The sequence below is a fragment of the Magnolia sinica genome, chromosome 2 (genome assembly GCF_029962835.1).
Source record: "Magnolia sinica isolate HGM2019 chromosome 2, MsV1, whole genome shotgun sequence".
Classification (NCBI taxonomy): Eukaryota; Viridiplantae; Streptophyta; class Magnoliopsida; order Magnoliales; family Magnoliaceae; genus Magnolia; species Magnolia sinica.
In genome coordinates, this window is record NC_080574.1 from 113780380 (window position 1) to 113852468 (window position 72089).

The 72089-nt window shown below is 40.3% G+C and overlaps 2 protein-coding genes across 2 annotated transcripts; one reads left to right on the plus strand and one right to left on the minus strand.

Annotated features, from left to right (window-relative positions):
* The first annotated feature begins 14495 nt into the window (after nt 1-14495).
* On the plus strand, nt 14496-33989 carry LOC131230230 (uncharacterized). The gene is made up of 3 exons (XM_058226062.1): nt 14496-14712; nt 32311-32418; nt 33853-33989. The coding sequence occupies exons 1-3, from the start codon at nt 14566-14568 to the stop codon at nt 33937-33939; spliced, it is 342 nt and encodes a 113-aa protein (XP_058082045.1). The 5' UTR covers nt 14496-14565; the 3' UTR covers nt 33940-33989.
* Nucleotides 33990-43242: 9253 nt separating this feature from the next.
* On the minus strand, nt 43243-43581 carry LOC131226957 (uncharacterized). Its single transcript, XM_058222652.1, has one exon. The coding sequence runs from the start codon at nt 43579-43581 to the stop codon at nt 43243-43245; it is 339 nt and encodes a 112-aa protein (XP_058078635.1).
* Nucleotides 43582-72089: the final 28508 nt, after the last annotated feature.

A 72089-nucleotide genomic window follows, 5' to 3' on the forward strand; every position in this document is an offset into this window, starting at 1 on the left:
CATGAACCCATTCTCAAATCCAAAAACCTATAACATAAACCGTTAACCTATAACCTAAATCAAAACCTATAACCTAAACCAAACCTAAACCTAAACTTAAACCTATAACCTAAATCAAAACCTATAACCTATACCTAAAACCTAAACCTAAACCTATAACCTAAACTCAAATCTCTAAACCTAAACCTAAACCTAATCCTATAACCTAAACTCAAATCCCTAAACCTTAACTTATAACCTAACCTAAACCTATACTTATAACCTAAAACTATTCTCAAATCCCAAAACCTATAACCTAAACCTAACCTTTCCTTAAACCTATAACCTAAACTCAATTCCCTAAACCTAAACCTAGACCTAAACTTAAACCTATAGCCTAAACTCAAATCCCTAAACCTTAACCTATAACCTAACCTAAACCTATACTTATAACCTAAAACTATTCCCAAATCCCAAAACCTATAACCTAAACCTAAGCTTTCCCTAAACCTATAAGCTAAACTCAATTCCCTAAAGCTAAACCTACACCTAATCCTAATCTCAACTCCCTAACCTAAACCTAAACATAAACTTGAAAACTCAAACTTAAACCCAATCTCGAACCTGAACCCGATTTCCTAAACCTAAACCATAACCCATTCTCAAATCCAAAAACTTATAACCTAAACCTAAACCAAAACCAAAACTTATAACCTAAACCCGAACCCATTCTCAAATCCCAAAACCTATAACCTAAACCAAAAACAAAACCTATAACCTAAACTCGAACCCATTTTCAAATCCCAAAACCTATAACCTATAACCAAAACATATAACCTAAACCCGAACCCATTCTCAAATCCCAAAACCTATAACCTAAACCTAAACCTTAACCTAAACCTATAACCTATAACATAAATCAAAACCTAAACCTAAACCTAAAACCTAAACCTATAACCTATAACCTAAATCAAAACCTATTACCTTTCCCTAAACCTTAACCTAAACCTATAACTTATAACCTGAATCAAAACCAAAACCAAAACCTAAAACCTAAACCTATAACCTATAACCTAAATCAAAACATATAATCAAAACTAAAACCAAAACCTATATCCTAAACCCGAACACATTCTCAAATCCTATAACCTATAACCTAAACCTAAAACCTATAACCTAAACCAAAACCTATAACCAAAACCAAAACCAAAACCTATAGCCTAAACCCGAACCCATTCTCAAATCCAAAAAACCTATAACTTAGACCTAAACTTTAACCTAAACCGTTAACCTATAACCTAAATCAAAACCTATAACCTAAACCAAAACCAAAACCTATAACCTATAACTTAAACCCGAACCCATTATCAAATCCCAAAACCTATAACCAAAACTGAAACCAAAACCTATAACGTAAACCTAAACCTTAACCTAAACGTATAATCTATAACCTAAACCAAAACCAAAACCTATAACCTAAGCCCGAACCCATTCTCAAATCCCTAAACCTATAACCTAAACCTAAACCTATAACCTAAACCAAAACCAAAACCTATAACCTAAACTTGAACTCATTCTCAAATCCCAAAACCTTTAACCTAAACCTAAACCTTAACATAAACCTATAACCTATAACCTAAATCAAAACCTATAACCTAAACCCGAACCCATTCTCAAATCCAAAAGCCTATAACCTAAACCTATAACCTAAACCAAAACCAAAACCTATAACCTAAACCCGAACCCATTATCAAATCCCAAAACCTATAACCTAAACCAAAACCAAAACCTATAACCTAAACCCGAACCCATTCTTAAATCCCAAAACCCAAACCTAAACCTAAACCTAAACCTAAAACCTAAACCTAAACCTAAACCTAAACCTATAACCTAAACTCAAATCCCTAAACCTAAACCTAAACCTAATCCTATAACCTAAACTCAAATCCCTAAACCTTAACTTATAACCTAACCTAACCCTATACTTATAATGTAACGCCCTGAAATTTGGGGGTCGAGCATAACTCAGCTCCCGAGTTTCAAAACATCACTTATGCAACATATTTAATGATGGATGTATGTTGTCTATAAGAGTACATAAAATATGGAATAGATTAAGCCAAACTGCAAACATAATTCAGGGATAAGTGAAGGATGCAAGCGGAAGACTTAGAGAAATATATGTGTACATGTGTAAGTCCCTGAAATACGGCATGTGAAATTGCATCCATAACAATAATAAACCATTATCTGACATTGAAAGCCTTGAAAACCATAACATATATGAATATAGTCTGCACCTTAAACCAGAAAAAACACACCCAACTGATTCAGACGATATGTCTTCGTTAATGGCGACTAGATAACCTAAGGCAAGAATAGAAACGAGCTACATCAACACATAGACTATTCTAAGCTCTAAACAAATTAGGGTTAGATTAACTTACCCAAGGATGAACTTAGAATCGCTAAAATAATGATTCAAAAGTGATGGTTTAAGGATGCAGGGAAATAAGAAAGAATCGCCAATGATTCACCAACTTCTCTCTTACTTTCTCTCTCTTTTCCTCTGTCTTTCTTAGCTAGGGTTAGGAAATTCGTATGGAAAAGAGAGTGAGGGTTTTAAGGTCTTTATATAGGCCTAAAATAGATGAAAATAGCCCTAGGGCCAAGGTATACTTAGGTTATAACCAAATCAGGCCTCTCTCGATCCAACGGAGCACTTTCGGTGGTCTTTTCTCCACGTGCGGTCGGACTTAAACTCACTGACCATGGATCTAGATCAGGTTGAGTTTTCGTACCGATCGGATTTACAGATCAACCGTGGCGGACCACTCTCAATTCAACGGTCACCGAAACTCGATTAGGTCCACAAGCACTATGACATGCCTGGGCCATCTTCCCTGATCCAAGGGTGAAATTGGGTCAGAATCCAACGGTCAGATTACTTAAAATCGTCGCGCAAGCGACACGACTCAGATTTCATAAAATCATATTTAATTTCTCACCGTTCTCACACTCTTCACTACGGACTCAATCAAATCGACCCAGGACATCATCTGGACTTAATTTTTGAGGTGATGGTCAAGTCCAACATGGTGACCATAACTGTCTAAGATCATCGCTATCGGACTTTCGACGCGCGGTCCATGTCCGATCCACAGCTTCTAAAAATTTCCGAGAGCAACTGGATTTAGCGTTGAATCCCAGATTTTAGAGTAACATAGCGCTAACGATTCTACAGGTTTTGAGTCCTACAGATCAAATTTAAAGTGATTGATGCTAATTTCACAAGCAATCGAGTTTAACGCTAATTAACCCACAAATAACTTCTAAGGAAAATAGAGGCAATACTCGGGTCTTAGCATGAAATTTTTCAGGTCATTACATATAACCTAAAACTATTCTCAAATCCCAAAACCTATAACCTAAACCTAACCTTTCCCTAAACCTATAACTTAAACTCAATTCCCTAAACCTAAACCTAGACCTAAACTTAAACCTATAGCCTAAACTCAAATTCCTAAACCTTAACCTATAACCTAACCTAAACCTATACTTATAACCTAAAACTATTCCCAAATCCCAAAACCTATAACCTAAACCTAAGCTTTCCCTAAACCTATAAGCTAAACTCAATTCCCTAAAGCTAAACCTACACCTAATCCTAATCTCAACTCCCTAACCTAAACCAAAATATAAACTTGAAAACTCAAACTTAAACCCAATCCCAAACCTGAACCTGATTTCCTAAACCTAGACCATAACCCATTCTCAAATCCAAAAACCTATAACCTAAACCTAAACCAAAACTAAAACTTATAACCTAAACCCGAATCCATTCTCAAATCCCAAAGCCTATAACCTAAACCAAAACCAAAACCTATAACCTAAACCCGAACCCATTCTCAAATCTCAAAACCTATAACCTAAACCTAAACCTTAACCTAAAACTATAACTTATAACCAAAACCTATAACCTAAACCCGAACCCATTCTCAAATCCCAAAACCTATAACCTATAACATAAATCAAAACCTAAACCTAAACCTAAACCTAAAACCTAAACCTATAACCTATAACCTAAATCAAAACCTTTAACGTAAACCAAAATCAAAACCCGAACCCATTCTCAAATCTAAAAACCTATAACCTAAACCAAAACCTATAACCTAAACCAAAACCAAAACCTATAACCTAAACCCAAACCCATTCTCAAATCCCAAAACCTATAACCTAAACCTAAACCGTAACCTAATCCTATAACCTAAACTTAAATCCCTAAACCTTAACCTATAACCTAACCTAAACCTATACTTATAACCTAAAACTATTCCCAAATCCCAAAACCTATAACCTAAACCTAACCTCTCCCTAAACCTATAACCTAAACTCAATTCCCTAAACCTAAACCTACACCTAATCCTAATCTCAACTCCCTAACCTAAACCTAAACCTAAACTTGAAAACCCAAACTTAAACCCAATCCCGAACCTGAACCCGATTTCCTAAACCTAAACCATAACCCATTCTCAATTCCCTAAAGCTATAACCTATAACCTAAACCTAAACTTAAACCTAACCTAAACTTATAACCTTTCCCTAAACCTTTAACTTAAACCTAAACTTAAAACCTAAATGTATTCTCAAATCCTTAAACCCAAACCTACACCTAATCCTAATCTGTGAGACCTGACCCAAGTTCGCATGTGTGCATGTGTGTGTGAGTATGCATCTCGTGTATTTTGGTCCCACGGTCCTATCGGTCAAATTTCGGTGACCCGCGACCTTCTGATAGTGATTGCCGTCACCCTTGAGTTTGGTCACGTAGGCCCGACTCGGATTGACCCAAGACCTATGCCATTGCGACCGCATCGTCGCCACGGTTCCAGCGTCGCGTCTCATGCGTAAATCCAGTGTGTCCATCAAAAGTTATGGGCCGCGCATTATTTGGACCGTTGATTGCATTTTTGGTGGGATCCACCTGATTGCACATTTCCTCATGTGCACTATTCCCCATGTAAGCTACCTTTAGCCTAGCAATGATGGCTTCTTTTCTCAAGAAAACCATGATGAGATTAGCTTCTTTAGGCAATGATGAGCCACCTTATCCCATGAGTAATGATTATTTTCTCTTTTCAAAAACTCATCTTTTTTTAAGAAAGTAATCATTTCAACTTTAAAAACTCTCTCATCTCCCTCTCTCTTTCTTCATTTCTATCTTCTCCTCTTTGCAAATGCCCTCCAATGTCCTCCATTGCTGAACTTTTCCAGCCCTCTTTCCTCTTCTTTCCCCCTAGATCTAACCATCAAAGATCCATCATCACCATTGAACCTCCTTCCTTGAAGCTTAAGGAGCATGGTGGTTGAAGAATCTTGAAGATCCATCAAGTGGGTGAGCATGTAGGATAGATTGCATGGTTCTTATTTTCATAGATCTTTTGTTGCTTCATATGGAGAGTGTAGGACTCACCACATCAATGGTGAAGGTCCACCACTCCTTGGATAAGGTTTTTTTAGCCATCACTTGCATGCATGTGATCTTGATGGGGCCATTCTCCATGGACCCCATCTTGATGAGATTTCATTTCTTCTTCTCTTCTCCCCTTTCTGTGGTTTGGATGTAATGATTATGTGGCCCACCTGATGTGCCATGCAACCAGAATTTTTAAATTTTTGGGACATCCAGGCCCAACTGTGCTGCCTAATTTTGCTGCTTGATTTGGAAAGCCTTTGGGCCTGATTTTATGGATTTTCTTAGGGAGGGGCTGGGCCTGGGAGTTGTGTGACACATCAGGGTGGACCCCACCTTGTGGAATCTATGATTTATTTTCCATTTATTAATTTTTTTGGGCTGATCTAGACAGCAACATGTTGCTGTCCAGATTGCTGGAATTTTTTTTTATGCTGTAATGTATGGGTTGTAGGCCTTGTTTGTGGTCTCTTTTTCCTGATTTCTTAGACTTCTCTTTGAGGTGTGGACCCCACCTAAAAGTATGCTAAACCTCACCTTCAAATGTCCCTATTTGATCACCCAAAAGGGTGGGCCAAGGAGGGTGGACGGTCCAGATTTTTCTGGACTGTCCAGCCACACTGTTTGCTGAAAAATCATAAATATCAGCCTGATTTTGAAATGGTGGGCCACCTTTGTGGACCCCACCTTACTGTATACTTGTATAGGAAGGTTGACCTTACATTTTTCCAAATTTACATAGACCCGGGCCCACTCAAATGGGGTGCTAAAGTCAGGGACAGCAACATTGCTGCAGCAGGAAAATAAAAATCTGGACCTTGCTATCCATAAATTGCATGAGTTAAATAAAATATTTTTACTATCCGAAAAATCCTAAATTTTTGTAAGGAGGTGTCCCACCCATGGTAGGACCTATCCACAAAATTTCAGGGCCAAGGAATCCTATTTGGGCATCCAAAAGGGTGGGCCAACATACTGGACTGCCAGAAATTTCTGCTGTGCAGTCCAGCAGCATAGTCCCATAAAAATAATATTAAAAAAATAATTTCTAAGAAGGTGGGCCATATTTCTGGATCCCACCTTGTTTTAGGCTTAATGAGGGGCCTTGGGTCCAAATTTCAGGAATTTTGGAGGCCCAAAACCCACCCATTGGATGGCCCAAATTCAGGACAGTTATATTCCAGCAATATTTCACCCTGGATAAATTGTATTCTTTAAATTAATTTAAATACTTTTGAGTATCCTAAAATCATGAAAATTTACAGGGAGCTGGTACACCTATGGTGGGACTCACATACAAATTTTTGGGGCCAATAGAGCCCGTGCACACCATGGACTGGCTCACCACATTCAGGTGTCCCGATTCACCAGATTTTCTTGATGGTCTGTTTTATTTAAATTAATTAAAATACTTCTGATCATCCAAAAATCACAAAATTTTGAGGATTCGTGGTCCACCTATGGGAGGACCATCTTGTAAATTTTCATGGCCATCGGGCCCCTGTACTGACCGTGGTGTGGCCTGCAAACTTGGGTCAGTTTTGGGCCAGATACTCAGGCCCGTAGGACTACCCACCACCGGACGCACCTACCTTGGGCTGTTGCTGGGCCTGTATTCCAGCGGCATGGCCCACTCCTAATGTGTGTTGTGCATTCCCCTCTCATTCGGTGGGACCCACTGTGAAATGTGTGGGTCACCATGGGCTAGTAACCCATTTGAATTAAATAAATTTTTGGATTTCAGCAGGCCCAGGAAGTGGGTGGGCTGGAATTCTAGTAAAGGGCCCAAATTTGCTCCATAGTTGATTGTTTTGGAGCTGTTGTGGCCCACTAGATTTAAGGGAGTATTGCACATACTCCTTGCCTTATTTCCTTAGATATTTTTGGGCGTAATTAGTGGCTCTTAAGACTCACCTTTGTGGTGATGTTGGGGGTTAGCCTTAACCAGATTTTTGGTAGTTTATAGGCCCAATGGGCTGGAAACCTATTTCTTGAGCCCAAGATCGTGTAGGGCCTGACCTTATTGTTTCATGGGCCCAACGAGCCGTCTACAGGCTGACCGTGTGTATTTATTAGCCGTGATGCCCTCATGAAATGCTTAATTATGGGCTGACTTGCGGGGCCCACATAAATGTATATTGTGGAGGGCCTTGCTAAGTCTTTGGGCTGATGTGGCAAGGCCCACACTGTCAGTATAGGCCTTGCTTATGTGTATTCTTGGGTTTATGGGCTGCCCTCAAGCCCACCATAATGTATGAATTGGATGACTTTTATTTTGGGCCATTTCTTTAGGGCTCATTATGTGATATAGTATATGCATGTTTGTGTTAGCAAGTAAGCCTTGTGGACTCAGTTCTTTTGGATAGGCCTATTGATCTTGGGCCTATACTCTCCTATCTATTATGATGGGCTTAGGAGTAATGATATACAAGAAGTCGGGCCCTTGGCTGCCCACTAAACTGACCTTGTACTTAGGACAAAAGTGAGGCCCAACTCACTTGTGTTAAATGTGAAACTTGCCCATGTAAATGAATTACTGTGCTGCCCATGAAGCCCACCACAATATGTGGAATTATGACCTTTGTAGTTGGGCTCAAACCTTACTTGAGGGCCCACTATATGGCCTATGAGTTGGGCTTGGTGTATGGCCTACTAGTCCACACATCGCTTAGGCCTTATATCTTTCAGTATATGGGTAGTGGCGAGCTACCTCTTGGAAACCAGTTGAGGTTGGATGTCCTCCTGGGTGATCCTAAGGTAAGCTCATAGGTTTCTCTATGGGTGGTTAAAGGCCCACCATAGACCTTAGGCCATTTATTTAAGGCTCAATGTGCATGTATGTGGAACCTACCTTAATGTATGTTTGGTCCAGGCCGTCCAAGCCTTGGATCGCCCGATTGTGGAAGCACTCTCTGCCTTGGGTTGCTGCTGGACTCACAATCCAGTAGCAGGCTCACTTGATCTTTTCATGATATATACACACTCTCCATCTGGTGGGGTCCCCCAGTGAGTATAGTTGGCCTTCATAAGATTATTTCCACATACTCAACTAATTTCTGGACCTTAGCAGGCCCAGGAAGTCAAACGGGCCAAAAGTTTATCAAAGGGCCTTCAATGTACAATTTTATGGTTACAACTTTATTTAGCTGTGGGGCTCACCATATTGAGAACTTGTGTACGTGTTACATGCTTATGCTTTCTTATAATCTTTGGGCTTAATCAGTGCATTCTTTTGGGTCACTTTTAGTGATCTTATGAGAACCCCATCTTAAGATCAGAATTTTGAGACATCCAGTGAGCCCAGATTGGGCAGGGACATCCCAGCTTGGCCCAACCATACATTGGGCCGACTTCCACTATTTTGATGGACTTGTGGGCTGAGGTAAGGATAGTATTAGGCCCTCGGTTGCTTACTTAAATTGCTAGTTATTGGGCTGATGTAGTGGGGCCCATTTCATCCAAACTTAAACCTATTTTTTTTAGGCCGTATATTGTGTACACGGGCTGCCCACCAAGTCCAACTTAATGCATGGATTCTATGGCCATTGGGAATTGGGCCTTGGGCCTTAATTCCCCTCTTAGAGCCCATGTTGTTAAAAGTGGTATTATATCTTTTTATGGCCTATTATGAGGAATATATGAATGTGGTTACTTTTATTTCTATTTTAAATGTAGGCCTTGGGCCTTTTATCCATATAGTTCATGGGTGATATGCCTTTTTGGGGAATGGTGGTTAAATGTCCCCATTATGGACCCCTCTAGGTCCGATTGTATTTAAGAGTAATTGGATACTTATCTTAGACAGTTGCTAGGCTCATTTCTATATCACTTAGACCTGTAGTTGTATGCTTAGTCTCGTGGGCTACCCCAAGTAAATGGGCCCCCACTAAAGGTGGGATTCCTTATGGATATTGTCTAAGTACCTAGTCTTGGTTCCTTCTTGGATAAGAGGAATGTAATTTACTTTGTATATCGCCGCATGATGCGCCTAGACCCATCTTCATGGCCCATGTGCATCATTGTATGCTTGGATGACACTGTGTGTGTGGTTATGATTGTGCCATTGGGCATTGCATGCTGTCTTCCCGAGGGATGTAATATTTCCTCTTGAGCATGTTGGATGCTTGGAATTGATGCATAGTTGATTGTGTGATTCATGCATCTGACATTGCATAATATATGAGCATTATCACCTTTGCTTCATCAGGGTTGTAGCCTCCACAGATACATCGTGGATGGCCATGTTTGGACACCGAAAATGTTACTTGAGCATACCGAGTGCATAAGATGCCCATGGGTGAAATTCTCAAAACTTCCATGGTACCAAAGATCTGCTTCAACGCCATAACCGGGTGGAATATATGAGCGCACCAGGGCCTTATACCATTAGGCTGCGACTCCCACTGTCGTGTAGTCGGTTGGATAGGGGTGTGGCCTTAATCGCCTGATGTAAGAGGGCATTGCTAGGCTGAGTCTGACGAGCTCGTGAATGGGTCCGCTACCGTCAGGCCTTACTGGTGATTGGTTGTCCATAAGCGGGTAGTGAGGTCTCTTACGCTCGTTTGACTGTGCGGGGTCTGTAGAACGACAGTCATCCAGCAGTGTAATGGACCCCGGTGATTTCCTTATGATTAGAAATATACTTGACAAACGGTTTGGTTATGAGCACTGGCATTACTTGCATCGCATTAGTATTGGTTATGTAAGCCCCTTCATGCATTGCCTTGGCATGGCATCCAATACTTATTGCATCATATTCATGATAAGCCTTGGTAAGGCTAGTGATATTCTCATTGAGCATGTCTCCTTCTTGTATATTCTATTTTTCTTCTGTGCACTATTATCACACACTTACACCACCCTCTAAGCTTTTATAAGCTTATGCACGATTGATGCGTGCAGGAGATCCTAGGCAGGTGTCACAGTGGCAGAGTTTGGATTAGAGTTGAGCTTGAGGACCCAGTATTGCATCCTTCCTTTCTTTCTTCTATTATCTTATGTATGTCCTTTTGGACCTTATGTAAACTTGTAAAAGTTTAAATTCATAGTGGATTTTGTGATATGTGCCTTTTTTTTATTCTCAGATTTACTTGTTATGATCTTGGGTATGCTCGTATTGGAAATGGTTATATTGTTATGGAAATCCTCCTTGTAGGATCCCAGGATCGGAACCTGCTTCAGGAGCCGAGAATGGGGTACTACAGAGGCTGTTGCGGCCAGAACTGGCCATCGAGTTCCTTGTGAATCCGGTTACCGAGTCTGGGACGTGACATAATCTCAACTCCTTAACCTAAACCTAAACTTGAAAACCAAAACCTAAACCCGATCCCAAACCCGAACCCGATTTCTTAAACCTAAACCTTAACTTATAATCAAGTTCCCAAAAGCTATAACCTATAACCTAAACCTAAACCTAAACCTAAACCTAAACCTTAACCTAAACCAAAACCAAAACCTATAACCTAAACTTAATTATAACCTATAGCCTAACCTTAACCTAAACCTATAACCTAAACCTAAACCAAAACCTATAATCATATGGTGAGACCATTTCTTTTGTGTCAATTTCATTCTTCTTTGAGTTTTTTTTTAATTCATTAAGAAAAAAAAGTGGTTATACGTGATGCACTTCTTTCAGTCTTTCTTTTCCCCATTGGACATTCTAATTTATGAATGACATGACTGTTTGTAGGATGATGGAATATACGAAGCTATTGAAATTTCAGGGTGAAGTCGAGCATATTTCTCTAATGAATCCAAAGATTTGTATTTTCAGCATTATTGTAATTGTAACTGTAACTGTAATTGATTGAATGAAGGATTGTAATTGTAATTGATTGAATGAAGGATTGTAATTGAATGAATGAATGATGTAATTGATTGAATGAAGGATTGTAATTGAATGAATGAATGATTGTAATTGAATGAATGAATGATTGTACAGGTGGTAATTGAATGAACAAATGATTTAATTTTTTAATGTACAAAATAGCTACGGATATTGACCGTAGCCATTAATCAGAAAGGTGTAGCCTTTTCAATTTTGGCATATTGCTACGGACTTTCAGCTACAAATAATATCCGTAGCTGTTTGAAGTTTTTGCTACAGATATAATTGCTACGGATTATATCTGTAGCTATTTAACCTATAGCTACGGATTAATCCGTAGCCACTAATCAGACAGGTGTAGCCTTTTCAATTTTGGCCTATTGCTATGGAATTTCAGCTACAAATAATACCTGTAACTGTTTGAAGTTTTTGCTACAGATATAATTGCTACGGATTATATCTGTAGCTATTTAACCTATAGCTACGGATTAAATACGTAGCCATAGGTTCCGGACCTATTGTTATGACACCTACGACGACGGTCGTGTTACGGACTAGATACGGACTAAAACCGTAGCCATAGGTCTATGGCTACGGATTTTATCCGTAGCCTTTGCCCCTTTGTTTGGTAGTGCGAGAAGATTCACACGAGCATGAATCCGACGAACATGCTTACAAAGGTGGTTCCCGCAGTGAAGTTCTGATTTTGTTCGACTTCTTTGGGTTTGGCGAAAGGTTGATGAAGACAGAGTGTGCACAAAAGACAATAGCAGTGGTGAAGTTGTGATGGAGGTGATTAGAAATGGAGCTTGGAGAAATGGTTCATGATGATTGAAGACATGGTGGAAATTGTTGTCAAATGTCTTTAATCTGTACATGAAACATGTGTCCAATCAATCGATCACCTTGGTGATTAATTGAGTGAACCTCGAATTTTACAAATTGGTTTCTGGACAGTTTTGGACAGTCTCGATCAATCAAACTATCGGATCAATTGATCAACAATATTTGAAAATTATGTGAAGAATCTCTAGACACTTTTGAGCATGTTTGAGCGATTAAACATGTGTTGCTCGAGCTAGATCGATTGAGGACTACTGATCGATGTCGATCTAGGATTACTCGATCGATGCCGATCGATGTCGATCGATTGATGCTTCGATCGATGACACACATAATTTTACATAATTGCATGAATAGTTTCCCATTCTGAAAATTATGCTACATATATGGGTGTACTTGCGGGATTAGGGTGTTCCAGTTGGGGCTTAAACGTTTTTAGGATTTGGAGTGGAGAAAACAAGATTTTTCTGATTGTAAGTTCATCGATCTCCTTTTTCCTTTTTTAGTAATCGTTGTCATTTTGTGTCATATATATATATATATATATATATATATATATATTTTTTTTTTTTCGCGAGGGTTTTTTCCATGTAAAAATTCATGTGTAGTTGTGCATGTTTTGCTTGCATTTGCTTATCGTTGTGTGATCCATAGTTCGAAATTTGCAGAAATTTGCTTCCTCAGTCTCCCAACAATTCTCCTTCAAATTGTGAGAATTTTAATGTCTGCTGCACATAACTATACCATCTCTATTTACTCTCACTCACCTTGTTACCTCTTGTTACTGTTAAATTCTGGCAAATGTAAAATTCTAATTGTATCCTTCCTTGTGTTGCCATTTATCCATTTCAGCATCCTCATTTTAGTTGTGCTCATTTCATTAATATGTGCTTTTAATTGGCAATATTGTCCCATTAATGGTAACTATATTGAAGAAAAAACCTCACCCACCTTCAAAAAAATGCTGCATCTATGGGTTACACTTGCATAGAAAATGGTCAATGTTCATGCGCATGCGGCTTAGGTGTAACTCAAAATAATCTGTCCAAAAATTATAAGGACCTAATTGACAAAAATAACTACCTAGATTGGATGACTCGATTCTATGACCATTGGATGTATGTTCCACAAAACTGGACCACTAATTATTATTATTATTATTATTTTAATTGCACATTAAATGTCCACCGATCGGCCCATGATTTGTATTGTTAGATTGAGTTATTCTTTTTCCACAAGTGTTATTTCTGACTGCATGAGCATGAATCAGCGTATCCTGATATGGTATCAAGGTTTTCTCAAACATTTCAGGACGTTCAAACGCCGCCTAAAAAAGAGGTGATGGTAGACATTAGAAATATATGTAAGGGCATTTTAGTCATTATGCAAAAGGGGCGGTCAAAGTCTCTTTTCACATGTTTTGGACATATTAGAAAAATGGGTAACGGTTTAATTGGGAGCCGTTTGCTCGTTTCACGTCTCCTACGTAACGTCCAAACTTCTATTTCAAGCTCGACCGTTACATTGACTTCTTATCATGTGCGTATGATGAGAGTTGGCCGCCATTTGTTAATTCATGGTGATTCATCCACAATACACGTGGCATACCTTTCAACTAATCCATACTGCCAATCAATACCCCACTGAGGCTGGATTGTGAACTAAAAATGCACTGATCTTATGATGTATACCATTTTCAGTTGAGCTGTTGAATTGGATCCCTTAACTGTTCTACTTTTTAACTTTGGATTTTATAGTCATCAGTTGGACGGCTTGGATTGTTCCATTAATGCAATGTTAGGTGTATGGTCCATTGGCAATGGGCAATTTTGTTTGATTGATGTACTTGTATGACTTTTGCAGGGTGGATCGACACCACCATCTAAAAGATGATAGCAAACTATCCCCATAGTCCCAAATATTCTTTTTCGGGCTAGATTGGGCCATATTTCACCACCATTTTAAAGACGGCCATGATTCACCCACCGTGAACATAGCATATTATAATGAAATCCACACCATCCAAAACACAACTCCCTATGTAGATGGAGTATAGCCCAAATATCACACTGATCGGAAGATCCTACCCATCCAATTGATCACCATCAAATTATAAGTTAAAATTAACCAGAGGTCAGACTTTGACTCTAATAATCAGATTAATTTAAACCTTCTGATTAGTGGGTCCGCTATTTGGACAATCTGAATCCACTATAGATATGTACAACGAATGTGGAAGATGAGTTACTGCCTTTTTGAAAATAGTGGTGAACTATCACCATAGTCTAAGCAATTTTCATATGTTCCCTCCCTTTCCACGCCACATTCGTGTCTCCTCTCCTTTCCCCTCAAAGACGCCATAAATAGAAATCTGCAATCTTCACCATTATCTTTTATTCTCTGAAAATTTCGTTTTCTTCGTGGGTCAGTCACAAAGGCCATGTCTGTTGCCAAGGTGCAAGAATCAAAGAAGGATAAGAAGGTGAAAGGGGCTGTTGCCGAGGTGCTTTCGTGGCGGCAGAAGAAGGCGACCGCTGACGAAGAAGAAGAAGCGATAGCGAAAGATGTGGAAGATCTTATAACATGGGTAACTCTCATATCAACATAACACCTTGTCAGTCTAGTTCTCCATTTTGAAATGGTGGTGACTCATTCACTGCCGATATAGACCGTCCAAATTGTCATGATCCGAATGAATTACGATGATTATATGACCCCAACAGTCCAATTGGCCTTGTGTTAGAATTCAATGGGCTAAGTCAGATTGTTCAGATCATCTGATTGGTGTAATTTTCAGTATTGATCCATCCAAGATGCACCTATTATTTGGATAGTCCTGATTTCCATACATACATTTGTCATCAGTGATTTCTAGGTTTGGTCCACCATCGTATGGCATAAAACAATCGGGTTCATGTAGGGCCCATGGTTTTACTATTTCGACCATTGATATGAAAGGAACTCATAAAGAATAAGTGATACCTGTGGAACTTCCCGAATAGACGATTATAACCTTAGATCAGTGGCCTACTAATAAATGGTAATGGAGCAAATGCAATATAATAGTCATATGTATCATATGAGACGAGTAGAATAACCCATCATTGAATGGTTTTGAGGCATACTCCATCGATGATGGGTCCCTGTATACACTCCACCTGAGGCTGATAAGCTGATAGAGTTTGAACGGATGGATGGACAACCACACCCAAATCTTAGAAACCTAAACCCTACGAACCTTGGTCCTAAACCCCAAACTAAGCTCATTCAACCCAGTCAACCCGGTTAGCCTAACCCTAAACCCTAAGAATCCAAAACACTAGAGCCTTGAGTCAACTTGGCGAATCAACTCACCCGATCAACTCACTGAGTCAATTCACTCGGTTAGCGTATCCAAACCCATAAGCTAGTTAACTTATGCCCTACTCCCCTTCCCATTTCACACACATCAAGCTTCAACAAGCATCCCTTCTCATTTCAAATAGAGAGCCCTAGCCATTTCCTCCACCAAGGGAGGGGGGGGGAGAGAGAGAGAGAGAGAGAGCACCCGGCTCTGGTCTAGCCTAACCTAACCCAGAGTCTAAGCCCCCTGAGCCACCTAAGTTCAAATCTGAACCACTCAATCTAGCCTTGCAAAATAACCATTCATCCAACAGTTCCATCCTTTATCACTTTCATCAAATTAGTGCATTAGCATCGTGAAACATCCATTCCATTCTCAAACCCCCAACTCCTTATATACATTAACATCTTAATGCATCTCATTGTTTTCATCACATCTGACTGGCGGGTGTATGCTCTGTGGCTTACGGATATAATCGGATATAGCCTATCAGAAACCTTAGCTAGTTAGTCGTCGTTTTAGCATATATATTGCATCCCATTATTTTCACTGTATCTGACTAGCGGGTGTATGTTCTGAGACCCGTCTATATAATCGTAGTAGGTCCACCAGAAACCTTAACTGGTTGGCCATCTTTTTGGCATAAGAATCCATACATCATCAAGCGTCCTTTGCATCTTGCACTTAATCATTTTGAATGTATGCTCTGTGGCTTGCCAATATATTCAGATCTTGTCCATCAGAAATTTAAATTAATCAAACACTACTACTACAATATCGCATTGCATTTTTTGCATCTCATTACACTTATAGCACGCGAGAGCTAGCCTTATTCTTCAGAAATTAGTCAGATCTTGTGGAGTAAAGACCATACATCCGTACGGGCAGAGAGGGTGTCTAATACCTTTCCTCTCTATAACCACGGTCCCTTACTCAGAATCTCTGGAATGTAAACTTACGAGTCATCTTAAGGTTAAGGATCCTCGGGTTCTCAATCTTAAGTGTTTATACAAGCTCTAACCGAATGTAGAATTATAATAATTGGTTAGCAACGACTTTTGTCAAATATAACATCTTCACCCCCTTTATAAAAGCACTTGAGCGAGGCAACCAGTGGAAAGGAAGATAGTAGATCTCCCGTACCCTCGGGAAATCATGCGTTCCTTCCTCCTAGTGTCCATAGAATGATGACTTTATTAGGGAGTAACTAGCCACAATAGTTGTGACCCGACTTGAAAAACAAGATCTTACAGATTCTTGAAGAATACCTATTCTCGCATGCACATCTGCATCTACATATGCATCTGCATCTGCATTCATATAAAAGAAACAAAAAATTACACCTCCACGAAGTAGGCGTCCTTGGAAAAAGTCTCTCTTATTACAGCATAATCCACACCAGATCTTAAGCAGCAATGGATCACCATAAGGAAGATGTTCAACCCTTCCACGCTCTCGATCTTGTAGAAACTCAGCCTGCTCAACTACAATAGGAAGAAGTCGTGCCAATGGCCTGCATCTAGGAATTGACACAAGTCATGAAAGCAATGCAAGACATATTCTGAAAATTTATGCAAGCGCAAGTTGCCATAGACAACAACCAAGTTGGTCTAGTTCAATAGCAACAATCAACTCATAGACTTATTTTGGCCTCTGGTTCAAATCAAGCACAACCGCCAGACTCCACATAGGACCATGACACAAGCCAACACAGCCCTCGACCATGGGGCACTTTTTTCAATACCCTCCCCCAACCAGGAGTCAATCTCAAAACAATCCTACAACTAGGATTCCCAGTCAATTTCAGAATAGCCTCGTAGCCGAGGCCTCTAATCAGTTTCCAACATGTCCCACAACTAGGATTTCTAATCACTTTCAAACCGATCCTGTAAACATGGTCTCCATTCAATTTTAGGATAGCTTCGCAATCGAAGCGTCCCATCAATTTCTAGCTTAATTTCAAACCAATCCCGTAATCAGGACTTCCAGTCAATTTTCATTTTAATTTTAAACCGATCCTACAAGCAGGATCTCTAGTCAATTTTTAGCACATCCCATGACAGGGGTCGATCTCCCCTCGACGAAATTCAGGGACTTATGTCCCTTTCCAGATGCGCAAGTGCCTCAGAACTTTGAGGCACCCAAGTTCAAGAGATATGATGGCAGCGAATGTCCTATAACACATCTTAAGGCATTCTGCGAAGAATTGAATGCAATGATAGGAAATAAAGGAGCACTCATCCATCTATTTTAGAAATCTCTAAAAGGCAATGCTTTTGACTGGTACACTTCCTTGGATTGTAACTGGATCAATACTTGGGTACAGCTATCACATGCATTTATCAATAGGTTTGCCTATAACCTCAACATGGCTCCCAAAAGAGCAAATTTGGTAGCCTTAAGACAAAAGGGCAACAAGACATTATCAACATATGTCAGGCGATGGTGAGCAATGACTGCTAGAATGTGCACTCTAATCGACGATGAGGAGGAAATTTCCATGATCGTCCATTTAACAAGTCCGATCATTTCTAGGTATCTGATCTCGCATCCCTATGCAAACTTCGCTCAACTCATCCGTGCTGAAGAACAAGTAGAAGTGGGAATATGTGTGGGAATAATCTCCCCATGGCCTTATCAGGCCGATCCAGCCAAATGGAATAAGGACAAGGGAAGACCCATGGGAAACAGGAACGGAAATGACAACAGCACGGGCTAAGCCAACATCATTGCTATGGCTTAGGGCACTCAACAGGCACCTCAACAAGGGTGACAACAACACCAATAATACCATCCTCAACATTAACAACAGAGGTATCAACCCCCTCCACCGTGAAAAAATCCACATCTACAACCACAATATCAGCAACAATAACAACAACAACGGTTCAGAGAAATGTCTAGTACCCCCATCAAAATCGGCAGGTGAACATGGAATTCAGGAGTTCACTCCTCTCACACAAACATATAGCTAGATCCTGGCAAATTTAGTGTAGAAACAACTTCACACTCCTTTACAGCCAAGACCAAGTCGAAATCCATTACCGATGAACTATAACGAAAATGAGTACTTTGAGTTCCATTAAGGCCGAGGTCATTCGGTGGAAAGATGCTTCTCCTTGAGGCATGTGATCTAGGATTTCATCGATAGTTGAAAGATCTCCATTTCAACCCCTAGCATTGCACCAACAACTCCCATAAATATCCTTCAGAATCCTCTGCCACAGCATCCTTCAGACCCTAGCTCACACAAGGTCCAATAGTAAACATCCTTGAGATGGAAATCATCGATTACTTCTTCATCCCTCTATGATCTATCCACGCCATATCTGGAGACCACTCAAATGTACCACTGGTCTTATAAGGGGCACCCTAGGCCCCTCTCCTTGTGGCTGAGCTGGTAGTCCTTTAAGAAAGGAATACTCCTTTTCAACCATATGAGCTAGTGGTATTGGAAGGCGCACCCTCTACCTTCGAGCCAGTCATATTGGAAGGAGCACCCTCAGCATATGAGCCAGTCATCCTACAAGGAGTAGCACGAGCAATCACTAATAGGCCGCTAAGGGCACCTTTCCGCATGCCACATCGGCTAGCACATGACAAGAAGATCCCTTGTCAAGCACTAGTAATGGAGAGAAGACCATTCTTCATCCCATGGTAGCCTCTGACAAAAAATGTAGTTAGGCCACAACCCAAGCCTCATATCATCTATGAGGATTAACATCATCATATTCCATCTAGCACAGGCACTAGGGTGGTCCTACAAGCAAGGGCTCCATATGAGGAAGAGACAATAGTCATTCTTGCAGCACTAACACAATTTCTAGCTCCACCAGTGACATTCGAGGAGAAGGAGCCTCCATTCTACAAGGAGGTTCCTTGGCGCTATTCAGAGTGCGACAAGGTGAGGAGTTTGAGTCTTGACAGCCGTAATGACAATAGGGACTCCACGTGAGCTTTATCGAAGATAGAATAGGTGACAGCATCAGAGGCAGCAACGCAACTCCAGATGATCTCATCGCGGGTATTTGTATGGGAACTATTATGCACATTACGAACGCATCAGGAGCTATTCACCAAGATACTGAAAGATGCTCACATCACCTCGGACACTCCACTGGAGATGATCACATTGATGATCGGGCAACTCCTTGTTTTGAGACCTATCACTTTCACGGACAATGAGCTTCCTCCTAACAGACGAGACCACAGAAGCAATATCGCTTTACGTATAAGAACATACGAGTTCAGTTGATCCTCATCAATAATGTCTCAAGCCTAAATGTGTGCCCACTTCAGACATCACTCCACCTCAGGATCGACTCACCATCCTTCTGGCCAAGTGACATGAGCATCAAGGCCTTCGACAATGTTGAGACTCAAATATTGCATATTTTTCCCCATTTATATCTTAGTTTTACAAACATGATAATGCTTAATGGTATATTTTATACATGTTTGTGTTGCAAGGTGAGTTTAAGAGATGCCAAGGCATATAATGGATCCTTGGAGACTACGATTGAAGATTTTAAGACTCCATCTAAGAAAATCAAGTGGAGAAGGAAAGAAGTTGAAAGAACAAAGTGCCGAAATTCACTTCATTACTTGTGTCATCGACCACAATTCGAAGACTTTCTCGATGAAATTGAATTTTTTGAAGAATTATGAAGTAACTCGCTTGATTGTTTTGGACGCTTTTTTGATTGCTTGATGACCTTCAATGACTCGAAGCTTTGCTCGATGACATCGAAGGAAGGTTTGATGACAAAGAGACTTACGTAGTACGAAAGATGAAAAGGCGCGACTTCTGGATTCAAATCCCTTCGATGGCATTGAACGCTGTTCGATGACATCGAACCCGTTACGTAGAGTTTAGTGGACTGTGTAAATTTGATACGATTTTGCAATTTTGCGGAAACTAGCTTATAAATATAGGTTTCCTAAGTCTTTTTAAGATATATAGGGTTTTGAGGAGTAGAGCAAAGGGGCGGAGCCGTCATCTAAGAGTTTCTTCTTCTTTTCTTCTTAGTTTTTATTGTTTTTTTTTTTTGTTGAGGATTTTCGATCCAATCATGTTTATGGTTGGCTAAACCCCTTAGCTAGGGCTAAGGGGTGAAGCTTGTAGCATGATTGGGATATTTTTCTTATTTGATTCTTGTTCTTGTTGAACTTCTTTGATTCTAATTTGATATTTAAGGAATAATTTCAGTTTTTAATGGTTTGTTGTGACTCAAATTACAATAGATCTGCAATAACTTTGAGTATTTTCTTTTCCTGATTTGAGATTATGAAGATAGTAAATCCTGTTGTTCATAATCGTCCCTTGGGCATGGTTGGGTGATGAAATCTCTTTTAACCTTCACAATTCTTCTATGTATGTTTGTGGGATTGGTATATTCTGTTGTTTGCCATTATCTCTTAGGCATGAGTTTTTTTTTTTTTTATAATTTATAATTTTATTTTTTTTATAATTTTTAAAAAGGTGGGACACGCAGCACCAAATATTATTAAATCAAAGAGACCAGATGTACAACCCTTTGGACTGGCTCCAACAAAAAGGAAAGGAGCCTCGCCTACCATATACTGGCTCTCCCACATAGCTAAGAATGCCAGGACCTAGGGACGAGCCGGGGAGGGCCAGGAAGGAAAAAAAAAAAGAAATAAAGCTCTGCCAAAATCCCAACAAAAATACAAGAAAAGGAGCCCACACTGAAATCAGGCTCTCAAATAACCCAGACCTACTTTATCAAGAACAAAGAGGCCCTTGATACTTCTCGGCAATTCCGAACGAGAATGATAGAACGAGTTGCCACATCCTTCACTTACCATCTTAGCAAGGCAAGCACGTTTGCCACCGAATTGCCCTCGCGGTAGATATACCTGAACCAGAGGTTGAGACAATGGCTAAAGTGATGGATGGCTCCCAACCTGTACTAGATGTTCCAAGGGCAATGAGCGAGGGGATTCGTAACAACTTTCACCACCAACATCGAATCGGATTCTACAACGATGCTGGAAAGACCCAATTTGCTGCAAAGAGTAATGTCATCAAGCATAGCCTGGGCCTCGACGATCTTGTTGGAAGCAAGGCCATAATACTTATGGAAAATGAAAATAACCTGACCTTGGAAGTCCCTAACAACTCCTCCGCCACCACTCTTGCTCGGATTCCCATGAGAAGAACCTTCTATGTTCAGCTTAACCCAGCCTGGGAGAGGTCTCGTCTATTTGACAATCGAAGGGATAACACTAGTGCTGATTCTGCCGCTATCGAGATGAAGAGCTTGAAGAGTGGATGTGTCCCTGAGAGACGAGTGGGCATTGTCTGGCAAAGGGTTTCCAATTTCCTGCATCCATCTTGAAACCCAGGCGATAACCTTTTGCCAGACATCTTGACTCCATCAAAACATGAGGCATTGCGGCTCAACCATAATTCCCAGGAGATAAGCGCAGGGGCCAGACCCAATAGTCGCTTGATGCAAGAGGAATTGGACGTCCTTGATGACTAGAGAATGATTTTCTGCTGGATGGTCTAATTTGGGATGAAAGGAACATCAAAAATCCTATGGAAGTGCATCTAAACTGTTGAAGCTATAGACCCAAAACAGAGGAGATGGTCCAAGGTTTGTTCACAGTGCGTCGAGGGGGTGAGAAGACGCAACTAATGCTCCTTAGGATGCTGCTTATGGGAAGGCCTTCTCGTCATCCGCTGAAGCAGAGGGGAATCGGCAGCGCTGGAAGGGTAGTCTGGGGGATGGAGGAGTGAATCACTACTGGTTACAACATGACCCCTGGTTTGGAAAGGCTATTGGGCTGTTCTGATTAGGCGCTCCTGGGCCCGGAGCTGCAAGTCTATGCGGATCGCTTTTGTGTCGTTGGATTGAGGGCACTGCTGCTGCGGAGAACTATGGGTAGGAGATTGCTAGAATCCTTGTTCAACGCAACAATTCGGAGAATGAGTAGCTAGCATGGGGTTGTACTTAGCACAACAACATTCACACCTTGAGACTAAACACACGCCAGAAATCTTTATAGCAGCATCCACTGGAATGGCATGATGCATGATTTTTCATAGGAATATGCCAAATTTAGGTGGGAGAACGTCGTTCCATGCCCATCGAGCCCAAGAAGCTTTTTGCCTCTGATGCCGGATGCCATGCCAAGCCGATTTCAACCAGAATTTACCGGATGCTGTCAGGTCCCAAGCTAACATATCATCCCTACTAGACAGCAGAACCAGACAATCATTCAACATCTGAACGGTGGATGAAGGAAGAGTATCTTGTAAATCTTGCCAGCAAAAACTGCTAGGAATAGCGAAGAAGTCGCTAACTGTAACATCCCTGAGATGAGGAGGAATAGGCCCTGACGCAAGAGAGGCAAGAAAACCTTCCCTGGACTAGTTTTGAGTCCAGAAGTTGACTCTTCCTTCACTTAAGAGCCATTTGGAATGAAGGTAGCGAAAGGAAGGGATCTGGATATATCCTTCCAAACAGTAGAGTTCATAGTTGAATTCATACCTCTGGAGTGGATGTATTTGTTGATGTATTTGGTGGACATGAACCTCGCCCAGAGCGATCTACCTTCAAGTAGGTTTCTCTTCATTTTAATCCTTCAGGCTGTCATCACATCCACCATGCTTCTGATGCCGAGCCCTCCCTCCGACGTAGGATAACAGATCTTCGACCACTTCACCCAATGTTTCTTCTTGTTCCCATCCGCAGACCCCTAAAAGAAATTAACTAGACCTGATTCAAGCAGCTTGCAAGTTCCTTTGGGAATGTTCACCGTCGACATGACATGGATGGGGATGCTAGATAACATGTGTTTAATGAGAATCAATCTGGCTGTTGGGTTGAGGATTTTAACTTTCCAACCTTCCATCTTGCTTAGGATTTTCTGGGCTAGGGGCATCATAAGAGGGGCTCAAAATTTTCCTTTGGTGAGAGGAATACCCAGGTAGGTACATGGGAGATTGACGTGCTTGAATCCCGTTATACTCTTAAGTCGCCGAGCCTTGGTAGCTGAGACCTTCTTCGATAGAATGAAGGATGATTTGCTAGCATTCACCTTTTGTCCGGAGATTTTTTCATAGTCACCAATGAACTTTAGCATATGCGCACCGTTGATAACCTGTCATTCAAGAACAAGATCGCGTCATCTGCAAAAAATAAATGCGTTAGCATGGGACTGTTTTGGTGAAGATCGTGTCATCTCCAGTGCATGGTTAGATGATGGAATCACTTCCAATCCTCAAAACTCTCATCCGTTGAGAATTATGTCAACAAAAGTTCAGATTGATTCTATTGATATATCTTTTAATTGGATAGGATAGGATTCCAATTCCAATTATGTTTCTTGATCAAATAAGGAAACATCTTAATAGCTGCAAGTGGATCCCTGGGCACCTTAGTTTCCACCTTTGAATTTACAAGTTCTAAACAATTCACAATTACACTTTTTATAATTAGATTCATATCTTCTTCTAGTTCTACTTCTAGTTGTTTTAAGAATACACACAAGATTAGTCCCTGTGGATTCGACCTCGGTCTTACTGAGATTATTACTACATCACGACCCTACACTTGGGGTTGTGAACAGACAACTCCCACGGAACCGTCGAAGGAGAGGTAGACATCGAGGTGCAGATCGGTCCAGCCATCGCAGTCATCACTTTTCAAGTCTTGAAAATACCCACCATACTTCAACATACTGCTAGGAAGGCCATGGCTTCACGAAGTCAGAGCTATCCCTTTCACACTTCATTAACAGGTAAAATATATCCTCGACAATAAGGTAATCTCTATCCTAGCTGAACCAGAGTTCATAATTCCAAATGACTATGGTACCCAAGAACCATACATTCCATTCATCGCCATCCAACACTCAGAAAAGGACATCCCTTACCACCGTTTCGAAATTGAAATAGTAAATTTAATGGTCAATTCGTCACTAATGAGCACTGATCATGTCTTCTTGTTGGCCGAATTACAAAGTTTCAAATATCATGCAAAGATTCACTCCAGAGCATGGACGGTAAAGACAACCTAAGAAAAAGAAGCCTAATCCTAAGAAAAAGTAGAGGAAAAAGGAGTTTTGATGCACGCAGATCAACTTCGTCAAACCTGGGACTCCCTGGAAGGAGGAAATATCAGTTGCGATGCCCGAAGGTACCTCTTTATGCCACGATGATGCCCTATGTCCCCCTATCGGTGGGAAATAATCCTTGGGCCATTAGGGAAGGAACTGCTTGCATAAGAGTAAGAAGAAGCATCAAACTAAGAGCAAAACCCATTGCGAGCCTTTAAAGGATGCCGAGACACCTTGGTACCTGTCATCATTGTCTCAACTTCAACCTACCAGGGGCACACCCTACCTGTCTCAGCTTTAACCAGCCAGGGGCACACCTTGCCTGTCTCAGCTTCTACTAGCCAGGGGCACACCTTGCCAGTTCCAGCTTGAACCAATCAGGGGCACACCCTTCCAATCTCAACTTCAACAAACTAGGGGCACCCCTTCCAGTCTCAGGTTCAACAAACCAGGGGCACACCCTGCCAGTCTTAGCTTCAACCAACTAGGGGCACACCCTGCTAGTCTTAGATTTAACAAACCATCATCTTCAACCAGCAAGGGGCATACCCTGCAAGTCTCAGCTTCAACCAGCTAGGGGCATACCCTGTCTGTCTCAACTTCAACAATCAACCAGGGGCATGCCATGCCCACATTGTATCCACCATCTAGTCACAACCATGGTGGTCCAATCCATTGGACCAAGAAGGGGAAGTGGCTACCCCTAGACTGGTCCGATGTACAAATTCCACAACAATACCGGATAACGGAGCTAGAGGAGCTCCAATATACGTAGGGCTGTACACGAGTAGAGTTAGCTCGATAACTCGCTCGACTCGACTCGAAAAAGCTTGACTTGACTCGGATTGAAGCTGAGTTTGAGTCGAGTCGAGCTAATTTTTAGAGCTCGAAACGAATTCGAGCCGAGTTTGATCTTGCCCCAGCTTGCTAGACTCGACTCTCTTCTCTAACTCGGCTTGACTCGGTACAGGGTATATATACCCTTTAAAACTTGAACTCAGTTTGAGCTTATTGTGGATTACAAAAGTTTTAGATGATTACTATTTTTTCGTTCAACGGTTAAGATGAGGCGTCGTACCTAATGGACGGGGTGGATCAAATGAAAGTTACATACACGTGGCTCTTGGTCTGCGAAAGTAACAGTGTTGGTACGTCGCGCGAGTTACCCTAGCGTGGCTCGTACATGAGCGCTTTCCTTAAAATTCCCCCTTCTCTCTCTATCGCTCCCTCTCTCTCTCTCTCTCTCTCTCTCTCTCTCCCTCTCTCTCTCTCTCTCTCGGGAAGAGAAAGAAGCGAATTAGGGTTTCTCTGCACTGACTTAAACCGCATTCATTTTCCCAACCCACTTCAAAAACCCTAACACTAGACGTCTCTCTCTCTCTCTGCGATGTCTTACAATGATGTAGAGATTCTAGACATGGAATGGAACGAAGAGCTCCAGGCATTCATCTACCCTTACCCTTGCAGAGATCTCTTCCAGATCACCATATTCGATATGCAGCTCGGAGAAGAGATCTCCAAATGCCCCAGTTGTTCTCTCTACATCATTGTCATCTACAACCAAGAAGATTTCACAAAGGATAAAGACACCAAGAATCTTAATTGAAATAGGCTCGAATACTCGAACTCGAACTCGAACTCGAACTCGGCCGAGCTGAGCACGAGCTGCTGTTTCGAGCTCGAAGGCCGAGCCATGCCGAGCACGAGCTGAGACACGAGCAGTCCGAGTTGAGCACGAGCTGGGCAAAGCTCGGCTCAACTCGACTTGTGTACACCTCTAAATATACAGTAAGTGACATAGGAGGGACTGAGTACAACTCATATCTTGAACTTGACCAAGGAGAAATATGGTCATTGGGCCAAACCATGATCCTCCATTCAACGCATCAACCCCACCTCTTTAGGGGAGGGAACGTGGGGTCTCAATTGGATAACTAATCCCCTAACCATTAAGTCAATCGGTGAGCCATCCAAGGTCACCAGTCACAAAAAAAACACCAATTTAGACAGCATTTGACACCTTGAGCTAGGTCAGGATCAGTCATATTTTGCACTGCTTGCTCAGGGTCCCTTGGAGCCCAAAAATCCAAAAAATTAAAAAATATTCAAAAACCATCTAGTAGTTCAATTCCATTTTTTTTTTAAAATCAAAGAGCATTTCAATTCCCGCATACATAAATGTGCCCAACTCATCTGAAGTACCGCATGCGTTCAAGGCTGACACATATGATTTCGACATTGAGTTAGACTTCGAACTCATGGGTCTGAATGAAGTTCGGGGTGGGGAAGATGATGACCTAGCTCCCGAACTTAAGGATCTCCTCAAAAAGTTTGAAACTAAAGCTAATGTCCTAGCTGACGACTTCGAGGTAGTAAATCTAGGAACCCTCGAAGTCCCTAGGGAAGTATGCATTGGGAAATCCTTGCAAACAAAGTATAAGCAGAAAATGGTAGAATTCCTGACTCTAAGACTATCCAACTTTGCATTCTCCTACAAAGACATGCCAAGGCTCGATGAAGAACTCATTGTACGCCATCTGCCAACAAAGGCAGAAATGAAGCCAGTAAAGTAGAAGTGCAGAAGAATGAAGCTAGAATGGGCCAGAAAGTTCATGACTCTAAGACTATCCAACTTTGCATTCTCCTACATAGACATGCCAAGACTCGATGAAGAACTCATTGTACGCCATCTGCCAACAAAGGCAGAAATGAAGCCAGTAAAGTAGAAGTGCAGAAGAATGAAGCTAGAATGGGCCAGAAAGTTCATGACGAAGTCATCAAACAATATAACGCGAGATTCTTGGTAGTCTCAAATTACCGGGAATGGTTCATTAACATTATACATGTACCAAAGAAGGATGGTAAGGTTCGCATGTGCATCAACTTCTGAGATCTCAACAAAGACAACCTTAAAGATGACTTCACCCTGCCACACATTGACACTCTGGTCGAAAACACTGCAAGGCACAAGATCTTCTCCTTCATGGATGGTTTCTCAGGCTACAATCAAATTAAGATGGCCATTGAAGATCACGAGAAGATTTCATTTATCATGCCATGGGGAACATTCTGCTATAGGGTTATACCGTTCGGTTTGAAGAATGCAAGAGCTACATATCAACGAGCAATGACAACCTTGTTCAACGATATGATGAACAAGGAAATGGAAGTATATGTTGACAACATGATCGTCAAATATTGCATGATTGAAGGACACTTTGAAGACCTGAAGAGGCACTTCGATAGGTTAGAAAAGTACAAGCTTCTACTTAACTATCAGAAATGTCTCTTTGGTGCAACCGGAGGCAAACTTCTCGGCTTCATAGTCAATGAGGAAGGCATCAGAGTCGATGAAATAAAGACAAGAGCCATCATCGAGATGCAACCTCCAAAGATAAAAAGAAATCCATGGCCTTTTTGGTAAAATATAGTACATCAACAGCTTCATTGCACACCTAACTCCTATTTGTGAGCCGATATTCAAGCTCCTTTGGAAGAATTCGCCTAAGGAATGGAATGATGATTGTCAAGATCATATCAGAAGATATCTCATGAATCCTTCAATTCTAGTGCCACAACTCCTGGACAACCTTTATTATTATACATCTCGGTAGCAGCGAACGCCATTGGCTCCGTCCTCGGCCAACACGATGAAATAAAAAGGAAGGAACAAGTAATATATTATCTAAGTCGCAAATACATAAACTACGAGACCAGATACGTAGCATTTGAGAAGACATGCTCGGCCCTAGTCGGGCAACTCAGTGACTCCAGCAAAACATGATCGCATATCCTATCCCGCTCCTCGCTTATATGGACCCGCTCAAGTAACTGTTCAAGAAGCCGATACTTATTGGAAGGATAGCTAAATGGCAGCTACTTCTATTTGAATTCGACATCACTTATGTCACTCAGAAGAAAATCAAGGGACAAGCTCTCACTGCCCGATTATCAGCTTTTAAAGACCTTCCTCGATGAGCATCTATAAATCATCGAGGGAGAAGAAAAAAGGCAAGCAAGTGGACATTATTCTTTGGCGGCGCAACAAACTCCAAAGGAAGTGGAATTGGGGCTATCATTTACTCTCCTGACGATGTCCTAATTCCTATCTCTAGACGAATAGCATTCGAGTGCACTAGCAACATGGCAGAGTACGAAGCTTGCATAACTGGTATGAAAGAAGCCATAATCTTGGGTGTAAAGAAGATGTGAGTATTCGAACCCTCACGGCTTATCATTAATTAGACCAATGGCAATTGGAAGACTAAAAATTAGGATTTACACATGCAGGGGCAACCAAGTACCATACACGTGGTGTCCATTGGCATGCCTGTGTCTTAAAAATTAGGGATTTTTACCTTAAAATTCCTCAAGGAATTACATTTTACCAAATAGTGCCTCCAGTAACTGATATTCCCCACCAATACTTTTTAAGAGGAGAAATTATATTACCACGCCCTCTCTTTTTTTTTTTTTCCTTACATGAAAGTGGAAAATTAAAAGCTTCGGGGCCCACATGGTATGTATCTCACATCCAACTCATCCTACAGATACACACCAACTTCATTATTAGAGAAACCAGAAATACGGTGGATCCCATCATAAGGTGGGATAATCCATAAAAATAATAATGTACACCATTCTAAATATCCCTGATCTGATTAATATGATGTTTTGTTTGTGTTATTACCATAGTACGGTTAATAGGGTTGGATGTTATACATATACCACGTAGGCTCCCAAGGGCATTTTAGTAATTTCATCCCTCGAAAAGCAACACCAACTAATTTCTAATTATGTAGACATTATTTGGCAAATATAAAAAAATTCCTAAAAATTCCATCCTTGCATGACCAACACATGCTTATATTTGCATACTCTTGAGAAGTTGCTCAAAGCCCCGACCCACAATCTCTATTTATAAGGTGTAGAAAGATTGTCCCCATTGAATTTTGGACAAAGATAAAACTCAACAATTCTCTATTTATTGGTATACTACTATGCCTTACGAGGGATGATTAATAATATGATGTTCCTGGAACGGAACATACACTAATTGAATTGTTTTTTCCCCTAATTTATACAAGTTTGGCTAATGGGTCAGTGATCCGGACTGTCCATATGTGTGAGCCCAATGTGCATGATTTGAGCCTCAAAATGGTGTACCATTGATCTTCTGCCCTTTTAAAGTTGAACGTGAACTGTTACTGTGTCTCTCTTCCTAAATGTCGTTTTGCATCCCATGGCTTGAAATGATAGCATTGTGATTTTGAGGAAAATTTTGGGTCATGGTCCATCCAAGTTGCTGATATTTTTGGGTTATGGTCCATCCATGTTGCTGTGGTACGGCAGCAGAAATGGTATACATAACTAAACCATGGATCCATTTGTGGAAAAATTGGAAACCCAAGTATAATAACCATATCTTTTGGCTGAGGATGATATAATAACCATATCTTTGGGTAAGGAGACGGTGTTTCTTGAAAAACCTTGTTTTCGAGATAGTGGGAAAGGAAAACATTGTTTGATTTTCAACAGATTTTCCTTAAAAAAATTGGAACCTGTTTCCAAATTTGTTGCTTGAGAAGACAAATTCATTGAAATGTTTTTTGCCTAGCAACTAATGGCATGTGTAGAATAGCACGTGTGGGGACATTGAGGACACTTGGAGATGGATATGGTGGCAAATGTGGCACATGGGGTATATGTGGGGCACTTGAAGATAGGTGGTGGGACATGGCACAATGACATAGAGACATTTGACATGTGAGTTGCTTGAAGCTAAATGGTGGCATATGTGCATTGTAGACATTCCACTCGATAATCAAATAAATGATCAGCCTGATTAGGATTCACACGAAAATCTTAAACCGTATACCCATGTCCAAGTTCATATAAGTCCATCCAAATCAGCTCCAATCCAATCCAAATCAAACCGGAGCTTAATATGAGCCATTCAAATTTCGAAACAGGGCCAAATGAGCCACTTGGTGGAAGTGGAAATCCAAAATTCACTTTCTCCTTTTTTTTTTTCTCGAGACTTTTTGGTCTCCACAATCAATAAGCAATCAGTCAGATGCCAAGCTTTAATTAAAGATCATATATAAAATTGAAGTTTCATTCTCAATGACAACCCAATTATGACATCATTTCATCAAATTTTGAATTTCCTATCATTCCCTTTGTCACAAGCCTTTTTTGAACCTCATTTTCTTGGACGGGGTGGGAAGACAAATCCAACAAAGCAAGGAAATGGGAAAAAAGGTGTTTAACACAAAGAAATGCTTCAAACAGCAAAAAGTCATTTTCATGGGGAGTAGTGTTTCCTTTCCTTATCTCTTCATGAATCCAAATATGCCTAATATCTTATATTGAATGGGGATAGCTGTCCTTGCTAGTCCAGAGAAGGCCCAATCGGAGGTGGAAGTCATTAAGACCACTAGAACCTTAAAACAGACATATCTCGCAAACTAAAATGAGTTACTCGACGTACCATATATGATTTTGGGGTAGGACAAGCTACTTTAGCCAACCAACCTGCTATGCCAGATTGCCCATGCCAAATTTGCGAGATTCCATCAGATGGACGGTCGAATTCCATGTTTATTTTTGTTTTTACTATTTTTAGTAAGTTTTAGTTTGATTATAACTCTTCATCTGTTGAGCTTTAGGAGCAGTGTCAAACATGAAAAGTGTTTATAAAAATTAGTAGAATAACATGGTTAAGCCACATAGGACACTTACTATAAATAGAAATTTAATATTTATAGTAAGTAACAAATTTTAGGGAGTTTTAGTTATAGTTTAATTCCTAAACGTCTTCGAAGTCTTGGAATTCCTATTTAAAGGGTTGTAGACTCATTTATCAATGATCAACAAGTTTCTTTCATATATTTTAAAGTTATTTCTATTTCTTTCTTCGTGGATTCGAGAAGTCTTTGTGAGGAGTCCAGAGAAGCTCCATGGATTTGGAGTAATTATCCTCGAGGAGGAAGACGGTGATCGACCTCATCGCATGCATCCCTGCATCAGATTGGATCTTTAGTACTAATTGAACCACAAGTTGTCCATTGGCCAGAACATGAAAAACAAAAGAATTTCTTCTCACACAAGGAAGTCATGTTTTGGATAAAGAAATATACATGATAGGAGGAAAATTATAACACTTGGCTTGATTTGTCATTAAGATAGAGAATCCGGCCAACCATGATCTACTCATGATTGTTGGTATACATATGAGATTGTGTACTTACCTACAACTACGATTTTGTTCTTAAAAGCCATATCAAATGAATAGCCGGTTGAGGGTTTGCATTCATCACGACTTCCATTTGCAAGACTCCCAAACTATAACAAAACCATTGAGAACAGTTTAGGCCAGTTGGTGATTTGGGTGATCTCATGGTAGGGCTTATTGATTCCTTGGTTGGAAATAGTAATGAAAACGGCCGAATAATTAATCCGATTGTTGGAATTTTGCATTTATTTAATGAGGCTTGCATATCATAGCCGGTTTACATCCACTTCGTTGCTACCAATGTTTCATTTAGTATCCAGGCCAAGGTTTCTAGTGAAAACTTTGAAAAAAATAATGAATTTTTCTCAATTGTAATTGTTGTTCTGGTCCAAACGGTCCAATTGGCCAATCTAGTTCAGCTTTTTTTTTTTTTTTTTCAACTAGTTGAATTGCATCTAGTTTCCTTGTAAAGGTGGACTCAACAAGGTTCAACTGAAAATTTCTTGCTAATACAGACTAGCCTGATAGAAGCCATGGACGAGCAACAACTAAAGGATTATGTATTGAACAGACCTGAAAACATGCAGAGTGTGAAAACGGGAAAGGGCGCACCTGGCAAAAGGGTAAGTTGAGAATGGATTACATTTTTTTATATATATTTTTTACTTTAATTTATGTATGCTAAATGTTTTGGGTTACAACCTATATTTGTCATGCCACCTACATTTTCTTTTCGGCCGATACCGATGTGCACATGGTGCATGAAAGTGTGAGATCAGTGTACACCAGCTTCTCCTGGTAGAGAAACTGTTCGGACTTTTTTTTTGGAGGTACTATATGATACTTGATTGAGAGAAACCATTTTTCGGTTTGGATTCTCAATAGTGATGGTTCATTTGATGGACCCATCATTGGATGGGTCATGTCCTAATACCCCTCATATCAGATGGCCATCTGATGAAATTTGAATCTTACTACTAATGGTTCACATTTAGGAGGGGCTAAATCAGGTGGTTAGGATCATCTGATGAGGAAGATTTAATAGTATCCGTCCATTTACTGCGAGGCCCACCAATGAATAATATGGTGTTAGAAAACACTTTACGTAGTGTTCATGACCACGCACTTTTTATTTAAAGAAGCTTAAAGGCCTTGGATTTCATTGAGTGAGGAATACAAAGGAGCCTTTGTGTTTTTATCTTCATTTAAACGTAAAAGTCTCTTATAGATAAGAGCTCCAGATTTCCTGTCTCCTCTCACACCGAATTGCATGGGAAGTCCATCAATTTCACACATTAGAAATATACAGGAGAGACAAGGTTAAGGTCTCTTACGATCACATCTGATCTGCCCCGTGTATCAAAGAACCTGGTACGTTGAGAAAGAGACCGGATCCAATACAAACATTTCTACATTAAGCTTAATGTACAAATCAATCCTAAACTTAGGTAGGCTATTTTAAAATCATGCTTAAAACCTCTAAAATAACTGTTGTGGATCACTTGAGTTTTGGAATGACCTGATTTTTTTTGGGTTCCATTCATCCTGGTCGGATGCATCTTCTGAATGGTTTAGATGGAATATACAAAACGTAGTGGGCCCACGTAATTAATTTGGAAGGTTTTTAGTGGTGGATGTTTCCGTCCCAATGTTACTTGTGGTGCGGCCCACCTGATTTTTTGATCGGCTAGACTTTTGGGTGCCAAGGAGAAAACATGAGGTGCAAAATGGATGGATTGGATGCCATTAAAACATCACCATGGCCCCACATGTCAATGCGTACTTTAAGCTTAATGCAAAAACCATTTTATTGAATCCAATCTCATTGTGAAAATCTTCTAACTGTTCAATCTCATTTTGACTCCAACGATTCAATCAGATTTTCATATTTTGATCACTAGAGAGTCAGGCTCACTTGTATATTTTGTAAGACCAAACAAAACTTGGATAAAAGCATTATATTTTGCCATCATTTTATAGAAGAAATGAAGATGTTAATCTCCAAATGAAGTTAGCATTTTTTTTCTACTCCTAAAAAAGATACACTTAAACTGCAGGTACAAAGGAGTGGGAAACCCAAGTGTTCATCTGCTTCCCATGGGCTAATGGCTACCATTTGGAAGTTCCATAGAGAAGATGATTGATGAAGCTGTCCCAAGTAGTAATCCTTCATGAAATTTTATGAACATGGAAGTATAGAACATACGTACATTTAAATCCTTTGATTGAAAGATAACTTTCTTCAGTTTGGATGTCCTTACAGGTTTTTTTGCTTCCATCTCTTAAGCCTATAGTCTACATGTTTGGGTACCTTGATAAGAGGGCTTATAAGAGTATCCACTCAAGGCCTTGGACAATATATCTAGGCTTTCAATATAATAAAATTGGGTCCATTGCTTAAAAATTGAGACTGTTGCTCTATTGTATTAGGGTCCATGGTTAAAACTAGTGGGCCAAATCATTCGAGTCAGTAGAGTGAGCCTAGTCCGTGAACTGGTGGGCTTAATCATCTAAGTACAATCTTATTATATTGTGTCCTATCTTGAATAGATCATGTCTTAAAATCTTGTTAGTAGGTGAGTATAACCTTTCAATTTATAGCCTAGAAATAGACCGTCTACGTCTCAATATTGGTGGGTAGGATTTTCCAATGCTAGAGATTTTTTGTGCATCTTCCATCAAATCTCTCCCGAAACATAGCCGTACTTGTCAGATTCAATGAGAGCCTCTCATGTGAGGGGGAACATGCATTAAAGCTCAAGGTGGATGGCACACATATTATTGATCCGGGCCATTCATTGGGTAGTGCAATTGGAACCATGGACCAAAATAGTATTGGTGGTTGATCCAGCGGATCCAACTTGCATGAGAAAAATGAGTGGATAGATGGAAAAAATCCAACACTACGGATTCAATATATATGCATGGCTCACACACACTTATGAGTGTAATATTTCATGTTCACGATGATACCTATCTGACAATTATCTTTAATTTGGACCGTCCAAATCATTTATACAAAATAGGTACAATCAACAATTTTACCAATTTATTTGTTGGAGCTCATTAAGGATTGTTTATGATTTAAAGGATTATTTACCTCAGGAAATCATAACCCATCCCATCAATGGCTCAGAAAATGATATCTACAAAACCATGGATAAATTAAAGATGGATTCGATGATCCAATCTGAATGATTTTTTCATAGTAACACATAAATGTATTTTGGACTTGATAGGCTAGTTCAGATCCATCGGTTGAACTGTCCAAGTGACAGATGCATTTAGGAGCACTTATAACTTATTGTGCTCTAATAACATTGAAGCATGTCTCATTGATATTTTCCTCATTTTAACTAGCGCTTGTATTATAGAATTGTATAACAAAACTAAGAACTGACCTCTAATTTTGTTGTATGCCGAAGCTGGCCTATCATGAAAATAAGACGATTCAAAAATTCAAGCTGACCTCTTTACTAAAGAGACAAAACCAATAGAAAATAATAAACAGCTTAAAAACCTCTCTAGTCGTGTGGTGGCCGACATGACGGCTGATCAGCCTAATTCATCGACCTCCTTGTTCTCATTGCAGGATGACATGGGTTACATGACATTCACACACCTTGCTGGGCTTAACATGCAACAGTAAGTAAGAGGAGCCAGCCTCCACCTGGCATGTGTAGCTTGGATGCAGATTAGGGAGGCCAGGTCCACACCATTGGTCTAGTGATGTGATTAGATTTGATTGATGGTGTTGTACACTGCCAGAGATGGGCAACCTTTTCAAAGGTTTTTTGATAAGCACCTAGTCGATCGGCTTATCTCCCACAACATATGCCTCACCATTCAAATCTCACCATGGCACCGCCCACGTCGCTGATGTAAGGAGCTGTAAAGCTAAATAGTACTTAGAAACTCACGCATGCCGACAACTCACCCGTAAATCTCAATGGCTATGATTGTCCACACGGATTGGGGGTGGGGCAGAGAACAGGAGCAGTGGTTGTATCTAATCAAGTTTTCCTTTTGTCGCGCATCACAGCCATGCTGAGCTATGTTTCCATATTTATCTCTGAACAGGTGGGTTCCACAAGCTTAATGAATGGATTATCTTAATTTGGCTAGATAATCACTGTGCATCTAGTGGATGAATATAAGAATGAAAAATAGTCAAGGGTCCTAATCCAACCAATAAATGTCCTTTAATCAATGGCTATGATCATCCAATCCATTAAAATTTGTGGCTACACACATCGGCACCCTCTCGATAGTTCAGATTTAGGTACATGGCATGTGGCTAACTGCATGCGTATGGCTTATCATACTTAGCCAACCTCAAGACGGTTTGAATCACTGAACATGGCCCACTTACAGGTGGTTTGGATAAAGGAATTATGGACCCCACATGCTGCAACTATGTCAACTGTTTTGGAACACTAGACATGGCCATTACGTGGCAACATGTAGACGGCTTGGATTGCTGAACATGGTCCCATGGCTCACTACTTATATGGTGTCTAGGCATAGGGGCCCAACCTACTATAATCATGTTAATGATTTGGATGATTAAATATAGCTAGTTTGGACCGTCGAACATGGCCCGACCTTGATCATTTGAACATGGCCCCACATATGCTATGGTCCACCACGCCGCGACCTGCAATCTATGGCATGTGGGTTGCTGACGTGTTGCTGCTTACTAGTTGTTCCCTCCTTTATTTATTAAACACCTTGAATCACGAGTGATTTATATTGTGACCAGGGGTGTCAATGGGCCGGGTTAGGGTGGGCCAAGCTCTCTTCAAATCCGGCCCACATTATTGAAAGTAGCTTCAGATTGGGCCTTGGCCCGTTCCAGGCCTAATGAGTGCAGTCCGAGCTCAACTTGGACCGTATATACAGCGCTTGGCCCGTTCTCGGCCCTGAACCCGAGCCCAAAAGTTGTCCACATGACAGGGAGAGAGAGACCAGCAGTAAAAAGGATTTGTCCGACGGGATTTGCAGATTGAGATGAAGACGGATATTTTGTATTAAAAGGATTAAAAAGGAAATTAAAAAGAAAAACAAGAGGAAGAATAGGAAAATAAAAATTAAAAAGAAAAAATATAGGAAGATTAAGGAAATGCCTACCGTTGAAACATCCCGAGGTCCACCATGATGTTTATATGCCATCCATACTGTTCATAAGGTCATTTTTACCGGGATGAACTGAAAACACTAAAAAATAACTGAAAACACAAAAAATTAGCCCGATCCAAAACTACTGTCCCCATGAATGTTTCAAATGGATGTTCAAGCTCACTGCTTCTGTGGTACGATCGAACTTGAGTTCTGGATTTGACTAAGTTTTGAGCACACGTATTAATATGATTTGACAAAATGGATGGACAGAATGAATTTCTCACAAACATCATGGTAGGCCCACCAAACTTCTTATCCCAGTAACTTGGTTTCCGAGGCAATATGCGTCCCATGTTTTTCCATCCCTCTTTTCAGGAGAGGAGCGAATTAGGTGCGGCCTTAACCGTGAGACCGCGGACCTTAATATATGCATTGTTTATCTATGTTGTTCATCTGCTTTTACCCTCATTTTAGACATGATCCCAAAATTGAAACATATCCAAAGTTTAAGTAGACTACAATAATGAAACAATATGAATGGAATGGCTAATTTGAAACCTACTTGGGGCCACAAAAGTTTTAGATTAAGCTGATATTTGTGTTTTCCTTTCATCCTTGTCTTCATGACCTTATGAACAGGTTAGATTACAAATAATTTTCAATGCAGGCCCTAGGAAGGTTTCAACAGTGGTTGTCATTATTCCCACTGTTTCTTGTAGTGTAACCTACTTGGGCTTTGAACATGCTTAAATTTCAGGCTCAATACTTAAAATGGGCTGGTAAAATGGATGGACGATGTGGATAAGATGCATACATTATAATGAGTCCCATGGAGTTTACTCAATATGCAATCCACGTCTGGATTAAGAATCCCGTTTCAGTTGGTTAGGGTTTTGGTGGAGACAGGGCATTGCACCATTGCTACTGAGAGACAGAGAGATATATAGGTGCCGCTGTCGAGAGAGAAAGGCAGGCCATGGTAGGCTAACGGGCTTTTGGATACCTGCATCCAAGCTTTGCCCTCAAACTTGATACTCTAGCCCAAGCTTAGCCCTAGGTGAGCCACCCCAAAGCCCATGCCAACTCGATCCATTGACACCCTAATTATGATAGGTTGGTTTGGAGAAATTAAAATTTTGTTAGTGGCACACTTAACACACATGCATGTGCACATTTGACCAATGAACACATTGTAATATGAACTATAGCTAGTTTTTAATGCTTGAAGATTGATGATGGCAAATGTGATCACATGGGATGCTTTAACACTGACATTCGCACAGGTCTTACATTGAAATAAGTCATGCATGTGTATGGATAAATATGGTCCTCATATGCATGAAACAAAATTAAGAAGTCTTTTCTTGAATACTTGTACACAGGTGTGTCAATGGGCTGGGCTTGGACTTGAAAATCAGAATTTTAAATAGGCTCGGCCTGACAGCCTGGCCTGAAATAGTTCAAAATTTGGGCCAGAGACCTATTCCCGGACCGGTCCATTGACGGCTCTACTTGTACAAATGTATATTCATTACGTCCACAAGTGGGGTTGACAATGACAACGCATAAAGTTTATTTGGGAATATTGTATGACAAGGATTCCATGAAGGACACGAATTGCATTTGGCATGGCGATAGATGTACCTAGTGCAATGCTTATGAAAAGGCACCTTATGCTCATATTAAAGGGTTGGACCCATGTGAAAATGTAAAAATTCTGTATATGAAATGATCATTTTATCCTTCTAGTTTGGGTTCACGTGTGTACATGCACATATGGCTCTTTTTTTTTTTTCTTCTTCTTCTTATTGATGATATGCCAAGTGCCAAGTACCTTCATTTACACAATCTATGCCCAAGAAGAAAAGGGTGTATCCATAAAAAAAATTCAAATATCGATGGAACTAATTTAACAAAATTTCAGTCTTAACTAATAGAATTTTGTTGTAGATGTTCTTGACTGAAAAAATAAAATTCTAATCTCAAGACCCTCGTGTATAATCATGTACAACTTCTAAAATCCAGAATCTAAAATCTAACTTGAGAAGGTTATATCATATTTTAAATATGATGATGTATGTTGATCTGATGTCAATGACGATCTCTAACTTAGAAGGTCTCTCATCGCTCCATCCCAATACTAGAGAGATATAGATAACTCAATATGAATTTTCTTTGGTAGATACCAATGAATTCTACAACCATCCATAAGAATGGACACGAAGCTGGAGAAGATGTACATGGGAAGGAGGATGGAGATTTCATTCCTCTGCTCTTTCTTTACATTCTCCTTTTTCTCATTCTTCTGGTTCACATGCCTAAGGGGAAGGGGTATCTAGGCCTTCTTATGTGCTCTCATTTGGAATATGATCTAATATATAGGGAGGGGATTAGTTTTTAAGGGGAATATCATTATGGTACCTTGCCACCTTATACACACCTTTGTAATCTATTATGAGAGAAGTACATTGAATTGCTTCATCCATGCATATACTTCTGATTTAATCCCTCTATTGCTATGGCCATTTACTAATGATCGTATTTCATGTCAATTAGAAGTGGATTATCAAGTTATCATCAAGTGCGATCAAAACACTTTTACCAGTTAAAACAAAACTTCAATAGTTAAAAACATTTAAAAAGCCGATTAAAGCATTTAAAGTGCTAGGCTTAATAAAAAAACACTTGATAAGTCTATAATTTATCCCTATTGAAACCTTAAACATGTTCCTAGACAAACCATTAGATATCTTGTTGGACCGTGCAATAATCAATGGCTAATGATGGAAGTATCTAATTATGTTTACTTTATTGGCCCCTGTATGGACCTCATAGGAAGAGCTAAAGTCGACCAATCAAAATCGTGACTCTTACACATTTTCAGGTCTAAGAATTAATCATTTTTCATGCATCATCAAGTTATGATCTCCCGATCATAGTATAGGCTAATGGGCCCACATATTGTTAACTTGATCTCGATCCACCAATGTGAGTGACCAAAAGTCTGAACATAGATCCTTCGTTCATGATATTCTTACATTCCTATACAATATAAGGGAAAGGCATAAACCAAAACCAAGTCTATCACGCCCTGACATTGGGGTACCTAAATAGGGTATTCGGCACCCGAATCCCAAGTTTGTGAGTTTTAATATATCAATATTTATTATAATCTGCATAATTCAATCAAATTTAATAGATATCCAAAGTCATCTAAAAAGAAAATATTTCTGAAATAATATAATGTCTACTAAATTCAACTCTCTTGATAGTGTATTTTTTTTTTCTACATCAAAATTTAGAATTTAAACTAAATCTAAATAACAAAAAATGAATTAAAATTCAAAGTAAACTAAATATTCTATATATAAAAAAGAAGAACTAATAGTAGAGGCCTGCCTGCTCGTAGTATTCTAGCTTTGCCCTTGTGCGTTTTTATAGTAGAGTGAACATAACAATTCGATAGGGTCATTTCTTACTCAAAATTTAAAATATTCAGATTATACCAAAATTTTATAAATAAAATAGAAAAATAGAATATGGATAATAAGAGAACATAAATTTAAGTAATAGAATTATAAAAATGTTATGCATGTGATACTTTTTATAAATTCTCATAAACAATATATGTCATCTTTTACAACACTGTAGCCAAGTGCATGACCACGTTACATTAACGCCTATGCATCGATACCTCATGGTAAGAGATCCATTTATATGTTAGTTGGTCAGACTACTGCTCTAGTTGTATCTCTGACATATGTCCGCGCACGCAATTGTACTCATGCGCCATACACAAATGAGACTCCAAAGGATCCAGTGAGTTTTAGGGTCTTTCACCCAAAGGACAATCGCCTTACTTATTACCTTTAGGGTCTTTTACCCAAGGTACACGATCGCCCTACTTGCTTACGTTACATCCAACATATTAATATCGATGCTCAATGAATGCTAGATAGACATATAAGATGAATCATTATTTCACAATCGAAAATATCAGCATAAAGTTATCATAAATTTATTCACATTCTTTTACTACTCTTAAAAATTATTATAAAAATCAATAATTATTGAATTATATATATATATATATATATATATATATATATATATAAATTTTTATTTCTAATTAACAATTTTATAAACAATTTTGTCAAAACTTAATAATTAAAATACTTAAATAAATTATTTTTAATTTACTATTATTAAATTTAGGAATCACTGAGATTTGATAATGTATAATAAATTTTATTTTAAATTCTAACTTTAATTAAATCATTGTTTTACTTAAATAATATTAAATATAATAAATCATATTAACATAAAAAAAATTATTTATATTTTTATTCACTAAATTCTAAAATTAAAATTTTATTTTAATTATAACATAAACTTAACAAATAAATTTTTTTGATTGTTCTGGTATTAAATTAAAATTTAACAAATTTATATAAATCAAGTATTTTTATAATTAAGACATTAATTTATATTTAAATTTAACTTTTAATGAAATTGATTTAAATCAATCAAATTATAATATAATTTATTTAATAAATTCCAAAGCTGTTGAATTTGATTATTTTAATAGTAAAATTTATTTAAATTATTAATTTCTAAAGTTTAGAATTAAAATTAGATTTTTTAAATTAAATCAAATTATACTTTCAATAATTTATTAATTAAGTTATATTATATTCTAAGCTAATTAAAATTCTTTATATATATATATATAGAGGCATGCTCACCTACGCACTTATGGACATGCGCACCTTTGAACATGTGCCATGGGTGTCAAATCGGAACAGTCCATAAGATGCGGAATCCCATAAAACCTTAGGGGATGAATTTTCACCCTGATCGAAGATTTTGGTGAGCCGTAGTAAAGAGAAATTCAAATCAAGGGAAGAAACTGTTTGCATTTTTCATAGCCCACCAAAGTTTCAGATCAAAGTAAAAATTAGTACCAGGGGGTTTCATGAGGTTCTGCTTCATGTGGACCATTCAGATTTGTGAGATTCATCAGATATGATGAGTTCTTAAAAAAGTTCGTATGTACTACGTACGAACTGGTTCGCAGGTGAGCGTTTCCGTGTATATATATATATACATATATTACAATTTGAATATTAAATAAAAATTTTATAATGAACCAAATCGATTTAACTTAACAATTATTTCAAGATATATTTCAAATTTTCAATAATTAATTTAAATAATAAATAAGATCAATCACATTAATAATTAATTTAAGCAATATTACTATTAAAATTTTGGAATAAAAAAACATAACAATTAACTAAAAATTTTAAATTTCAAGTTAAGATCACCTACTTGATTTGAAGTGCTGGACCAAACCTTACGCAGTATAAACCCGACATTTACACTCAATGTGCACAATGTCTAAGATCGAGTCTTGATTGACTCACACCTATGCACCATACACACAACAACTACTGTTTTATGATTCTAAGGGTGGCCCACACTCAAACTCTATTGGACCCACACTTATGCTGTAAGCTCATGACTACACCCTATTTATAGGACCTATACCATAAATGTGCATGCACGTGTTTCATATGTGAAGAAAAATGTGTCTTGGTGTTTCATGCATGAAAAATGAATTTTTAAAACTCTTATATTAATTACTAATTTCATTATTATATTTAATACTAAAACTAAAAAGTTCCAAAATACATAAATATATCTTTTGCTAATACATCTATCTAAAATAATGTTCACATAAGCAAGATATGGAGTTGGAATACCATTCATTAGATGTGTGCTTAGATGGTTCAGATAATGAATGGTTTAAACTTCTAGATGGGCATTTCACATGGCAGATTCTATTTCAACAGTCCAGACAATATAGTTCGTCACTGGATAGTTTTGATTGGTTAGACCATCTATTGGGAAGTAGGTCAGGGATTGAACTCTTTGGATGGTTTAGATTGATGTGGGGATACATTGACTAGTTGATAAATGTGAGTACCATGAAATTTGAATGGTCATGAGAGTTAAAGTGTTTAGAATGATAGACCTCCCACATTTCACACATTTTTTTTTCTTTTTTATTTGTTTACTTGCATTTATATCCATTTATTTCTTATCCCTTTCGCATGTGTGTCACATGTGTGTAACATGTGAAGGGTGCATGGTGTGTGTGGTTTAATTTGTTACGTGTATGTATGCATGAATTGGTTGTATTTTATCCAGCTCATTAAATTCTTTCCTCCTAAAAAAAAATAAAAAAAATTCATCCTCGAAATTTAATGTACCTATGGTATAAAAAGATGCGGGTATTTTTCTCAAATTTCGTCCTCGCACTCCTATGAAGCTTCTTCTTCCCCGTGATGTCCCCACTGCACTTTTACAAGTAGTATGATTTTAGTTCGAAGTACTTGATCTTTTTTGTTGATGATACAAACTGATTGTTCTATGTACATGACATCTTCGCGAATATCTAGCAACTGCCTGTGAATAATGTGCGACGCATCCCTCTCGTACTTTTGGAACATTGATAAGTGAAATACGTTGTGAATGCCAGATAACTGTGGGGGTAGAGCTAGTTTGTAGGCCATGACACCTACTCTCTGCAGGATCTCGAACTGTCCGATGTGGCGTGGTGCTAATTTCTCTTTCTTCCCGAATCGCATGACTCCTTTCATCGGTGATACCTTAAGTAGGACATGATCACCTACAAAGAACTCTAAGTCATTTCTTCAGTGATCTGCATAGCTCTTCTGTTGACTTTGTGCCATACGTAGGCGATCTTTAATGATTTGTATCTTCTCGGTCGTTTCCTGCACAATCTCTGGTCCAAGCATGCTTCTTTCACCAACTTCAGTCCAATAGTTTGGTAATCTATATGGTCTTTCATACAATGCTTTGTACGGTGCCATACCAATGCTAGCTTGAAAACTGTTATTATATGCAAACTCAATCAATGGTATATTATCGTCCTAATTTCCTTTAAATTCGAGGATGCAAGCGCGAAACATATCTTTAAGGATTTGATTCACTCGTTTGGTTCGTCCATCCGTCTATGGATGAAAAGCAGTGCTAAAGTTGAGTGATATTCCTAGAACGTCCTGAAAGCTCCTCTAAAAGCACGATGTGAATTTGGAATCTCGATCGGATACAATGGATACGGGGATATCGTGTAATCTAACGATCTCCTTGATGTAAAGCTTGCTCAACTTGTGTAGAGATGAAGATATATGAATAGGGAGGAAGTGTATAGACTTAGTTAATCGGTCAACTATCACCCAAATAACATCTTGATTACGTCTGGTCCTTAGAAATCCCACACCAAAATCCATGGCAATGTGCTCCCACTTTTATTATGCAACTGGCAAGGGTTAAAGTAACCCTGAAGGTTTCTGATGTTTGGCTTTAACTTGTTGACATACATAGTACTTAGATACGTAGTCAACAATTTCTCTCTTCATGTTGTTCCACCAATATTGTCGTCAAATGTCATAGTACATTTTCATCCCTCCTGGGTAATTTGCGAATTTCAGGTGGTGTGCTTCGTCTAACATTTCCTTCTTCAATTCAGGAATGTGCGGAACGCATAATCTTCCTCAAAATCTAATTCCATCATTGAGGCATACTTTTCATTCTGAGTTATCATTTCCTACTGCTTCCGCTATTCTGCCCTATAGCCAGGCATCATTTTTTTGTGCTTCTATCACTTGACTCACGAGAGTGGACTGCACCACTATGTTGCTAAGATAAGCCCATAGTTTATCTTCTCCAAGTTTAAGATTAAAATTGTTTATTTTATCAAGCATCTTCCACTTTTGAATCATCAGAGATGCCATAAGTTTATGCGTCTTCCCACTTAATGCATCAGCCATGTGAGATCTGACCCAAGTCTGCATGTGTGCAAGCGTGTGTGTGAGTATGCATTCCGTCCATTTTGGTCTCGTGGTCCTACCGGTCAAATTTCGGTGACCTGCGACCCTCGGATAATGTTTGCGGTCATCCTTGAGTTCGGTCGCCTAGACCCGACTCGGATTGACCCAAGACTTATGTCATTGCGACCACATCGTCGATGCGGTTCCAACATCGCCTCTCATGCGTAAATCTGAAACGTCCATCAAAAGTTATAGGCCACGCATTATTTGGACCGTTGATTGCATTTTAGTGGGACCTACCTAGCTTGCACGTTTTCCATGGTAGGCCCCACCTAGGTGTACTTTTCTAGAGAGCCTACACCTAGGCATTCTACCACCCTACTCCCTAGCCTCTTACACCTTACAAATAGTCATTGTTTTCCTTCCCCATAAGCAATCATGCCTAGGCTCTTACAAAGCAATCATGCCTAGCCCCTATAGCTTATCATAACCTACCCTCTCTCTCCTTATCTCTCTCCTTCCCTCTCTTTCTTCTCATTTCTAGCAAGCTAAAGCCCTCCAAATGTCTATGGATTCCACCCCATCTCAGCCTATTGCATGCTCCATCTATCCCATCCCAACCCTCTAAATCTCATCCACACCATAGAATCTTCTCCCTTGGAGCCTAAGGAGCTTGTTGGAGATCCATTAAGGTGGGTGCTCTTAGATCCTCCTTCATCTTCCTTAGGAACTTGTGGGACCCATCAAGTGATGATGGAGGTCCCCCATGTCTCCATGATTGAGGCCAATGGCCCATTTCTTTGAATGCATGTTCCATGGATGGGGCCATTCTTCATGGGCCCCATCATGGCATTTTCCTTTGATGCATGTCATTTTCCTCTCTTGTAGCTGGATTCTTTTTATTTCCCATTATTTTATTCTCGATTTCTAATGTGTGTGGTCCACTTAGTGGCCTTAGAATATTGTTGGATGTTGACACCTCATTTGCTCCATTTTGGATGCATGCAATGGGTTTTATGAAGGGGGTTTGGTCTAAATGTTTGTGGGACCCACTAAGGTAGACCATAACATAAATTTTGTGGGGTATTTCCCCCTTTATTCAGTAGTTATGTTCAGCTATTTTCAGACATACCTTGCTGTCCAGAAAAATTCTGGACTATTTTTGGGTTGTTTTTGGCATGGATTATGGACTGATTAGAGGGCTATTTTACCCCAATTGTTAGATTATTTCTAGAGGTGTAGACCCCACCTAGAAGTATGCTAAATTTCACCTTCATCCGTCCCTGTTTGATCACCCAAAAGGGTGGGCCAAGGAGGTTGGATAGTCCAGATTTTTTTCTAGACTGTCTAGCCACTCTGCATGTTGTAAAAAAATAAATATCAGCTTGTTTCTGAATGGTGGGCTACCTTTGTGGACCCCACATTGTTGTGTACTTGTACAGGGATGTTGGCCCTATATTTTTCCAACTTTTGGTAAACCTGGGCCCACTCTAATGGGGTGCACAAGTCAGGGGTAGCAGCATTGTTTCAGCAGGAATGATTTCTTCAACCTACTATCTATAATTTATATGAATTAAATAAAATACTTATACTACCTCAAAAATTCTAAAATTTTGTAGAGAGGTGTCCCACCCATGGTAGGACCTACCTGAAAATTTTTAGGGCTGATGGATCCCATTTGGGTATCCAAAAGGGTGGGCCAACATAGTGGACTGCCAGGAATTTCTGCTGTGCAGTACAACAACATAGTCCCATAAAAATAAAATTTTAAAAATATTTTCTTAGAAGTTGGGCCATATTTCTGGGTCCCACCTCATTTTAGGCTTGATGAGGGACCTTGGGTCCAAATTTCAGGAATTTTTGAGGCCCAGAACCCACCCAGTTGGATGGCCCAAATTCACGATAGGTATTTCCAACAACATTTCACCCTAGACAGATTATAACTCCGAAATTTATTAAAATACTTTTGAGTATCCAAAAATTATGAAAATTTATAAGAAAGTGGTCCACCTATGGTGGGACCCACCTACAAATTTTTGGAGCCAATGGACTCCTGTATACACCGTGAAAAGGCCAGACTGGCCCACCACGTTGGGACGTCCAGGTCAATCCGATTTTCTGGATAGACTGTTTTATTTAAATTAATTAAAATACTTCTAATTATCCAAAAATCATGAAATTTTGTTAAGGTATGACCCACCTATGGGAGGACCACCCTGAAAAGTTTTAGGGCCATCAGGTCCCTCTACCGACCTTGGTGTGGCTTGCAATTTGGATCAGTTTGAGGCCAAATACCCAAGCCTGTAGAACTAACCACCATGGGACGCCCTTACCTTGGGTTGCTGGGCCTGCATTCCAATGGCATGGCCCACTTGAAGTGAGTGTTGTATATCCCCCTTCTTATCTGATGGGGCTTACTGTGATATGTGTGGGTCATCATGGGTCAGTAACCCATCTAGATTAAATAAATATCTGGACTCCAGTAGGCCCAGGAAATGGGTGGGCTAGAATTTCAGCAAGGGGCCCAAATTTACTGCATGGTTGATTATTTTGGAGCTATTGTGGCCCACCAGATTTAAGGGAGTATTGCACACACTCTTTACCTTCTTTCCTTAGACATTTTTAGGCTTAATTGGTGCCCCTTAAGGCCCACCTTTGTAGTGATATTGTGGGCTAGCCTTAACAAGATTTTTAAGTAGTTTTATAGGCCCAATGGACTGTAAACCTCTTCCTTGAGCCTAACATTGTGCAAGGGCTGACCTTATTGAATTGTGAGCCTAATGGGCAGTCTATGAGCTGATCATGTGTATTAATGGGCCTTGATGCCCTCATGAAGTGCTTAATTATGGATTGACTTGCAAGGCCCACATTGATGCATATTGTGGAGGGTCTTGCTAAGTCTTTGGGCTGATATGGTAAAGCCCACACTATCGGTTTAGGCCTTGTCCATGTGTATTCTTGGGTTTAAGGGCTGCCATCTAAGTCCACCATAATGCATGAATTGGATGGCTTTTGTTTTTGGGCTATTTCCTTAAAGCCCATTATATGATTTAATATATATGGCTGCCCTTTTTGTGTTGGTAATTAGGCCTTGTGGACTAAATCCTTTTGGATAGGCCCATTGATCTTGGGCCTATACTCTCCCATCTATTGTGATAGGCTTAGGTGCAAGAATATACAAGAAGTTAGGCCCTTGGCCGCCCATTGAAATTGACCCTATACTTGGGCTAAAAAGTGAGGCCCAACTCACTTGTGTTAAATGTGAGAATTGCGCATGTAAATAAACTACCAGGCTGCCCATGAAGCCCACCACAACATATGGGTTTATGACCCTTATAGTTGGGCCCAAACCTCACTTGAGGGCCCCATACATGGTCTATGAGATTGGCTTGGAGTATGGCCCATTAGACCATACATTACTTAGGCCTTAGACCTTATATTATATGCGTAGTGGGCTACCTTTTGGGACCAGTTGAGGTTGGATGTCCTCCTTGGTGGCCCTAAGGTAGGCGCATAGAGGCCCTTATAGTTGTTTGAAGGTCCACCTTGGGCCTAGCTAGGACCGTTCCTTTTAACATCATGACTCTCCTTTAGCTTGTGGGTCATGCCAAAGTACTGGGCCCCCACTAGAGGATCTCTTCTCTCTTCCTTAGGTCACCTGTCTATGTGCCTAGACTTTAACCCTCCTTAGGACGGAGGATTTCATATTCCACAGGTAGTACACTTGCATTTTTATGACCCATATGCATCATCTATATAAATTAATTGCATTGTGTGATGGTCATTGAAGGATGGAGTTTCTCCTCTCGTGCACATCGTGTGCCTGTAGCTAGTGCATGATCTGAATGTGTGACTCATGCATTGGCATCACATTTCATGATGATACCTCCCTTGCTTCATCGGGGCCTTGCCTCCACAAGGACATTCGTGGATGGCCGTATGTGTGGACACTGAAAATATTACTTGAGCATACCGGGTGCATAGGATGCCCATGGATGATATTCCTAAAACTTCCATGGTACCAAGGATATGCTCCAATGCCGTGACTGAGTGAAAACTATGAGCGCACGAGGGCCTTATACCGTTAGGCTGTGACTCCCACTGTCGTGTAGTCGGTTGGATAGGGGTTTAGCCTTACCTTCCTGGTATGAGGAGGCATTGCTAGGCTGAGTCTGACCAGCTCGTAAATGGGTCCACTACCTTTAGGCCTTGTTGGTGATTGGCTGTCCACAAGCAGGTAGTGAGGTCTCTTACGCTCATTTGACTATGCGGGGTCTGTAGAGCCGAAGTCATTCAGCAGTGTAATGGACCCCATTGATTTCCTTATGATTGAAAATATACTTGATATGTGGTTTGGATATGAGCACTGACATTACTTGCATCGCATTAGCATTGGCTGTGTAAGCTCCCTTCATGCATTGCCTTAGTATGACATCCAGTACTCATTGCATCGTATTCATGTTAAGCCTTGGAAAGGCTAGTGATATTCTCATTGAGCATGTTCTTTCCCTGTACCTCTTACTATTTTTCTGTGCACCTTTATCACACACTTATACCACCCTCTAAGCTTCTATAAGCTTATGCACGATTGATGCGTATAGGAGACTCTAGGTAGGCATCGTAGTGGCAGAGCGTGGAGTAGAGTTGAGCTTGAGGACTCCAGTATTGCTGACTTTTCTCTCCTTTTTCTATCATCTTATGCATGTCCTTTTGGACCTTATGGATATCTGTAAAAGTTCAAATTCATAGTGAATTTTGTGATGTATGCCTTTTTTATTCTAAGATATACTTGCTGTGATCTTGGGTATGCTCGTATTGGTAAGGATTATACTTTTATGGAAATCCTCCTTGTACGATCCCAGGATTGAAACCTACTTCAGGAGCCGAGAATGGGGTACTACAGAGGCTGTTGCGGACAAAATCGGCTGTTAGGTACCTTGTGAATCCGGTTACCGAGTCTAGGGCATGATAGGAGTTGGTATCAGAGCATAACAAGTAATTCTGAGATAACTCGGGATGACATCGTATGTCTGCTTAGAGCATAGGACAAGTAGTGTCCGGAGACCTTTCCTTTCGCTCCGTGTTGAGCTTGAAATTGTCCTAATTCTTCGTGTCGTCATTATTTTGTAGGCGATGCCACTTAGACGTGACACCCTTGGTCGCGGCACCCATGGTCGTGACATCCATGGTTGTGGTGCCCATGGACAAGACACCCGAGATACGCGTCCTACTCGAGCATATCCTGCTCTTGTTGTTGAGGATCTGATTCCAGATGTCTCGATCCATCTTGTTCCTCTAGTTGAGCTTGCAGCGTTCGCTCCTCCAATTGCTCCAGTTCCCCCATCGGTTCCCCTCCTCAGCCTGCTGTTCCAGTTACTAAGGCTCCTACCCCATCGGCCACACCCGTGCCTCCGCATGAGGTGAGTGCCATCCCTGCTTTTTCAACAGTACCTATAGGAGCCGAGCATTTTTATCTGCTGATGTAGCTTATTACCACTATATTGCAGACCCAACAGCCTGCTATTGCTGAGGTTTCTGGGCAGTCTGATTTACCTCGTGCTAGTGCGATAGCTTGAGAGTTCCGGTAGCATGATCCCCCGAGGTTTAGCGGTGATCCTGACCCTTTTGCTACCGAGGCTTGCTGCACTAAGGTTGCAAGGATTTTTGACACTATTCAGTGTCTTGCGGATCAAAGAGTATCCCTTGTGACTTATCTTCTTTAGGGTGAAGCTCGTCACTAGTGGTCATCCATATTCAGGATGGTCGGGCCTCAGTTCGTTTGGACATAGGAGGAGTTCGTGGTCCGTTTTGACCAGAAGTTCTTCCCTAAGCATGGTCAGATCCAGTGGGCTATCGAGTTTGAGACCCTGGTTCAGGGACATTTGATCGTATCTCAGTATGAGGCCCGTTTCTTGGCCTTATCAGAATTGCTCCTCATCTCACCAGCGATGAGAAGATGAGGGCCCGTCGTTTTGTGACTGGTTTGCACCCTGCCCTTCGTAGCCGTGTGGTAGGGCATTGTTTGGAGACGTTCGACTAGGTCGTTCATCGAACACTAGTTTATGAGGAGGACTGGACTATGACCCAGAGGTCAAGAGAGTAGAGTTCCGGTGGAGACCGGAAGAAGAGAGCACCAGCCGACAGTTTCAAGCAGCTTTGTCAGCAGAGATGGAGGGGAAGATCAGGGTTTTGACAGCCTGCGGTTCAGACAGTAGCTTCATCCTCAGTGTCAGCATCGCCAGCCACTTCATCTTCTGGCCCCTTTTCCGGTGTTTGCTTCGTTGTGGGCAGGTTAGGCATCGGAGGCATGAGTGCCCTCTCCCCATTCAGCGGCAGAGGCCACCGCAGTTGCCTCCTCCTCATCCTCCTCAGCAGCAGCAGAGAGCACAGCTTCCACCCGCCACTCCTAGGGCTCCTCCTCAGCAGTAGAGGTAGCCAGGTAGACAGCAACAATGGAGATAGCAGCAGCTGCAGCACCAGCAGAGGGGATATCCGTATGTTGTCTGGTCCCTGTGTCTAGTGTGTATAGCAGCCTAGCAGGCTCAGACTCAGGACCCTCAGTCTTCCGGGTTGCTTTCCCTACCAGCTCAGGTTTGCTTTTATTCTACGCAGCAGGCGCTAGGCCAGGACCTGTAGTCATTGACCGGTGGAGTCGTTGAGGGTATTCTTATTATTTTTGCTTGCATTGCTCATATTTTATTTGATTCTAGCGCTTCCCATTCCTTTGTGGTCGAGTAGTTTTTTCGATCGACCGGTATTCCAATGGAGTCTGTGTCTGAGGACTTGGCTATTTCGACTCCCATGGGGATGTCTATTGGGCTAACCTGTCGCTGTCCTTCTTGCCCAATGTTCGTGGGTGAGATGTTTCTTCCCGTCGATCTGTTTGTAATGCTGATGGGAAGATTCGATGTTATTCTGGGTATGGACTGGCTTGCGGAGTATGGTGCCATCTTGGACTGTGCTGCGAGGACAGTCATGTTTCATATCCCAGGCTTGCAAGTATTCCAGTTTATCGCCGAGCTCAGAGGAGAGCCGTTATCTAGTTTCTTAGATTCGGTCGTTGAAGATTTTGTAGCAGAGAGTAATGGGCAACTGCCAGTTATTTATGAGTACCCGGATGTGTTTCAGGAGATTCCGGGTTTGTCACCACATCGGTAGGTGGAGTTTCAGATTGATTTGGTGCTCGGTACCGCGCCTATCTCGAAGGCCCCCTACCAGATGACACCTTTGGAGTTGAGGGAACTGCAGGAGCAGTTAGATGAGCTCCGGGAGTTAGGTTTCATTTGTCCCAACAGTTTGCCTTGGGGAGCCTTGGTGCTGTTTGTGAAGAAGAAGGATGGTTCGTTGCGGCTCTGTGTGGACTATCGCCTGCTTAACAGAGTCACCATTAAGAGCCGATACCCACTTCCTCATATTGATGATTTGTTCGATCAGTCACAGGGTGCACAGTATTTTTTCATGATAGACTTGCCCTCTGGTTATCATTAGATTCGAGTCCGAGAGGAGGACATTTTGAAGACAGCTTTCTGGACAGCTATGGTCACTTCGAGTTCCTGGTCATGTCGTCGGATTAACCAACGCACCCGACATATTCATGCAGCTGATGAACGAGGTCTTCCGGCCGTTCCTCGATCAATTCGTTGTGGTATTCATTGATGATATTCTTGTATATTTGAGGACCTGGGAGGACCATGTTGAGCACTTGCAGATTGTGCTGGAGACCCTCTGTGCCCACCAGCTGTATGCAAAGCTGGAGAAGCGCGAGTTTTGGTAGGAGGAGGTGAAGTTCCTCGGTCACGTGGTGACAAGGGAGGGTGTCACTGTGGACCCCTCGAGGGTTGATGATAGCTCACGAATGCGTCCGAGATCCGTAGCTTCCTTGGTCTAGCGGGGTATTACCGATGGTTATCGAGAGTTTCTCCCGTATTGCAGCACTGCTAACCCGGTTGACGCGGAAGGGCGTCGAGTTTGTCTGGAGTGACGCCTGCGAAGAGGCATTCATGGAGTTGAAGGACCGCCTTATGTCCACTCCTGTTCTCACTCCTCTTGATGGTAGTGAAGGTTTTGTTGTTTCACCGATGCTTCCAAAGTTGGCTTGGGTGCTGTACTGATGTAGCACGGGAAGCCAGTGGCGTATGCCTCACGCCAGCTCAAGGTCCATGACCTGAACTACCCCACTTATGATTTAAAGTTTACAACAATTGTCTTCGCACTGAAGGTGTGGAGGCATTATCTATATGGGGTTAGGTTCGAGCTCTTCTCAGATCATAAGAGCTTGAAGTATCTATTTTCACAGTCTGAGTTGAACCTGCATCAGAGGCGATGGATGGAGTTGTTGAAGGACTATAATTTTGATCTTTAGTACCACCCGGGTAAGGCAAACGTGGTGACGGATGTGCTCAGCTGTCAGCCATGAGGCCTGGTGGCACATATGATGGTGAGTGAGTGGCAGATGCTCGAGGATGTTTCAGAGTATGACTTTGAGTTCGGTCTGCGGTCTTCCATTGTTCAGCTTTTGAGTTTGTCGATTCAACCCTCTTTGCTGGCTAAGGTGATTGAAGCTCAGCAGGCGGACGAGTCACTTCAGGAGTACCGAGTAGAGGGTGCCTCCGTGGAGCAATCAGACTGGTAGATTAGTTCTGATGGTGGATTACGCTTCAGAGGCCGATTGTGTATCCTAGATGTGTCAGAGTTGCATTGTGATCTGATGACCGAGGCACACCAATCGAGACTTACCATTCACCCGGGCTCCACGAAGATGTATCGGGATATGAGGAGGCAGTATTTTTGGCTGGGGATGAAGCGCCAAATTGCTAGTTTTATGGCGAGTGTGACATATACCAGCATGTTAAGGCCGATTATCAGTGACCCTTAGGACCCATGCAGTCGTTGACCGTTCCAGAGTGGAAGTGGGAGCACGTATCGATGGACTTCATCGCAAGGTTACCGAGGACTCAGCGCTGTCATGATACCATCTGGGTTATCATCGATCGTCTCATGAAGTCGGCTCATTCCATTCTAGTACGTGCTTCTTGGTCTATGGACCGACTTGCTAAGGTGTTCATTGAGGAGATAGTGAGACTGCATCATGTTCTAGTTTCAATCATTTCAGACCGAGATTTCAGATTTACGTCTCAGTTTTGGAGGAGTTTTCAACAGGCATTGGGGGTCACTTTGCATTTCAGCACCGCTTATCATCCGTAGATGGATGGGCAGACCGAAAGGGTCAACTAGATCCTTGAGGATATGCTCAGAGCTTGTGTGATTAGCTTTGTGGGCATTTGGGATGAGCATATGTGCGTCGCCGAGTTCGCGTACAACAATAGCTATCAGGCAACTATCGACATGGCTCCTTTTGAGGCACTTTATGACAGATCGTGAAGATCTCCTAGTTGTTGGACCGAGGTTAGAGAGCGTCGTCTCTTAGGTCCCGAGCTTGTGCAGCAGACGTCGGAGGCTATTGATGTTATCAGGCAAAGGATGCGCACAACTCAGAACCGACAGAAGAGTTTTGCTGATCGTCGGCATCGACCCCTCGAGTTCGCAGTCAGAGATATGGTATATCTCAAGGTCTTGCCTATGAAGGGCGTGGTTCACTTTGGTGTGAAGGGCTAGCTCGCCTCGAGATTCATTGGACTTTTGAGATTACTGAGCGCGTAGGCGCCGTGGCCTATAGGCTTGCCTTACCTCCTGAGTTGTCTGCGATCCACGACGTGTTCCATGTTTTTATGTTGCAGAAATGTGGGTCAGACACAATTCCTATGATTGATTGGCAGCCACTCGAGGTCTGTGAGGATGCTTCTTACATTGAGCAACCGATTCGTATTCTTGATCGGAAGGAGCAGGTCCTCAGGACCAAGGTCATTTCCTTGGTGAAGGTGCAATGGGGTCATCATTCGGAGGCCAAGGTGTCTCGTTCCAAACTCAGAAACCGAGCTCACAAAATTTTCGATCGCCGAATCCGGTGCTGACAGCCTCCGTAGTGCCCCATTCTCGGCTCCCAGCGCGCATGCGCCAGATTCCAATCTTGGGATCCTACAAGGAGGATTTTCAGTATGATTTTTTTGTATGGAGCATAACCACAAGTTTACCCAAATCACAAAGGCAACATCGTCATCACATATCCACTAATATAAATATTTGAGTACAATGCTTGAAAGGAAAATACATATGTCAAAAATCAAAACTCGAGAAGACTGCTGCAAGCTCCAAGCTCAACGCTACTGCAACCTAACGCCACTTGTACACATCTATCGTGCATAAGCTTATAGAAAGCTTAGAGGGTGGTGAAATTGTGTGTAAGGTAAATGCTAAGTATACAATAAAGCCCATAATTCATACATCATCGGGATAAGCAAAAATACTGACAAGATCAGGAATCATATGATATCAGAGTAAGCGGAAATATACTGGTAGGTCCATGAATTATACAATAACAAAATATGCAATGCAGATCGGCTATGCAAATGTAAAAGCCAAATATCATATGCTGATGATGCAATGCAATATGTAAATCCTGTTAAGTCCGTCTAGGCTATATAAGTGTAAAAACATAGTAACCCAAAATGTTAAGTACTGCAGATGCAATGTAATATGCGGTGCGAATGCAATGACCATGCTGGAATGTGAAGTCGGGATGATAGTACGTAGTATCGTAGGCTATGGGGTCCACCACAGGGAACTTCTATCTAAACCAGTCCCATACTTAAATTTGAATAATCAGACTTAATGTGGTAAACTCCCGATCTTAGGTTAGTCACACGCCCAACAGAAATCCTGGCCATGCGATGGTACACGTAACAAATAGTTACGCACCACTAGCCTGAGTGGATGGTGAATGAATGAATAAATGGATATGTAATTCCTGCTCAATAAATCCACATATCAGTACGGTTGCTCTCTAGAGAAATCATCGGGGTCTATTACACTCCACACAGACTGCCTCCTCCCTAGCTGTATAACCAAGCAAGTGGAAGAGACCTCACTACCTGCCTACCAATATCGGGCCCGGCTCGTCGATAGCGGACCCATTTACAAGCTGGTCATACTCAGCCTAGCTTATAGCCCCCTCACTCAGGCAGAAAAGGCCACATCCCCTTCCAACCGATCACGACACAGTGGGAGACACGACCTTATGGTATAGGCACCGACGCTCATATTCCACTCGGTCTAGACGTTGGAGTATCTCCTGGTACCAAGGAGGTTCTGGGATTTTCACCCAAGGACATCCTACGTGCCCACAGTGCTAGAACCAAGCATTTCTAGTGTCCCATCTGGCCATCCACGATATGTCTATGGAGGCCACGACCTTATGTCGCTAGGGCGTACAATGATCAAGTCACATATATGTGAGATGCATGAGTCACACTATCCAGTCATGTAGTAATCCTGTGTGTATGGCGCGATAATGTGGGCACTCCTTCTCATAAGGAGTCCCGTAAATAGTCTGCCTAAATACGTATGCTATGATCAAACATTCGTCATATCAGACATACATATGATGTGTACGGGCATGAATCATGGAGTTATACTAAGCATTTTATATGGTGATGAACTATCCTCACAACGAAGATGGGCCTTGATGGGCTACACGCAACAAGTATGGGCCTATCAATGGGCCCTAGGGAGAGTTATAATGCAGACATTTAACCAATACTATTCTTATAATGTAGATGTTAAACCAACATTGCTCTCAAGGCATGGCCTGCCATAAATGTCATTACATAACCCATGGTGGAATCACACAATGCAATAGACCTTGTATACATCCCATTGGGCCTCAACCCATGGGCCTCAAATACATCAAATGGGCCTCAACCCACGGGCCCTAATACATCACAATGGGCCTTAACCCATGGGCCCTAATACATCACAATGGGCCTCAACCCATGGGCTGCAAATAAATCAAATGGGCCACATCATATGGGCCATATATACATTAAGTGGGCCTCAACAACGGGCCATAAACATATTAAAGGTAGGCCTCACAGATGGGCCATAAACATATCAAATGTGGGCCCCAATGGATGGGCCATAACTATATCAAGATGGGCCTTAGAATACGTCAAAATGGGCCTAATCACATGGGTCATATGCATATCATATGGGCCTCAATGGACAACCACAAATAAATCAAGATGGGCCTCATACACATACCAAGGTGGGCCTCAATGGACGACCATAAATAAATCAAAATGGGCCCCATACATATACCAAGGTGGGCCTTAATGGATGGCCATAAATAAATCAAAATGGGCCCCATACATATACCAAGGTGGGGTCCACTTGAACTATAGATCTGTCTTATTTTTAGTCTCAAGCCTGTAATACAAGCTTGTTAAATGGTGGATGGTTTGGATGCAACCCATGCATCATGGTGGGGGTCCACATGAAGGCCCATCATCAAGTATATATTATATATAACATAATATATAATCTATATATAATATATATAATATAATACAATATTATATCTAACATATATATATATATATCTACACACACACACACACACACACACACACACACTGCACACATACACACACACCCTCCCACACGTGGGGGTGGGTCCCACCGTCCAGTACCACACACACACACACACACACACACACACACACACACACACTGCACACATACACACACACCCTCCCACACATGGGGGTGGGTCCCACCGTCCAGTACCATGGACGGTGCGAATAGAACACATAAATCATGGTGAGTTCCACCGTCCACGATCAATGGACGGTGTGAATGAAACATATACATTACTGTGGGTCCCACGTGGGGCCCACCATTATGTTGATACGCAATCCAACCCATTAATAAGGTCGCCCGGACCTGGCTGAATAGGAAAAACAAATTTCATCTTGACCCAAAACTTCTGTGGCCCAGGAAAGGGTTTCAAGGGCAGACGTTCAATCCCACTGTTTCCTCTGATGTGGGCCACCTGAGCTTTGGATGTGGCTGATTTTTGGAGGGGGCCCACCTAATGAACGGTTTGGATGACATACACACATCATGGTGGGGCCCACGGCTAGGACCGTGGGTCCCTGCTCGTCCGCCCGTCAGCGGCAGGCACTACTTGCGCCTCTGACAGCAGTAGCAGCAATGCTGCTGTTGTATATATATATTTTTGAAATCGTGTTTTATCATGGTTTTCCATACGTGGGGCCCGCTTAAGCTGAATCCACCCTAGTCACTGGATTCTATGGCCTGATACCGTCCAAAGGAGTCCAATATCCAGTATGTTTTAGCTCAAGGTGGGTCCTAGTCAATTTTTAACGGTAAAAATCGATATTTTCTATGCTATGGCCCACCAAAAAAATCGGATTAACATCAATTTTAGGCTCAACACCTAAATGAGCTGTGGAAGGGAATGGATGGCATGGATTGAATTTATACATCCATGTGGGGCCTATACAAGTGACCCACCTCAAAATTTTAAACCCATGCTAATATTTGTGTTTCCAGGTTCACGTCCGGAGACGCTGGACTCTTTTTTTTTTGTTTGGGCATACAAATAACGTTAAGGTGGGCCCTGCTTAGGTGGGCCTCCACATGGCTGGATGGTGTGGAACATACACACATATAAAGTGGGCCCCCACTTATGGATCACTTAGATAAAATACATGCCTCATCGTGGGGTCCATCTAGGTGGGCCATATGGCCACATCATCACATGATAAGAAATGAAAAAGAGATAGAGAGAGAGAGAGAGAGAAAGAGAGTGGGACACGTGCGATGGAGGGCACCGCCACTATGAGCCCTCCCTTGCAAGAAATCATACATCAAGTGGGTCCCAATACATGTGGGCCTACCAAATCAAGGATCAATGGTGGAGATCCATTCTCCACCTAAAATGGATGGTCTAGATGACCTCTTGACATGCAAGGAAAAATAAACATCATGATGGGTTCCATGGAGAATGACCCCATCATGGAACGATCATGAGCATCAAGGTGGGCCATCGGCCGCACCTAGGGTCCAAAGTGAGATCCATACCATCAATCGGTAGGCCTCACTTAGCCCATCATCAAATATGAAAAATCTAGCCTAATGAGCACCCACTGTTTGATTCTTTTGGTTCGTTGGAAAACCGATCTCCTTGTGCTTCACTTTGATGGAGGGAGATGAGGTTTGAATGGATAGGATAAAAGATTTTTGGAATAGGGAGTGAGCCACATACATCACACTTTTCTCTCACTTGGGAAAGCCATGGATGTCCACTCTTTTACTCTCTTTGTTGCTTGGAAATTGTGTTGAGAAAGAGAGAGAGGTGTGGTGGTTGTAAGAGAGATGTGAGTGATGGGTGAGGTGAGAGATTGGTTGACTTTAGGGTTTGCTTGACTTGTGGAGAAAGGAAGCATGGGTTGCTCTTGTACTTGACATGATGTGATGTGATTGATGATAGAGTGATTGATTGATGGGACATATTGTAGAGATTCTCTTGGGATCGTAAAAGCATGGCGTTTCTTCAGAATAAACGCCGGCCCACATCTTCCTATCAGGGTATCGGATCCGTATGCAAGACGCGGCGTTGGAACCGCGGCGACGGTGCGGTCGCAATGATACAAGTCTCGTATTAAGTTAACTTAAATCTACAGGATATGACTTAGGGTTGATCGCAAATGTTGATTATACGTCGCAGGTTGTTGAAATTTGCTAGGAAGGATCGCGGGAGTCAACGGAATAGTACGGACTAGGATACAGGTCTTATACAAGGCGTCTTGGGAATACGAGGCTGAGATTAGAGAGCATTATCCCTATTTATTTGATGATTGATTACTTGTATTGCTTGCATTGCCTTCTCTTGTGTTTGATGATTGAGGTATATATATGATGATGTTTATGCATTTTGTTGTTCCGATTTTGTCAATTTTGAGGATGAAATTTCTTTGTTGGTGGGTAGGATTATGAGATCCGGCCCGAGTCCGCATGTGTGTATGCATGTGTGTGAATATGCATTCCATCCATTTTGGTCCCGCGGTCCTACCGGTCAAATTTCGGTGACCTGCGACCTTCGGATAGCGTTTGCGGTCATTCTTGAGTTCGGTCACATAGACCCGACTCAGATTGACCCAATACCTATGCCATTGCGACCGCATCATTGCTATGGTTCCAATGCCGCATCTCGTGTGTAAATCCGACATGTCCATCAAAAGTTATAGGCCGTGCATTATTTGGACCGTTGATTGTATTTTGGTGGGACCCACCTAGGTTACATGTTTTCCATGGTGGGTCCCACCTAGGTGTACTTTTCTAGAGAGCCTACACCTAAGCATTCTACCACCCTACTCCCTAGCCTCTTACACCTTACAAATAATCATTGTTTTTCTTCCCCATAAGTAATTATGCTTAGGCTCTTACAAAGCAATCACGCTTAGCCCTTATAACTCATCATAACCTACCCTCTCTCTCCTTATCTCTCTCCTTCCCTCTCTTTCTTCTCATTTTTAGCAAGCTAAAGCCCTCCAAATGTCCATTGCTTCCACCCCATCTCAGCCCATTGCATGCTCCATCTATCCCATCGCAACCCTTTAAATCTCATCCTTACCATAGAATCTTCTCCCTTGGAGCTTAAGGGGCTTGGTGTTAAAGCTTGGTAGACATCCATTAAGGTGGGTGCTTTTAGATCCTCCTTCATGTTCCTTAGGAACTTGTGGGACCCATCAAGTGATGATAGAGGTCCCCCATGTCTCCATGATTGAGGCCAATGGCCCATTTCTTTGCATGCATGTTCCATGGATGGGTGTGTGGCCCACTTAGTAGCCTTGGAATATCCTTGGACGTTGACACCTCATTTGCTCCATTTTGGATGCATGCAATGGGTTTTATGAAGGGGGTTTGGTCTAGATGTTTATGGGACCCACTAAGGTGGACCATAAAATAAATTTTGTGGGGGTATTTCCCCTTTTATTCAGTAGTTATGTTCAGCTATTTTCAGACATACCTTGTTGTCCAGAAAAATTCTGGACTGTTTTTAGGTTGTTTTTGGCATGGATTATGGATTGATTAGAGACCTGTTTTACCCCCATTGTTAGATTATTTCTAGAGGTGTGACCCCACCTAGAAGTATATTAAATTTCACCTTCATCCGTCCCTATTTGATCACCCAAAAGGTGGGTAAAGGTGGTTGGATAGTCCAGATTTTTTTCTGGACTGTCCAGCCCTCTGCATGTTGTAAAAACATAAATATCAGCTTGTTTCTAAATGGTGGGCTACCTTTGTGGACCCCACCTTATTGTGTACTTGTACAAGGAGTTGGAGTTATATTTTTCCAAATTTTGGCAGACCTGGGCCCACTCTAATGGGGTACACAAGTCAGGGGCAACAACATTGTTTTAGCAGGAATTATTTCTGTAACCTTGCTGTCCATAATTTATATGAATTAAATAAAATACTTATACTACTTTAAAAATTCTACAATTTTTCAGAGAGGTGTCCCACCCATGGTATGACCTACCTACAAAATTTTAGGGCTGATGGATTCCATTTGGGCATCCAAAAGGGTGGGCCAACATAGTGGACTGCCAGGAATTTCTGCTGTGCAGTCCAGTAGCATAATCCCATCAATACAAAATTTTAAAAATATTTTCTCAAAAGGTGGTGATCTTTCTGGGACCCACCTCATTATAGGCTTGATGAGGGACCTTGGGTCCAAATTTCAGGAATTTTGAAGGCCCAAAACCCACCCATTTGGATGGCCCAAATTCAGGACAGTTATTTCTAGCAACATTTCACCCTGGACAGATTGTAGCTCTAAAATTTATTAAAATACTTTTGGGTATCTAAAAATTATGAAAATTTACAGAGAGGTGGTCCACCTATAGTAGGACCCACCTACAAATTTTTGGGGCCAAATTATCTATGTTGCATAAGTGATGTGTTGGATCTCGGGAGTTGAGCTTTGCTCGACCCTCGAAATCTGGGGTGTTACATGCTGCAAAGATGATTCTAGACAACTTCTGCCTTTGCTATTTTGGCTTTCTGCTTGGAGGGACTTCTCACCCGCTTTCCTGACTGAAGGGTGATCACCGTGGCTTTGCCTGTATTCTTGTGGTGTTTTTTCCTTACTCTTTCACGAGTATCTTCTTAGATAGTTAGCACGTTTAGTGTTGCCTTTGCATCTCTTTCTTTTTCTTTCCCAACTATTATCTTGCCTCTGTTTCTCATTCTTTGTATTACACATTTTAATGTGAAACAATATTCTGTCGGGTGCCCTATCAAATGATGATAACGACAGAAGTCTCTTTCTCTTTTTCTTGTTGCATCTTCGGGGCACTTAGATGGAGGCAACTCTATCGTACTAGCTTTCAACAATTGGTTCATCATAGGGACCACTTCTTCCTTTTCAAATGTGAACCCTTCATGAGAATTAAGTGACCTGGGCCTTTTATTACTGAATCTGCCTCTGGGACGATTTGACTCTTCTCTCTGTTCAGTTTTCTTTTCTCTCATTTCTCTTGTATCTTGACCTCTTTTTTCGTGATCAACAACATTTGCAGCCAGCCTATTGGACCCTCTTCTAGATGTTTCATAGTGAAATGCTGCTATTTTCCTGGTCATCAATTCCAAGGAGTGAGCTTTTATCACTAAATCGCGGAAGGTCTTGATATCAACACCAGTGAGGCTAAACGCAATTCTTGTCTCCATAGAATTCAAACACATCTTTACCTACTCATTCTCTTCCGTTAACTGTCTATAAGAAGCTCTCAATGTCTTCCATCTGTCTATAAACTTCTCTACGGGTTCCCCTTCTCTCTGCCGCACTGATGTTAACTCCGTGATGCTGACGTCACATTCTGATGAGAAGAAATTTGACATAAAAGCATCCTACATCTGTTCTTAAGTCCGCATCGATCCCGGTGCCAAACTGGAATACCATCAAAATGCCTTACTCGTCAAGGAAGAGCTAAATAACCTAAGATAGTATTGCGGTATTGTGGAGAAGTTTCCCATACTGGTGATGAAATGCATCAGGTGTTCTTTTGGCGATCCGTCCCCATTAAATTTTTGAAAATCTGGCTGCTTGAAGTTAGCTGGAAAAGGGACATCTTCTACCTCTGTCGGATACGACGTTCGATATCTGAATCGGCCAACATTCTCCCGTTCTCTTTCCATTTTGACAGCTTCTTCGACAACTTGTCGCACTTCCTCTTGAGTTATTGCTCTTGCTGTGGGAGTGGATTCAAGTGATCCTGTTCTCTACGGCTAAGAACCTTTGGGTTGTTGTTCTTGTCCATTCATGTTATCCATCATTGGAGGAGCTATCATTTGTGCCACATTATGTGTGAGAGTTGCTAAAGCTTCCCACAGGTTCCTGCATTCTTCCATTAGCGTTCTTTGCCCTTATGCCATTTCAGTTATACAGTCTCTGTTATCGGTGGTGATCCTTGACTCATTCTAACCATGCATACGGTGGCTTCTCCATTTCCTAATGATGCTATAGCCGAGTAGAATGGGAATATGTTCATGCAAGGGGACTTATAAAAAGGGGAGTGTCATTGGTCTTTTCTATACTTCCATAGCCGCCGGTGGATTGGAGCGAACAAGAGTTGATGAACTCGCGAGTAGTGCCTTACCCTTTTGTTCCTTCGTCCATCGATCTTTTACAGTAGGCAGAGCCGGAAAATCATACGATGTCAATGGAGGAACAATTTTCTCGGGATATATCGTAGGAGGAGCAAGTTCAGGGTCTTTCTAGCAACATTTCACATCACCGACCCCGTGATTCTTTGTGCAGGTGAATTCACTCTGGCTACTGCTGCATTTTGAGCCCTGGTTCTTCAAGATGTCCCAACAACATAGTCTTTGTCACTCTCCTGTGCTGAAGGTGAAGCAGATATAACTTCGGCCATCACTTGGGATTTGTCAAGAGATCGGACCCTATTGTCCGAAAGCTAATTTGTTACATATTACACTGCGAATCCGGTCGTGGTGAAATAGAAATTCACTTTCTTCGCTAGATTTTCCGTTGATTGTAACTTGCAATGATATCTTCTTACCTTCAGACAAAATGCAAAATTACAATTAGTATCCAAATAATAAGGTATTTTATCTTAGAGATGAAGGGGAGGATGTTCCCGTTGAGAGTTGCCATTTTGGCATCGAAAAGACGCCAAACTATGATGAAAGTTCGTGTTACTTTCTCAATGTTAATCTTAAATAAGATAAAAATCCCCAGTGGAGTCGCCATTTTGTTTCGACAAGAAATAAATGCATTCGATTAGGGAGATTATCTTATTCAATTATTATAGAAAGAGAGTATGAAGAGACAATCATCGTTTATTCATATTGAGTTCATTTACATCCTTTGATCCCTTGATTCTAAGTTAGAATACTTAAAATATAAAAATCACAAGAGTTTAAGTATTTAATGTGGATCTGGATATCAAATCCAGCAACATTTCGGCTTGCGATTCGATCATCTCATCAAGAGGAACATAATGGTCTCATGTCTTTCTTCCGGAGAAAACCCTAGAACTGAAGAAGGATAGCATTTCGACAGCATTTAGGTTCTTTGATGATACCAGCGCAACCAACAGGGTTTCCGTGGGACTGGTGCTACTGGCTTCTATTCTATCTTCTCTTGAATACCTTCAAAAATCTCTTCTTCTTTGGAGCTCTGATCTTCTTCAGAATTTTTGATTGATCCAAATGAGAGGAGAAGTGGGGTATTTATAGGCCTCCACATGTTTGAACCCTCGATCTCTGTGCCATGGGGCCCACCTTCTATCAAATCCAACCATTGATTTTAAACAATTGAGCTCAAGTGTTACATCGGTGTGTACAACCAGTTCAAAGGTTTGCGCGGGCCCGCGCAACCAATATGGTTTGCGCAGGTTCGCGCAAATGCTATAAATCTACATTTCTTCATATTGCTCTCTTCATTCTTTTTCCTCTAATTCCTCTGTAATTCTTCATTTATCATTCATTTTTATGCCTCAACACGATGTAATTGATGACGATCAACACTTGTCGCCACTACTTTATGATTTCTTTAATAATAAGTGGACTCGTCGCAAAATGTCTTTATTCGCGAAGAGTTTTATGTTTAGCGAAGTTTTATGATATATAATGGCAATATATAAACTTATTGCAAATAAGCAATATTTAGTGACAATTTCTTTAGTCATTGCAAATAATTAGTATTTGCAATAAAATTAGTGACAAGTAACACTCATTGCAAAAAAGCTTTTGCAACAAGTTTGGAGTTGTTAGCGACGACGAGGACTTGTCGCAAAATATTTTTATTCGCAACGAGTTTCATATTTAACGACATTTTATGATATGAAATGACGATGTGTAAACTCATCGCAAATAAACTATATTTAGCGATAATTTATTAAGTTGTTGCAAATAATTATTATTTGTGACAGAATTGGTGACAAGCAACACTCGTCACAAAAAAAGCTTTTGTGACAAGTATGGGGTTGTTAACGACGATGAAGACTCATCACAAAACATCTTTATTTGCGACGAGTTTCATATTTAGAGATATTTTACGATATGCAATGGTGAGTGTCAACTACTCACTAATTATCTATATTTTGCGACAAGTTATTAGGTTGTTGTAAATAATTGAGTCATTGGTGACGAGTTGCCATTTTCATCGCTAAATAGAATTTGTAATGCTTTATTTGCAACAAAATTGATGACCAGTAACACTCGTCACAAAAAGTTTTTAGCGAAGAGTTTGGAGTTTTTAGCAACAAGTTGATTTGTCGCAAAAAGTCTGAATTGTTGTAGTGGTCACACAAGTGCCTGTAATGACATATATATGAGATCAAATCCATCCATCAGGTTAGTCCACTTTGTACATGTTTTCCCAATAAAAAAAATCTTAGGTACTTGAACCCATGACCTCCTATTGAAACTCTTGTGATTCTACCACTGAAGCATGAATAAGGACTAACACACACACTCACATCGCATACACACCCACACACTCAAGCCATAGTTGAATTTCACCACAATGGGTACTCAAACCCATAACCTCATGTTGAAACTCAAATATATTTACTAGATTGATCCATCTATAACCAAGTCACAATCCCAATGACAAATTAGTTGAATATTTTTCTTATTCCATAACACCTTTGGATATTTCTCATGTAAGTGTCCAATAAATGTTCACCACTCTGAAGTTAATGAATTAAGCTTAAAGTTTTACTTATAATCCATCTATACTACTGACTATTTAATTTAACTAGTTGTGTGCCATGTATGTAATTTATAAGTGCTTGCATGACATTTGTCATACTTCTACAAAGTATTAAAGGTTTTCTCATTTGAAAATTGGGTCTTAATCAGTTGTGTGGATCGCAGCGGAATGACAAGGCCCGAGTATTGTGGGGTCATGGTATGTATGTGTTTTATCCATGATGTCTATCTATCTTTTTGTATCATTTTAGGGCATGTGCCCAAAAATGATGCAAATTTAAAGCTAAAGTGGGCCACACCACATAAAAAAGAGAGGATTGAACGCACTCCCTTGAAAACTTCCTAAGGCCCATCTTGATGTTTTATTTGCCATCCAACATGTTCATAGCGTCACAATAAAGAATTGGATTAAGGGAAATCACAAATATATACTTGATCAAAAAATTATGTGATACTTAAGAGATTTCAATGGTGGTATTCAATCCGCACTATTTTCTATGGAGTGGTCCACTCAAGCTTTGTATTTGCATCATTTTTGGGCTCATGGCTTAAAATTAGCTGAAAAATGGATGGATGACATGGATAAAACACATACATCATGGTTATCCCATAGAGCTTGGGCCATGTTGTGCCACATGCAATCTCTTTCTATTAACAACACCATTGCATGCGACTACACTTACTTATATGCTATGTAAGGGATGTTCTTACCTATGCATCATCAAGATTTCACCTTTGTACATGAATCAAGCTAACAAATTAACCCATCCACTCATCCAACATCAAAGTGCCATCGAAGGTGACATGGAAGGTAACATTGAAGGTTACATATAGTGCGTAAATTTGAAGCGGTTTGCAAAGTCGGCTGAACAAACCTTTTATATTAAGGTACTCCAAAGCAATCTAAGAATGGATTTAGGTTAGAGGAGTAGAGCAAGGGGTGTAGCAACTTCCAAGGAGTTCTCTCTTATTTTGTAGTTAGTTTTTCATATTTTTCTTTAAGAGTTTTAGCTTAATCATGTCTTTGGTTGGCTAATCTCTTAGCTATAGCTAAGAGGTGAAGCTCATAGTTTATTTTAATATCTTTCTTACTTTAATTCATGTTCATGATCTTCATGTTAAATACTTCCTAGTTATGGTTTGAATTTAAAAAGTATTTTTTATTATTACTTTGATACATCATTGACTCTAGGCACGATGGATGCTTAGGAACTTCCATGAATGCTTTTTTTTTTTTTTTGTGATTGTTTGATCTATAGAATTCCTTGATCTACCATTAACAATGGGCATGGTAGATGCTTTGAACTCTCTACCATCAATTCAACAAGATGGTTATATGTGGAACTAATACTATGAATGTTCAGAATCTGTTTTGGAACAGTTTATGATGTTTTAACCGCTCTATCACCCAACTGGATAGTTTAGGACTTTGATTTTGGTTGAAGTATTGAGTGAATCAAGTAAGGATGAATTAAGATAGAGACTATAACTGGATCATTTGCACTCTAGTGTTTCTTTTATTGATATTTCAATACATAATAATCTCCTTCAATTACAGTTTTAAGTTTAGTTTCTAGTTCTAATTCTTAATTATTTTAGAAAATTTATACATATTTAGTCCATGTAGGTATGACCTTAGTCTCACCAAGATTATCACTACATCGCAACCCTTCACTTGGGGTATAAGCGAACAAATTTTTTGTGTCATTACCGGGGATTGCAATGTGTTGTATTTTTCTAAATTATTCAAGTTTTAGAATTAGTTAGGATTATAACTAACTTTTTGTCTGTTTTTCTTAGATTTCCTGAATTTGTTTTAGGTACTAACTTTCTTTCCTATTTTATAGCATCTAACTTAGCGGTTCTTCTTTGGTAACATCAATCTAACTTTTCTCTGTTTCTTAAGTACTACTTTCTGAATTTCTATTTTTATTTCTAGGATTTGGTAGGTTTTAGAACTTAGAGGTTGTGAGTGTTTCATGCCCAAGTGGGTTCGTGACAACACTCAACATCTCTTGAACAAAGGAGGACTAGTTGAAGGATTGCATATTCATCACCAGATTAGACCACTTAAAATCCTCTAAGTCAATCGAACTGATGGCTGCAAATCAACCTCAACATGCAGTTGATGAAGTTTAAGATGAGAATGAGGTGCATCATGCTTCCTCGCCTGGAACTCTATGATATTATTTACAACCGGCGAGGGCGAGTACACCTTCTTGCATGGTGTTTTTGCTTGATGCAGGAAACGTTGATTTCAAATATGGAGTGGTACAACTCCTTAAATTTCATGGAGTAGTCTCCAAAAGTCCATACTTGCATATAAAAACAATTGATGAGATAGTTATTACATTGCACTTTCTGAACGTGTCTGAAGACATGTTCACAACCCCAATTGCAGGGCTGCGATATAGTAATAACTCCATGAGAACAAGGTCTAATCCACATGGACAAAACTTGTACGTATTCTAAAAAATAATTAAAACTAGAACTAGAATAGGAACTAAACTAAAATCGGGAATAGTTGAGAATAATTGTGAATAAAGTATCAATCAAAAGAGGAACTAGAACACCAAGGATCCACTTACAGCTTTTAAGATGCTACCTCACTTGATTTAATAAACAATCTGGAATGGAATTCCCATCCTATCGAGTTGGAAGATGGAATAGTTAAAACAATCTTGAACTTTTCATTGAATTAGTTCCCACATGAAGAACCATTGTGATGATCAGAATAAAATTCAACCATCTACCATGCCCAGGAGACAATGGTGAATCACAAATTTTACAGATCTCACAACTTAAAACAAGTAAGAAGATATTCAAAGTTCTCACAACATCTACTGTAATTGGGGTCACAATAAACCATAGAAAACTAAAATTATTCATTTAATCAAACTAGAAATCAATGAAATTCAACATAAACTTGAATTAAAGTAAGATAAACATCCAAACAAATTACAAGCTTCACCTTGTAGCTCTAGCTAAGAGGTTTAGTTAACCATAAACATGATTAACACCAAAACTCTTAAACAAAACATTAAAAATAAACTAAGGACCAAGAAAAACTCTTTAAGAGGCTGCTCCATCGTTTTGCTTTGCTCGTTGAACCTATGGAATGTCGACTTCACGTTAAGGCATTCCCTAGTTTTATTAATTAAGTATAATAGTATAGTAGTGATCTTTATTACAAAAATCTGATTAACAGGCTATTTTCTGAACCTGTCTATATAAATGCATTGGATGTTTTTACTGTAATAAATAATTTACTTTTGCTTTAACATGTCCCTTTTCTATAATTTTTATGATATTCCTGCTCATATTCGTGTTTAGAACTCCTTAAAGAACCCAAATATATAGGCTTTGTTCGGCCGACTTGGAAACCGCCTCAAATTTATGCACTCTACATATTGCATTCGATGTAATCGAATAGCTTTCGATGGCATTGAAGGTCGAATCTCAGTTTAAATCGAATTCAGAAGTCGTTCCCTTTCGCATTGCGTAATCTTCAATGCCATCGAACATACCCTCGATGTCATCAAAGAGACATTCGATGCCATCGAAAGGAGTTCGATTAATCGAAAAAGTGTCCAGAATGTTCCAGCGAATTTCTTTAACAATTTTCAAAAATCTCGATGTCATCGAACAGCCTTCGATTTCATCGAATAGGTCTTTAATTAATCGAACGGGTCTTTGGTGTCATAAAGAAATGCACCCAATTAGTCTAGCAAGAAAACTTGATTTTCATGTAATTCTCGATGCAATGGAACCATTTTCAATGTCATCGAACACTCACGTCGATGTCATCGAAGGGTGTTCGATGTCATCGACAATGAAGTTTAGTTTTTCTAAATTTCTGCACTTTACACTTTCGACTTCCTTCTCCACTTAGTTTCCTTGAATCTTGAGGTCTTGAAATCTTCAATCTTGGTTTCCTAAGATTCATCCCTTGCCTTGGTGATTCTTGAGCATCAAATCCATGCTTTTAACATTCTTTTCAATCTAAGATTTCAAACTCACCTTGCAATATAAACATGTATAAAATATACCAATTTAGCATTATCATGTTCATTAAACTAAGATATAAATAGGAGGAAATATGCAAAATTTGACACTTAACACACCCCAACCAGTATTTTGCTAGTCCCGAGTAAGACACACGTGAAGAAATCCTCAATTCTCAATGTTCAAATCACTTTTAGAAAATAATCTTTTGTGTAATCAAGTAAGAATGATTAGAATCAAGACGAGAAAGTGAAAATTTGAAAAGTTAGAGCCGAATCTCATGGATAAATGGTCAAATTAAGTCTTCCAACATCAATGACCAAGAGAATAAGTTTGTATATCTAATTTCTAATGTGCTCCAACATCAATGACCATGAGAATAAGTTTGTATATTTAATTTCTAATGTGCTCGGTGAATCTCAACTTATCCTTCATAGAAAACAACTATTATTTTATTATGTTAGCCATGCTCATCACTTCAAGGAAAAATATATTACTCAAGCATTGATTCCGAATTTATCCCCTTTTTCTTCTTTTTCAATTTTTAATTTTATCTCAATGACCTTTTTAACATTCTTTCAGTCTTCTTGTTAAACAGTCTTTTCAAGTGAGAGTTTCTTTATAGTACATGGCCTTTTTGTCGAATTACTATTTTTTAAAATGGTTTCTTTCATCTTTCAAGGTAAATAAAATTCTCTAACTTGACCCTTAATACATATTAGTGATTTCCATGCTGAGATTAGAAGTTCTAGCATCCTCCTTAGAAAATATGTCAAGAGTGAATTGTGAGTCAGAAAAGTGATATTTAACCATCCTTTTAACCAGTCAATTGGAAGAATTTATCAGTAGTTTACTTATTTGATCAAACTAGAACTATTTAAAGTTTAATTCTCTTATCTTATCATCATACTCAAAACATTCTTAATTACACAAACTTTTATTTTCCAAATAGTTCTTTTACTTAAAAAATAAAAAATAAAAATCGATTTTTTTACAAATTTTTTACTCAAAGACTAAGAAAACAATAATTAGTTTACCTAATCCATACACCAACCTAAAATCTACATTGTCCTCAGTGTAAAAGATACAAGTATGCAATGCACATGGGACGACGAAAAGAAAGGAGAAGTGATGGGAATGTAGTACCTGAAGAAGGAGAATTGAAGCTTTTCCAAAGTTCTCAACATGTAAAAGGGTTAGCAGGAAGACTTAAAAAACTAAAATCAAACTATCTTAATCCTAAATCTTATGAAAGAAATAAACTTAACTACGCCTCCATCAGACTAGGAGGTCAATCCTGGTACACAGGATCAATCAGAGGCATGGACATATCCTCAGAATCAAACTTCTCGACAAATGACTTTAATTGATGTTCGTTTACTATGAAAACATTGAAATTCATTGGATTCTTTATCTCGATGGCCCCATAAGGATAGATATTAGTAACAATGAAAGGGTCGGTCCAAGGAGAGCGAAGCTTACCTGAAAAAAGATGTAATTGGGAATTGTACAGAAGGACTTTTTTACCTATTGTTAATGATTTTCGAAGAATGTTCTGGTCGTAGAACACCTTCATCATATCTTTGTAAATTCTCAAATTCTCATAAGTGTTATTCTGAATTTCTTCGAGTTCATTCAATTGAAGCTTGTGCAGCAAACAAGCTTTATCCAAATTAAACTTTAGATTTTTAATTGCTAGTAAGTTTTATGCTCTAGCTCCACAGGCAAGTGGTAAGCCGTCCCATAGACGAGTCTAAAGGGAGACATTCCAATGAGGGTCTTAAAAGCTGTACGGTAAGCCTATAAGGCATCAATTAATCGAATTGACCAATCGTTATGGTAAGGATTAACCTTTTTTTTTTTCAGAATTTGTTTAATTTTCCTGTTGGAAATCCCAGCTTAACCGCTTGTCCACAGGTGATGTGGAGTACTTACCTTGTAAGAGATGTCATATTTCCTCATGAGTGTTTCGAATGGCCTATTGCAAAAATGTGAACCTCCATCATTAATGATGGCCCGAGGCATTCCAAACCAGGAAAGGATGTTTTCTTTTAAGAATCGAATGACTATTTGATGATCATTGTTCTGGCACGAGATCACCTCGACCCATTTGGTAACATAGTCTACTACCAACAAGATGTAGATGT

Coding starts and splice junctions, on each gene's coding strand:
- LOC131226957 (XM_058222652.1), bottom strand. CDS start 43,581: ATGAAAGGAGTCATGCGATTCGGGAAGAAAGAGAAATTAGCACCACGC.
- LOC131230230 (XM_058226062.1), top strand. CDS start 14,566: ATGTCTGTTGCCAAGGTGCAAGAATCAAAGAAGGATAAGAAGGTGAAA. Junction 14,713..32,310: donor TGGAAGATCTTATAACATGG/GTAACTCTCATA, acceptor TTGCTAATACAG/ACTAGCCTGATAGAAGCCAT. Junction 32,419..33,852: donor AGGGCGCACCTGGCAAAAGG/GTAAGTTGAGAA, acceptor CTTAAACTGCAG/GTACAAAGGAGTGGGAAACC.